Source organism: Cygnus atratus, chromosome 6 (assembly GCF_013377495.2).
Source record: "Cygnus atratus isolate AKBS03 ecotype Queensland, Australia chromosome 6, CAtr_DNAZoo_HiC_assembly, whole genome shotgun sequence".
Taxonomy (NCBI): domain Eukaryota; kingdom Metazoa; phylum Chordata; class Aves; order Anseriformes; family Anatidae; genus Cygnus; species Cygnus atratus.
In genome coordinates this window covers 30,309,334-30,367,163 of record NC_066367.1, presented here as the reverse complement: position 1 = coordinate 30,367,163, position 57,830 = coordinate 30,309,334, and the positions used below count along the sequence as shown (strand labels likewise).

The following is a 57,830-nucleotide window of genomic DNA, read 5'->3' as shown; positions in this document are numbered from 1 at the left end:
CAGGGCAGAGAAGCAAGGATGGGGCACGGCCTGCAGCTGGGGGTGGCTTTCTCCCCTGTGCCCCGCACTTCCCCAGATGCTTTTGCTTAAAGGTTTGCACGGGGCTGCCTGTTAGGGCTGCCTGTGTGCCTGCATGGCACAGCACCAGTGCCCTACAGAGCCTACGGCACCATATCCAGCATCCCACGTGCTCCATAGCACAGCCTGCATCCCATATATCCCACAAAACCCATTGCAGGGGCAGGGACTCCATCACATACCTCACAGTGCCCCCCCCCCCATCCCGTAACCTCAGGCTATCCCCACACCCCATAACACCCCGCACTGCCCCACACCTCTGCTCTGCATCCCGACCCATCTTCCCCCAGGCGATGGGGCTGCCCAAATCCATCCCGCAAGAGGAGCCGCTGCACACACCTCTTAGTGATGGGGACAAATGGGGACACGCAGGGGGGCAGAGGGGGGACAGGGTGGAGGGGAGGTGGACTGGGGCGGCGTGGGGGAGCCAGGTGGATCCGTGCCCTTCCCAGACCCCTCAGGATGGGGTTGGGGTTTGGGATGGCGTTTGGGACGGGGAATTGCTGCACCCCAGGGTCTGCTACCCCCGGGCACCCCCTGCCCTCCCCGGGGAGCATCCCCACCCTTCCCCCACCCTCTGCTCCCCCAGCGGCTCCCACCCAGGGTGCTGCAAGCGGAGGGGGTGTCGTGTCCCCCCCCGCCCCCCCCCGCCATCTCCTGTCCCTCTGCTGGAGCCAGCTCCAACCGCTGCCAGGCTGCACCCTCTGCTGGGACCTGGAGGCATCGGCACAGGCGACACGGCTGGGGACAGGAGGCAGCCGCAGGGGACAGCCGGGCTCACCTGGGGGGGACACGGGGGGCTCGCTGCGGGGAAAGAGGTGCTGCCGGTGCCTGGGGGGACGGGGACATGACGGTGACCAGGACCCCTGGTCCCTGCCGTCACCCCTCGGTCCCCAGTCCTCGCTGAGAAGGGGACCGAGCCGCCAGGCGCAGCTGTGCGGGGACACCGCGAGAAGCGCCGCCACCGGGACCCCTGTTTTGTCCTCACCCAGCCCTGGTGGGGCTGGGGATGTCCCCGTGGCACCTCTGTCCCGGCTCTGGTCCCCTCCCGCTGTGTGCCATCCCCTGCCTGGGTGGGAGGCATGGGGACACGGGCATGGGGACGTGGGCAGGCAGCGGGGTGCACCAGCACCCGCACGGGGCGGGGGGGGGGGGGGGGCCGCACGTCTCCCCGAGCCCACGCCGGCCAAGCCCTGGCAGTGCCACGTCCTCGTCCCGCTGGCACCGGCGCCCTGGGAAAGGCAGCAGCCCCTAATCCCCGTGCCGAGCAGGGACATTGTCCGGGGGCAGAAAGGAAAGCGGTGCGTCAGGCCCTCGGCCCATTGTGCCCTGAGCCCCTGCGCAAAACACAGCCCGGCACTTGCACTGTCAGCGCCGGGGGGGCCGGGGGGGGCACCGCGGGGTGGGGGGGGGCCGCTCTCGCCACGCTGCCTGAGTGGAATGGACAGCGGCAGCCCGGCCGGGTGGGCGCCCCGGTCCCCCCCCGTCCCCCCGCTGACACAGCGCCTGCCCCCCCCACCGCCACCCCCATTTCGCCTATATAGGGCCCGGGGAAAAGCCGGCCCCGGCACCGCCACCTTCGCCTCTGTGCCCTGCGACCAAGTGAGTACCAGGCTGTGACCCCCCCCCCCCCCAGCCCCCCAAAGGCACAGCCGCTGCCACGCTGCGCTTGTGCCACCCCCCCCCCCCAAAGCCCCCCGCCCTGTGTGCACCCCGGGGAACGGGCAGGGTGTGGGGTGCTGTGCTCCGTGCACGGGTAGCGGGGGGGTCGGCCTTGTGAGAGGTGCTCTGCTTTGGGGTGGGCTGTGTCTTGGGGGGGGGGGGGGGTCACGGCCACCGCCCGCTGGGTTCGGTGAGCAGGGTGACGGCACCCAGGTAACTCGTTGCAGGGGGCTCGGGAGGAGAGAAATGATGGCAGCCCCGGGCACCGGGCGTATCGCACGGAGAGACGGGGTGCTGCGAGGGCAGCTGGAGGGAAGGGGGCTGGGGGGTGTCCCCCCAACCAGCCTGGGGGGGCGAGGGGACAGCGGCGCGGGATGGGGACACCCTGCCTGGGTGACGCCTGGGCTCTGCCCTCAGCCGAGCTCCCCGCATGACCAGCGAAGCCATGGACACCCTGGGGCAGTACAAGATCACGGTGTGGGAGGAGGAGAGCTTCCAGGGCAAGCGCTGCGAGTTCCTCATGGAGTGCCCCAGCATCATGGAGCGCGGCTTCCGCAAGATCCGCTCCATCAAGGTGGAGTCGGGCCCGTAAGTGCCCCCCGGCACCCTCCCCGCCACCCCTCGGTGCGCCACGCTCCCTGGGGGGGGGGGGGGGGGGGCGGGCTGCTCGTGGAGCTGGGACGTCCAGCTCCTTCCTGGGCCTCACCGCGCAGCCTCCCTCCCTTGCGCCGTGCCTCGGTTTCCCCATCTGCCAAGCAGGGCTGCGTCCCTGAGCGCCGCCCTCCTCTCCCCTCCAGCTGGGTGGGCTTCGAGTACCCCGAGTACCAGGGCCAGCAGTTCATCCTGGAGAAGGGCGACTACCCCCGGTGGGAGGCCTGGAGCGGGAACAGCGGCTACCGCACCGAGCACCTCCTCTCCTTCCGGCCCGTCAAGTGCGCCGTGAGTGACGGGGGTCCCGGCGGGGCTGGGACCGGGGGGCAGCGGGCACAGAAAGTGGACGTGGGACAGACGGGTGGACGTGGGGACATGGGATGGAGGGGCGGCTGCGCCCACTGGCTCCCTGCAAGCATCCTGAGATGCGCTTTAGGTCCAAAAGGCAGCCCCAAACACCGTCCCAACTCCTGCTCTGCGCATCGGGGAGCCACCTCCCAGGATGGGGTCCCCATCTCTCACGTCCCCCCCCCCCCCCAGACCTGGCTTCCCCGGGGCTGGGGGGAGCAGAGAGGTGCTGAGGAGATGTTTGGGGTGCATCCTCCTCCCTGCTGGGGTACCCGAGCTGCGCCGTGCAGACTCAGCCTCTATCGCTCCATCTGCAGCGATGCGGGTGCCTGCGATGCCGGCATGTCTGCTCCTCGGCGCGGGGCGTCCCCCCCCCCCCAACTTTTAATAATCACCAGGCAGATATGCTCGGGCTTTAATAAAGGGGCCGCGATAAGATCGCTCCTTGCTGGCAGGACTGCTCCCTGGTGCAGATGGATGCGCATGGGGGCTGGGCACATGGCGGGGGGGGGGGGAACAGGAGGGGGGGGACAGTGCGGCATCGCTCAGTGTCCCAGCTGTTAACTCCTGGGTGCCCAGCGCCCAACCAAACCCTACAGAGCTGGGGGGGGGGGGGGGGGCTCTTTCAGCAGCCTGCCTTGCCCTGCAGCCCTCCTGCAGCCTCAAAGAGTGGGAGGATGCTGGGGGCAGGAGCCGGTGTGGGTGCAGAGGATGCGGCTGCTGTCGCCAAAGCTTGGTCCCCCCCTAGAGCTGTGCATGGGGGCCACAGGGACACAAGGGCAGCATCCTCCTGGCAGCCCTGGGGTGTCCTGGCGAGGCCGAAGCCGCCCCGCCTGTGGGCTCACAGCCTTGCACCAAAGCCGGGCACGGTCCCAGGGTGTGCCCTGGCACAAAACCCCCACGCCACGTGCCCCAGCTGCCCCGCTGACCCCAGCCCCGCTCGCCCCGCAGAACCACAACGACAGCAAAGCCACCCTGTACGAGGCGGAGAACTTCCAGGGGCACAAGTTCGAGCTGAGCGACGACTACCCCTCGCTGCAGGCCATGGGCTGGGGCAACAAGGAGGTGGCATCCATCAAAGTGAACGCTGGAGCGTGAGTCCTGCTGGCGGGGAGGGGGGTGGGGGGCGGGGGGGCAGAGAGAAGGGCGTCGGAGAGCACAGCCCCACGGATGGGGGACCCCAAAATGAGGGGGACTCTGCCTGCTCCCCTTCCCTTGGAAATCCATGCCTTGCGGGTGTTTCTGTGCTCCCCGTCCCCACCATGGGGCCGAGAGGATGGGAAGGGGGAACGTGGCGTGGGGGCTCTGAGCCGGGGGTGTGCCCGCAGGTGGGTGGCATACCAGTACCCAGGCTACCGGGGCTACCAGTACGTGCTGGAGCGGGACAGGCAGAACGGCGAGTACAAGAAGTACAGCGAATACAGCAGCCAGGCCCACACCAACCAGATCCAGTCCATCCGCCGCATCCAGCACTGAGCAGGGGCAGGGCGCGCGCCCCCGCAGCCCCCGGGCTGCCGTGCCATAGACCTGTACCTGGTAGCGAATAAAGGCATTTGTCAAAAAAAAAAAACAACAAACACAACTTTCCTGCCTCTGCTCTGCTCCTCGGGGGCTGTGGGACCCCCCCCGTGGGGCAGGAGGCAGGGTGCCTGCCCCAACCCTGCTGCCCCCCAGCACCATCCCGGCCTGGATGCAGTTTCCCGTTCCCCTGCCAGGATCGGGCCCGCGGCCACCTCCGCCCTGAGCTCTCCGCACCCCAGCCGGGTCCCCTGGTCCCCATGCACGGGGGGCAGAGGGGATACAGAATGGCTCCTAGCCCTCTGATGCTCTGGCTGGGGAGATGGGGGCATATTGGCCTTACTGGAACTGGGGAGGGGGGGACCTGGGGGGGGGGGGGGGGGGGTCATGCTGCTCCCAGGCTCTGTGCTGGGGAAGGTGATCGCCACAAAGCCTTTGAGCACAAGGTCCCCAGTGTGGGAGAGGGGTCCCTGCCCCTTGGGCACGGGGAAGAAGGGGAGCACGGGGCTGGTCTGGGTGAGGGGGGGCTAGGACAGATGGGGTGCCCCAGTCGGGGCAGTGCTGGGGGTGCTGGCTTACGGAGGGGGTGTACTGGGGGGTGCTGGGGGCACTGGTCAGCAGGAGGGGGAATAGGAGGGGGTGCAGGGCAATGTCCTGTTCAAGGTGGCAAAACCCAGGGCTAAGGTTTTGATTCCAGGGCAGGAGGACCTGGGGGCAGGCGAGGGGGCTCAGCTCGCTGCTGCTAGCACCCCAGGGGCCGGTTCCCCCTTGCCCCCCCCCCCCCCCCCCCCCAAGCCCGGCCACGCCAGCACATCCGTGCCAGCATCCGGCTCCGGCTCCGCCTGGGCACACCGGGAGCCCCACCCAGCCTCCTCCTCCTGCACCCTTTCCCAGCCTCCCCATCCTCTTCCAACTCGCTGCAGCACCCCCAGCTCTCCCGGGGCGCGCACCTCCCCTCGGCACCCCGAGGTGCTCCCCGCACCCGGGGCGTCGCCTGTGAAGCCACAGGAAAGCAGAACCACTGGGTGCTTGGGTGCCTGGCTGCCTGCACGGGTGGCCTTGGGGCTGCACCCAGCAGGACGCGGGGCTGGGGAGGGTCTGGGACAGGCTGGGGGGGGGGGGTCTCGGTCACCCCGATATCAGTGTGTGCACCCCCTGCACCCCCAGCCCTGGGCTGCGCGCGTGCACGTGCACAAGCATGCGCATTGCACGCACGAGCTTGCACACCGCTGTGTGCGTGCACGCCCCCCGCGCTTCCACGCTCCCCTTGCACCCCCGCGTGACCCGTGCAAACGTCCCAGCACCCCACGCGTCCTCCCAGGGCCGTGCTGTGGGGCTGTGTGGCCGCCACCAGGCCTTTCCCAGCCCTCCCCTGTCCCCACCCCGCCACGGCCCCACGCAGCCCGGCCTCTCCCCCTGCACAAACACATTCCTGCACACCGGCCGGGCTGCGGCCAGCCCAAGGCCACGTCAGCTCGGCGCTCTGCTCCACGCTGCCGGCACGCAGGTGAAGTTGCCCTGGGCTCTGATCCACAGGGCTGCAACGGGGGAAGTTCTGGGAGGGTCACAGGGAAATGTGGGGGCTGCGCTGCCCTGTCCTGAGGGGGCGAGAGAGTTGGGTGGGGGATCGGGGGGCAAACCGCCCGGTTGCAGCTGTGGGTACGTGCTGCTTTCTGCCGGCCTGGTGCTCCAGGGGTCGGGGCCCCATCCCCAGGAACCCCACTGACCTGAGCCCTCATCTCCCCCAGTACCTGAGCCCGCATCCCCTCCCTGCCCCATGGACCTGGGCCCCTTCCCTGGGTTTTCTCATGCGCCCTGCCCTCCCCATCCCACGGGTCTGCCCCAGCTTCCCCACGAAGCTGGGACAATGCCTCTTGGGTCCCCGGATTCCCCCCTCCCTGCTTTTCCTATCCTTCCCCATCCCCTGGGTCCCCATCCTCCTTGCCCCTCAGCCCCCAGGTCACCCCCAGCCCCCGCTCCCATCACACCCCAGGTCTCCTGCAGCCCCCACTCTCAGGGCTCCCCATCTCCCGTGCCCCCAGCCCCCCCCCATTATCCAGCTCCCACAGCCCTCACACTGCCCAGCGGTCCCCAGCACGTTCCCTCTGCCATGCGGGTTCCCTGGAGCAGGATCCCCCCCACCGGGGCCGGCTCCCGAGGCTGCTAGAGGAGAGGGGTGGTGGCTGTGCCCCCCCGTCCCCACCCCACCCCGCTGTGTCCGGGGCTTGTTTTCCGTTGCCTGCGGTTTGTTGCAGTGACTCAGGCAGCGAAAGCAAGTCTGGGAGGCTGCGGAGAGGCTGCACGGTGGGTGGGGGGGCTTGGGGGGGGGCCGGAGACAATCCTTAAGGGCTGGGGGAAATGTGGTGGGGGCGTACAGCGGGCTGCGCTCCTCTCTCCCCACCAGCACCTGCTCTCTGTCCCTGATGGAGATGGGCGGGGAGGGTGGAGGGAGGGGGGCCTGGCTGAGCACCCATGGGAACCCCGGTTTCAGCCCATTTCCCAAGGGGACAGGAGGAGCCCCCCAGCCCCCAGCCCTGGGACTTCCCAGCCTGGCGCCCACCCGCGCCGCCTCCCGTGGGCTGGTGATGCAGGGCACGTGTGGGCTGCAGGATAAATAACGACCGTGGGTCCGGCACGAGCGCATCCCGGTTCCCATTGGATTCACGCCTCACGGGGAACATTTTGAAGAAATTCTGCTGAGCCTGGAGCGAGAGCTTTAATAGACATCAGTGAAACACCGCAGGAGGCTTCGTGGGCTGACGAGTGGCTTGCTTGGTACGGCGTTGGGCTCGCGCTGTGCTCGGGGCAGGACGGCCGCCGGCACCCTCAGGGTCAGGCTGGCGGGGAAGCTGCAGCACCCAGCTCCTCCCTGGGTGCCCCTGGGGGCTGCCCACCCCCTGGGCAGAGCAGGTTCTGGCTGGGAATGCTGCCCATTGCTGTCACACGTCCTGGCTGCCCGGGGCTGCGCGGTGACGGAGCAGGGTGCAGTCCTGGCCGTGGGGATGGAGATGGCGCTCGGGGGTGGCACCTGTGGCCAGGGGTGTCTTCTGGGAGCCGAGACTGCCCCAGCCCCTTTTTCCCTGTTGCGAGTTTCTCCCCGAGTCACCCTCCTGTCTTCACACCGCTTGCAGAGGCTGAAGGCACCCGACACACCTCTGTCCCAGCGCCAGACTGGGCAGCGCATGGCCAGCGAGTGCTGGCATCTTCCGGAGCCGGCAGAGCCGCCCACAAAGCCCGATGCAGACGAGGCCGTGCGGGTTTGGGACGGTGTGTGGGGCCACCCAGCTTGCACAGACCCTAACAGAGAGGGGCCAGAGGTCGGGACAGGGCTGAGGACCCCAGGACGCACCAAGAAGCCAGGGAGGGGACAGAGCTGAGCTACGCCCCGGTGCCGTGAGCGGCTGGCGCTGCACCTTACCCTCCCCAGGGCTCTGGGAGCTGCAAGGGGACCCAGCACGGGGACGTGATGGGTGCCCGACTTCACCCCTCCACGGCTGCAAGGGGACCCCAGCGCTGGGAAGCAGCAGCACGGGGGGCACGGGGACGATGCGGGTCAGGGAGCGGGGACAGGGAGGCCGGGGGGAGGCCGGGGGGAGGCCGGGCCACGGCGGTCTCCAGGCAGTGTCCGAGCCCCGCTCGCAGCTGGGATGGCAGCGCCGTGTTTGCGAAGAGTTAAGGAGGCGGAAGAGGCAGGAAGCGGCCCGAGCCGCTCTCCATAGAAACCCGCGGCCGTGATTAAAGTCTGATGCGGGCCCGATAGCGGGCTGGGGGGGGGGGGGCAGCGCCCGCTTTAATTACAGCGGAGGAAATTGCTGGAGCCGGGGCCCCGAGCCCCTGCGAGTTGCCTGGAAACTCCCCCCCCCCCCTCCCGCCTCCCCCGGCCCCTGCCCGTCCCCTGCCCGTCCCGCTGCCATTTATTCGCCATCAGCTGCTCCCTGATAAAGTGGAATAATAATAATAATAATAGGGGCAGGAATATTAAAACATGCAGCCCGCGGGCCGCCCCCACAGCTGCCATGAGACACGGCGCCGGAGCGGTGCCACTGCTGCTCAACATGTACCTGCCAGGTACGGGTGGACCCCCCCCCCCGCACCGCAGCGCACCCCGGCCCTCGCCTGCCCTGCCCCGCCGCGGCCCCGCGGCCCTTCCCCTGCCCTGGCCCCCTCCAGCGCCCACCCTGCCTTCCCCGCTCCCTCCCTTCCAGCCCCACACACGCCGTCCCTTCCTCCGTCCCCACAGCTGCTCTCGCAGCCCGTCCTCCTTTCCGTCCTTCATCCACCTGCCGTGTCCCCGTCCCTCCGTCCGTCCGTCCGTCCTTGTGTCCTTCCAAGCCATCCTGCCACCCACCTTTCATCCAGCCGCCCTTCTTCCTCCGTCCTTCCAGCCACCCCTCCACCCCACCCACCCATCCCTCCGTCCTTCTTTCTGTCCCCACCACTGGCCGTCCCCTCCACCTACCCACCGTCCCTTCCATCACTCCCTCCCTTCCATCACTCCATCCTTTCCATCACTCCATTCTCCCACCGCCGTACCCATTGCCTGCTCATCCTTCCACCCTTCCACCTCCTTCTACCCTTCCCTCCATCCCTCCATCCACACGTCCTCCTTTCTAGCCCCCCACCACCCACCTCTCCTTCCTTCCACCCGCCTCTCCATCTACTTTTCTTTCCCTTTCCCCACCCGTCCGCTCCCCAACGCCCTTCCCTCGACATGCGTCCTTCCGTCTCCCCGTCCACCTCTTCCCCCTGCCCCGCAGCTCTCTCCCTCTCTCCCTCCCGCCGCCCTACCCCAGCCCGCGGGATTTTCTATTCCTATTTAAAAGCTTCCCCGGCTCTGTCGGAAATCGGATTTCCTTTTTCCTGGACGCGTTTCCTGGCTTCGCCGCGGCGGCGGGGCAGGCGAGGGGGAGCGGCCGCCCGGGGGTGGGCGCCGGGGGGTCTCGGTCCCGCCTGGTCCCGGCCCCCCCCTCCCCACACCCGCTCCCCTTTTGTCCCGCAGATCCAGTCGGAGAAACTTTGTTCAAAGACGGCAAGAGCCAGGCGTGGGGGTCCCTCAACCCAGGCGTGCAGAAAGGTAAGAGCCCGCCCGCCCCTTCCCCGCCCCGCGCCCCCTGGCTCCCCGGCAGCAGGGACCCCCGGGGCACACGGACCCACCCGGACCCCGTAGCCAGGCCACCTTCCTCTCCGTGTGCCCCTTCCAGCGGGGCTTCCAAAGCTCAGGCCAGGATGATTGCAATCCAAAACCAGACGGGGAAGGAGCTGAGCCCCCTGACAGCCGTCCTGGTGCACCAGAGAGGAGCGCCGTGCCCGGTGCTGCTGCAGCCCGCAGCCCGTGGAGCAGGGCACGGTTACCCCGGGTCCCCCCGGTGCTCCGGGAATATCTGATGGAGAGGCAGCTGCCGGCCAGCCCTGGAGCTGAGAGGGCTCATCTGGCCTTGGGAGAGCCGGTCCCGGGGTCAGGAGAAAGGGGTTACCACCGGGGAGAGGGCTGCTGGGGCATGGGGTGGCCGGGAAGTGATGGATCCCCCGGGAGCTGGAGCCTTCCCCTGGGAAAAGCCATCCAGGGACACGAGGGAGCAGCCTGGGGAGCGCTGGGCATGGGGTTACATGGGGCCAGCACCAGTTCAGCTGCCTGGCGAGGGGATAGGGGTCAGGGCTTGCTCTGAGCAGGAAAAGGGGAGCCCTGGTTTAGGGGTGGGAGCAGGGCGAGGCCGGGGCTGGGGCTGGCCCTTTTGCCTCCGCATTGCGGACTCTGCCCAGCCATGCCGCGTGAGCAGGGCCTTTTAGGATCACTGCAGGTTTCCCCGGGGAGCCGCAGAGGCAGGACTGAACCTCGCCACCCCACCCAGCCGCACCCCCAGCACGGGGTGGGCACACCACCGGGGCGGGGGGGAGAAACACCAAGAGGTGCAGGGATCGAAGGTGTGGGATGGCTCAGGGTGAAGGCACAGCCTTGGAAGATCCTGCATCGGGATGTCTGAGCGGGGTCTGGTGGCGTGAGGGTGGGCGGGGAGCGGCTGCTCCCTGCTTCCTACAGAGGGAGGACGGGGGGCATCGGGTGCCCGAGGTGGGTGCAAGCAAGTGGGAGAGGTGGCTCCGGGCAAAACCCAGGTGAGCCGCGGGACTGCCTGCTGCACGGACCACAAGCATTAGGTAAAATAGTGGCAGAAAGGCATAGGGGGGAGGATGAAATGCAAAGGCACCTCCTGTGTCACAGGACGACCTTGTGCTGCAGCGGCTGGGGATGGGCACTGGGATGTGCAGGGGTGCTGTGAGGGGAACGAGGTCTGGGCTGCAGGGTAGGCGCAGGGCTGCCCTGCAGGGTGGCTGTCCCAGGCATGGGGCTGCTCGTTCCCCTAAGGCCCAGGGACCCTTTTCTCCCCTGGGCAGACCCAGTGCAGCCTGCCTGTGGGCATATCCAGGTGTGCCAATGTCCCGTGCACACCCGCATCCCGCCTGGCGCAGGGGCACCTTGGGCATCGAGGGTACTCGGTGCAGCCTGGAGGTGCGGCGTCCCCAGAGAGGACAGTTCCCCTCTGGAAACACGGGACATTGGTGCCTGATTCAACCCCACAGAGGGTCCTGTCTCACCTGGTCTCACCTTTCCCTGCACCTGCTGGGCAGCCAGGGCTTGGCTCGGAGCAGCATTGCTCCCTGGTATCAGCTCCCCCGGAGGGATCCGTGCCCCTGGAGATGTGCTGTGGCACCGGCCCCTTTGCAGGCAGAGGTGGAGATGGGGGATGTGGGTGCTGTTGGGGTCTGGCTGCCACTGAGATACCTCCTTCTGGGGCCGCGGACCAAAGACCCAGCCCAGAGCTGGATGGCAAAGCAAGCGAGCAGCTACTCGTCCTCGGTGGGGTGGGAATGAGGGCGGGGGGATGTGGGGGGACAGGATCAGGCCCCGCTGCAGCTTCTTTTGCCCTCCGAGCCTCCAGAGCCCCAGGGGGGTCCTCTCCTCCTGCCTGGGGCGCAGGATGCCGCAGGGATGCTGCGAAGGAGACACGATGATGCTAACACCCACGTCCTGAGCGCAGGGAAAATGCACCCGGGGGCGGGAGGGGGCAACGTGGCAGGGGGCGAAGGGGCACCCATCCTGCTTCCGTGCCCTGACGGGGAGCTTTGACCTCTCCGGGGCAGGCAGCGGGCAGATCCAGCTGTGGCAGTTCCTGCTGGAGCTGCTCTCGGACCGGGCCAACCTCAACTGCATCGCCTGGGAAGGCACCAACGGGGAGTTCAAGCTGATCGACCCCGACGAGGTGGCGCGGCGCTGGGGCGAGCGGAAGAGCAAGCCCAACATGAATTACGACAAGCTGAGCCGGGCGCTGCGCTACTACTACGACAAGAACATCATGACCAAGGTGCACGGCAAGCGCTACGCCTACAAGTTCGACTTCCACGGGCTGGCGCAGGTCTGCCAGCCGGCCGCCCCCGATCACGCCCTCTACAAATTCCAGGGCAACCTGGCCCCGCTGCCCTTCTCGGGCATCTCCAAACTCAACCTCATGACCTCCGGGGTGACGCCGGCCGGTTTCTCCTACTGGCCCGGCTCCAGCCCGTCCCTCTACCCCGGGCACGGCCTGCAGCCCTCCGCCCCGTTCAGCGCCATGGCAGCCTCCCACCTCAACAACATGAACAACCACTACCATTAGGGGCTCGGCCGCGCCAGGCGGTCCCCGTCCCGATCCCGGTCCCGTCCCGGGCGGTGTGGGGCTGGGGAGCTCGGCGGGGAGGGGTGCGGGGGGGTGGGATGCTGCTGCCCTGCTGGCGGCTGCCGCCGTTGAGGTTTGGAGAGAGGCGCGGGGTGGCCGCGGGGCAGTAGGGTTTCTTCTCCCTGGTGTGGGTGGTTGGAGGGCAGAAGGTGTCTGCGCTTAGGGTGAGGGGGGAGCCACGGTCGTGGGAATGCACAGGGATGGCTAAAGAGGGGTGTGAACGGGAGGGAAAAGCGTGGGTCCTTCCCTGACCCCCCCCAACCCATGGCCCCCACTGGTGCTTAGCTCTGCCCCCAGCCTGTGCCCACCCTCCTCCCTCCCCACAGAGCCGCCTTGCCCGGGGGTGAGGGGCCCTCCCTGCAGCTCCTTGGCCCCCCACCCATCTCCAAGGAGCGAGGCTGGGTGGAGGTGGAGCAGGAGAAGGGACGCGAGCAGGGCTGGGAGCCCAGGGCACTGAGGGGTGGGCTTGGAGCTCTCCCCCCCGGGTCCCAGGAGGTGCCCCCCCTCCAGAGCAGGACTTTGACCCAGTGGCTGGAGAAGAGCCGGGCGTGCCGGGCTCTGCCAGGCAGGGGAGGGATTTGGCTTCAATAAAACGGAGAGGTGCTGTGACTGTGTCTGCTCGTGTGCGCAGGGGGCTGGAGAGGGGGACGCAGCCCGGCACACCCCTCCTGTCCCCAGCCCCACTGCAGGGCGGGGATGGGGAGGATGCGGCCACCCTGCCTCGTTCTGCGCCTCGTCTCTTTCCCCAGCATCACCTCTGGCTCTTACAGCCCCCTGAAGTTAGGGGGAACGTCTGGGCTCCCGGGACACCCCTCTGGGGCAGCTGCCTGCCCTGTTCCCAGGCTGGCGAGCTGGAGACAAAGAGGAGAGGCAGCCTGCCTGCTGGGACATCTGCCACCTCGCTGCCGTCCGGGGATCGGCCCTACAGGCAGGAGCCAGACCTCTCGTGATCCGCAGAGCCCTGTGCAACCAGCTCGAGCAGTGCACCGTGCCCAGCATGGCCCGATCCTGCTGCGCGCGCCCCAGAGCTGTGCCAGGAGCACCCCGGGGTGCAGCGGGATGACCCTGCTGCGGTGGCCTCGGGGCAGCCACAAGGTGTCCCCCGGCCCCAGGCAGGGCCACCAAGCCCCAGGGTGCTCAGGGGGACAGCCCAGCCCGCAGCTGGGTCCTGGGGGAAGTACCCAGCCCATGGGGGAGGTGGCCAGCCCCCAGCCCTTCTCCCTGCCCCTCCCCAGATCAGGGCAGCCCCGGGGGTGGTGGCTCCGTGCTGACCCCTCTGCATCCCTCCGGTGTCCGGTCACACTCATAGCCCCGGTGGCATCTGCTCAGCTACATCCTCGCTGTCCTAATCAGCTTAAGGGAGGGGGATCTGATGGCGGTGCCTCCTCCAGGGAGGGCACAGGGGACTGATGCCGCCGGCACGGAGCCCACGCGTGGGACAGGAGGGAAGGGAGGTGCAGGGGGTGCGGGGGTCCCTTCCTCTGGTGTCCCTGAGCCCCGCACAGGCTGGTCCCAAGGGCTGCGGGATGTGAAGAGGGGGAAAAGGAACAGCTACCCCCACGCAAGATGCAAACAGCCCCCCCCCCCCCCCCCCATTATTTTGGGCTTGCAAAGGCAAAATGGGAAGGGGGCGGGGGGGAGCTGGCCAGAGCTGGGCACCTCAGACCAGTGCAGGGGGCTGTGCCCCCAGCAGGGAGCCTGCTTCAGGGCTTAGGTAACAGCGTGACGCAGGGCAGGACGGGGATTAAGGGATGTGGGTCACTAGGAGCTCCCCCCCCCCCGCCACCATCCCGCTCCTGTCCCTCTGCCGGTGCCCGCGCCATGGAAGCCCAGGTGAGCCCAGCTCCCTGCTCGCTCCCGGCCCCAAAAGCTCCCTGCTGGGTCGGAGCTGGGGGCACCACGGCGCACCCCGACACAACAGGCTGATGCTGAGGGCTTGTTCAGCTCTGCTCTGTCCCCAGAAGCAGGGAGGTCCCCCGGCTCTGTCCCCAAACGCACCCGCCGGTGACGGCAGCCGGCAGGAAGGTGGGGGCACCCACGCAGGACCCGGCGATGCTCTGCCCGAGGATGCAGCCAGCATCACCATGGCAACTCGGGATGCTCCCACCGCACGCAGCCCCCTCCACATCACACTTATTGGGGGGGGGGAGTGGGGGTGCAGAGCATCGCCCCCACCCCAGCGCCCCGGGCTGACCCTGCCCAGCGGCAGCGCTGCTCTCATCACTCACCCAAACCGCCGGCTCGGAGCAGACTGCAGCAAAATCCTGCCAATGGATGAGCGGGGCCGAGCCCGGTGCGGCTCCGGTGGGCGGCAGGGACCGGCCCGGGGGTGCTTGGCTCGGGGGGGTGATGTGGGAGCATCGCCCTTGGCAGTGGGGGGTATGTGGGGAGCACAGCCCAGGTGGCTCGGTGCGCCCACCAGACCCTACCTGCTCCCTCGGCTGCCCCGCTCCTCCCTGTGCCCAAATACACAGCTCAGGGAGGGATTGGTGCCTCCTGGAACCGGCTGTGAGGACGGGGATGAGCTGGAGGGGGGGGGACAGGGTTGCCCCCCAGGTCTGCTGCTCACCAAAATGTGCCCCCAGCCTGCCGGGGGGTGGTGCTGGGTGCCCTGGGTGGGGGAATGGGTGCCAAGAGGGCCTCATCCCGTGCTAAGCTGGGAGCAGAGCACATGGCCTGGGAGCTTTGTGTGCTGCTTTGTGATTAAAGGCAGGAGGAGGTTTTCTCCTGCTTTAAACATATATATATATATATATATCTTTTTGTCTGGCTTTTCTTAGCCAGCAGGAGGGGAGGGCTGAGCCCTGCCTTGGTCTCAACACCTTGACCAGAAGGCACGGGGACCCCTCCAGTCCCCCCACATCCTCCCAGCCCCAGAGAAAGGGATCGGAGCGGGGGGGTGGAGGAGCCCCTCTCCTATTTTAGCAGACCCCCCATCGCGCGTATCCTTCCCCATGCTGGCCAGAGCCTTCGCAGCACGGCCAGGTCACATCTGCGTTAGGGAACCGTGGGCTGGCTGCGTCCCCACCCTCCTCCCCACCCCCCCCCCCCCCAAAGCTTTCCCAATTCCCACTTCTATATCCTCCTCCCTGCCTCCTGCCCGCCCCGCACAGCACCCCCCAGCAGGCTGCTGACTCACATCCTCTCTCCAGACGCCACCTCCCCTCCGCCTGGCTCCCTGCGCACGCTTCGTGACTTAGCGGGGCTCGGCGGGAGCAGGCGCTCGGGCTCTGGAGCCCCCGTAAAGCTCCTCCGGGGAAGCAACCGTGGGGTTTCCCAAAGGGTGCTGCTCTCCCCTTTGGCAAACATGCGTGGGGTTGGGGTGCCGGGGTCTCCCTGGGGCAGCCCCCCCCCCCCCCACTCGGTGCTGCCAGGGCTGAGGGGAGCTCGTGGGCATGGCCCCGTCGCCTCCTGTGCCGGGGCTGGGACCCTATGGTCCTCCCCAAAGCACCACCTTGCTGCGGGTGCTCTCCCACTCACCCCATTGCTCCCATCCAGTGGGCTCAACCCCAGCAGCCTGCCAGGGACGTGCCCTGGGCTCTCCTTGTCTACAGCCTCCCCCTGCTCCCAAAGCCTCCCCGTGTGCCCGGGGACACCATTTGCAGAGCCTGGCTGGGCCGGGCCTCCCTGCAGAGGCCCAGAAGGCAGGGAAGGAGGCCAGCCAGCACCCAGGTGTCCAGGCAGGGGCCGCTGGGGAGCACCTCGGTGCTGCTCCTGCCCCGCTGCAGCGCTGAGACCTTGGGCCGGACTCCGCCGAGGGCACGGGCTGGGCCGCGGGGAGGACTGGATTAAGGCGCTAATGCCAGATTAAGCTGTAACGCAGGACTTCTGACGAGGGAGAGGCACCCGGTCCAGCCCTGTGCCCCTCCAGGGCCCCAGCTGAGCGCTGCTCGCTGCCCCGCCAGGAGCTGGCTCCTCGGGGTGACACGGGGCAGGGAGAGGGGCAGCGCACGGCCACCGCTCTGCTCTGCTGCACAGCACAGCGGGGCTCCCAGGCTCTCCCCACCTTCCCTGGCTTCTCTGGGGCCAAGCAGACATCCGTGGCTGAAGCTCACCTGCACCCACAAACCCTCCCCAGTGCAGCAGAGCAGCAGCTTGAAGCTGTGATGCCCAGGCTGCTCCCCCAGAGGCAGGAGACCTCCCCCTCCAGCTGCCCTCAGGAGCACGGTATCCATCATCCTTGCAGCCCACCTGGGCACGGGTTCAGCTCTGGGCAGAAACACCCCTTTCTTGGGGGGCTACAAGCCGCTGGGCTTGTCCCCCGTTGGCCTTGGTGGCAGCAGGAGCTCCCCGCTCCCCCCGGCAGCCGCACGAGGTCCCCTGGGGGAAGGGAAAGGCAGACGTCTCTCCCCCCAGCAAGGCTCCGGCTGAGCTGGCGATGCGTATTTAAATGCACGGGAGCATCCAAGCTCGTCTCTCATTCCTTGACATTTCCAGAGACTCCAAGCTGTCTTCAATTACCAGCCTGCAATTAGCCCTTCCCAAATCCCCCGATGAGGCCTAGCACTCTTAATCAATGAAACACAAGGGAGGAGGGGAAGGATGCGGCCTCTCTGCAGCTGGAAGCCTTTTAAAAGGCCAGGACTTGGGGCTGGAAGGACCCCGAGAGTGTCTCTTAGGGGATTTGTAGGGTGGGAAACCTCCGTGCGTGTTAGCACTTGGTTCAGCTCCGGAGCAGAGGGGCTGAAGCCCCACTGCTAGGGTCGAGGAAGGAAGGGATATAGCCAAATGTGGGGTGGGGAGGGGTTATGGGTATATTTTGGCCCAGACGGCTCACATAAATGTCGATATAAAGGAAGGAAAAGAGCACACGGTAGGGACGGGGAGGGTGGGAGCAGCGCAGGTCCCTCCGGGGGCGCGCAGCCACAGAGAAGCCTCGCACAGCACCCTGCCAGGTCAGGCCCCGTCACAGGGACATCTGTGCCGTCTTCCTGCCCGCGCAGCTTTGCCTGAATGAGCCAGATTGGGCCTAATTAGCAGCTCTGCTGATGCACACAGAGGTAGGGAATCCAGCTTACCCTCCGTGACCTGCAGAGCCAGCACAGCCCTTCCTGGCTTGGGGGGGAACGCGAGCGCCTGGCTCGGAGGGGCTGGGGAGCGCTGGGTGCAGACCCCGCCAGGGGAGCGCGTGCTGGGGAGCCTGCTAAAGGAACCCCAGAAAAATTGCTACCTGGAACGGCAGCAAGCAGCTGGGAGGAGGAAAAAGCCTTCCCCTTCTCCACCCCTCTCCCCTGGGGCGTGCAGAAGCGCAGGGCTGGTAACTGGGCTAGCAACAGAGCTCCCCCAGCCCTGCAGAGCAGAGGCAGGACGGCGAGGGTGGGGTTGCTCGAGGCGAAGGAAGGGAGGGGCCGTGGGATCCTGGTTAAATTCGTCGCAGCAGGCAGCCGGCAGGCGTTTCCACCTGCGACGCAGGAGGCCCGGAGAGCGCCCAGGGAGCCGGGGGGCACCCGGGAGGAGCAGGGCTGGCCTTGGGCACAGCAAACAGCGGGGACGTTGGGGTGTGCCCCCCCCCCCCCAGCTCACACTGGGGAAAAAAAATTCCCTCCGAGAATGGGCTCCCCACGTCCCCCTCAGGCAGGGGCCACCCCCCAGTACCCCCCCCCTTGCACCCCAGCAAGTCCAGGGAGCCACCACCAGGCCCATCCAGGCCGCCTCTTTATTCTCCAGTGAAGCAAAGCAAGAGGAGAGGACCCCCCCTCCCCAACCCCAGCAGCACCCCCCCTCCCCCCCCCCAAGCCCTCCTCTGGCACATACACCTTTCCCCATAGCAAGCCGAGGTTGGGGGGGGGGGGGAAGAGGGAACAAGGGAACACCGCTCACCCCACAGGTGCCCTGGCTTTGGGGAGGGGGGGGGGGCTGCACCTGGGGGGGGGCTCAGCAGCAGGGGGGAGAGGGGAAGGAACGCTGCAGCCCCCCCTCAGCATCTCAAACAAAGGGGCGAGCGGGCTGCTCCCCCAGGCTGAAGGACCCACCGCACCGGGGGGACCCCCCCACATCCCACTGCCTTCCCCCCGGGGGGGAGAAGGAGGCAGCGGCGGGGACACAAAGCCCCGCGCCCCCCCCCCCCCCCCCGCACCTCCCGGCCCCCCCCTTTCCCCGCCGCCCTTTGTCTGCCCGGCTCCGCCGCGGCGGCTCCAGCACCGCGGACAGCTCCGGCGGGGGGGGGGGCCCGGCGCTGCCGTGGGGGGGGCCCTTGGTGTGCACGGGCTGCCGGGAGCACCCCCCCAGCCCCCCCTGCAGCTGCATCCCTCCTTCCCCTTCCCCCCCATTTTTTTTTTTCCCCCCAAAGAAAACATGTTCAGGAGCCTCCGCTCCTCGGCAGCCTGCCCCCCCCCCCCCCCCCCCCCCATCGCCCCCCGGGTTCCCCCCCCCCCCCCACCAGGCCCGGTCTTCTCCGCCGTGTCGGTGTCCCGGAGAGCTGGGGGTCGGCAGGGGATGGCGGGGGGGGGCGGGAGGAAAGCGGCCGGATCCGGAGCAGGGAGGGTCCAGGCAGCATCTCCACGGGGAGGAGGGGAGGATTTTTTTGGGGGGGACGGGGGGATCCGGCAGTCCTTGGCCTCCCCCGCCGGGGGCCCGGTACCTCCCTAGCGGTCCAGGCTGATCGTCCAGTGCTTGGCCCCGTCTCCGGCCTCGCCCTCGCTCTTGAGGTCCTGGAAGAGCTGCGTGAAGTAGTGCGGGTCCGCGTTGATGCGCAGCATCTTGGCGCTCAGGCGCTGGATGATGCCCAGGCAGCGCTCCCAGAAGCGGCCCTTGTCGCCCTCCACCAGGAAGGGCTTGAGCGGGTAGGAGATCTCGTTGCCCATGTAGGAGTAGGCGAGATAGAGGCAGGTGAGGAAGGCCGCCTGCAGCTCGGCCTGGCTGCCGATCTCCTCCCCGCGCAGCGCCTCCCGGCACAGCAGGTAGACGAACACCAGGTTGGCCGGGGTGATGAAGCCCTGGTCCTGCCAGCCCTGCAGCAGCAGCGAGCGGTCCACGCTGCGGAACCAGGCGATGAGCTCGCCGGGGCTCAGCTCCTTCAGCCGGTAGCAGCGGCGGCACACGAAGTCCCCCAAGCAGCGCAGCAGCTCCCCGGTGGACGCCTGCACCACCACGCGGCGCGGCGAGCCCGGAGCCCGGCTACCGGGCGGCGGCAGAGGAGGCGGCGGCGGCGGGGGGGGCGGCGGCGGCTTGCCCCCCCCGGAGCCCGGGTGCGGCTCCTGCGGCGCCGCCGAGGGCACGGTGGGCACGGGCACGGCCAGGGGGCCCTGCTTGGCTCCGTCCCCCAGCGACTTGCGCAAGTTCTCGCGGTTGCGCTGAGCCACCAGCGGGTCGGGCTGGCCCCCCGGGACCCCCCCCGGGGCCCCGCCGCCGGGCTTGGGCGTCACCTTCTTGGTGCTCTTCTTCTTCTTGGCCGAGGCGGCCACCAGCCGCTTCCAGGTGAGCGCCGAGATGAGCACCCCGGGCCGCTTCAGCCGGCTCTCGCCCTTGCCCGGCGCCCTTCCCGGCGGCGCCTTGTCGGCCAGCAGCCCCCCGCCGCCGCCGCCCCCCTTGCCCGAGGAGGCGGCGGGGGACAGGGAGAGCACCGTGCCCATGCTAACGCCGAGCGGGGCCCATAGGAGGCCGGCGGCTGCGGGGGAGGGAGGGGGGGGGGAGCGGAAAGCGGCCGGCACCGGGGCCGCGGTACCCGAGGATGCTCCGCCGCCGCGCCCGCTTCTGGGCTCCGTGCCCGCCGCTGCAGCCAGCCGCGGCCCCCCCCCCGCTCCTCCGCCTCCCCGCCGCCAGCCAATCCGTGCCGCACCGGGCCCCGGTGAGTCCCGCCCCCCCCCCCCCACCGGTAGGCGGTGGAATGGGGGGGGGGGGACGGGGGGACCCGGCCCCGAGCGGCTGCCGCCCCGCCGTGACCTTCACGGGGCGCTCCCGGCCCCTGCGCTAGGGGGGACCCCGAGGGTGGAGGGGGCACCGGGGGGGGCAGGGGGCACGGCTGAACCCTGCCGGGTCCCGTTCCGGTGGTGCTGGGGGGGGGGCACGGCTGGCTGCGGGGGTGGGGGAGAGCCCTGGGCAACGCCACACTTGGGAAGTGGGTGGGCAGGCACTGAGGGGGGCAGCTGAGGTAGCCCCCACGGAGGGGCTGGCCCTGGTGGGAGAGCCCCCGCGCTGGTGGGAACCAGCCCGATCCCAGCACGGCTCTGCAGGGAGCCCCACAGCACCCAGCCCGTGCTCGCACCCTGCCTGGCTCCCCACGGCCTGCTCCTGCAAAAGCAGCCCAGCACCTGCTGCACGAGCAGCTCGGTGCTTCCCCCACCCCGCCCTGCCTCTTCAGCCCTTCAGGGGAGATTTCCCACCACCAGCATCCGGCAAAAGTCGGGGATTTTGGAGACAGGGGTAGGAGGGAGGGGATGCTGCGCTCCTGCATCACTGCAGAATGGTGCGTGATAAACCAGCCGCGTGCACGGTCTGCTTCTCCCCCTCCCGATCTGAGCACGGCGCTGATGAATCCAGCCCCCCTCTGCCTCCGTGCCCCTCGCAGGAAGGTCCTGCTGTATTTCGCATGAGCTGGAGGATGGATCCTGCAGCTCTCGTCGCCAGGCATCCATTAGGAACAAAGCGCCCCAACTGCCTGCGCTGCTCCCGCATGCAAAGTGCCCGAGAGCAGCTGGGAAGGGTTTCAGGGAGAATGTATCGATGACGCGTTTTGATACAGCATTTTATCTGTGAAATTAACACGTGTCGGTGCCAGGATGTGGCTGCTGCTGGGTGGATCCAGGCTAACAGGCGGTAATGAATTATCAGCCAGGAGGAGCTAAACGAGCCCCCCCCCCCGCCTTCCTCCTGCACTGCTGATGCTGGAGGTGTTTGAAATGGAAGCGCAGGCTCAGAGCTGGGTTTCATCCTTCCAGGCGGGCCTCCTCGTGCCTGGGGCTGATGTGCCACGTCTGGGGCAGGGCAGAGGCTGTGCCCTTTGTGCCATGGCAGGGAAAAGGGCAAAGCCCCGTTCCCACATTTCACCCACTGCGGCCAGCCTCATGCTGCTGTTCCCTTGCAGGAGGCCTCTGCAAAATCATGCACGTATGCACAGAGGCACAGACACGCAGATTTGCTTTGGGAGAGGCCAGAATCAAAGAGGATCTGGGCCAGCATCACCTACCCCAGGCCTGCTCAGGCTGGGCTGAAGAAAAAAAATCCAAATCAAAAAAAAAAAAAAAACAAACACACAAAAAACCAAGAGGATTTGGTGTCAAAACAAGGATACAAGGTACAAATGAAAAGGAACAAAGTCAGGACAAGCTTCTTGATGAAGACTAAGTCAGCTTTTCCGGATGTACAAGGCCTAGCAAAGAAGATGGAGGAGCCCTAGTCCGAGGGAAGGGATCAGGAGCCTGTGGTCCTTGCCCTCTTTGCACGCGTGAGGATGGACTGATTTGCCATGCACAAACACGGTCTCCCGAGAAACCCGCAGCTGAATTTTGCAGGTGAGGAAGCAGAGCCCTCCCTGCCTGTTCCTGCTGGAGCAAAATTGCTCTCAGATCGTTTATCTGAAACGCATGAAACCGCCCCCGCCTTCCGCGAGCGCTCCCAAATTGGCTTCCCCGAACTCATTAAGAAGGGCTATTTGTATTTGGCTCTGATGAGCCGGGCTCTGCAGCCTTTTCCGTGGAGGAGCATGCAGAGAGCTCCCCTGCCTCCCCCAGCAGGGCTCGTGGTCGCCAGCCCCGAGCAGTTCCCTGCGTGTGAGCCTCCCGCTGCTCCCAGAAGGGGAGGTTTGGCTGAAGCCTGTATAAAAAATCCAGCCTGGGGCCGTTCGGTGATGCAGCTCGAGGCTTCAGCTGGGAGCAGCAGACGAGCTCCAGGACCTGCCCGTGTCCTGCCACGGGGTCTGGTCCTGGAGGATCAGCTCCGGGTGGGGGCGGTCAGTAAGCACGTTGTCCTTCCCCAGGCCAGCGCTGGTGGCCCCAAGGTGGTTGGCAGTGGCAAGGGCTTCCTGTAAGCGCCGGGGAATTACCCAGGCCCTGCAAGAGCAGAGGGACGTTTCTTATGCAGGTAAAGAAGCAGCTTTGGAGCTTACTTGGGAGGCAGCTGCTGCTCTTCCACGTGAAGGAGGAGGATCTTTTCTCCCTCCCCCCCCCTTCAGTTTTACTCTTCAGGCTCCAGCCCTGAGGCTGACAGGCAATGATACAGCACAAGCTACGTCCTCGGGCCCATCTCTGCTTGGCTCTTCCCTTTGGCCATGGCTGGTCACTTCCCAGCAGCTTTGGGCAGCTGTGGAAGGCACAGCACAGGAGCAGAGGGCAGCACACAGCCGGTCGCAAAGCTGCTCTCAGCATCCTTCACTTGGTGGTGGTTTGACCTTGCTGGGACACCGCGGGCACACAGAGATCCCCTGCTCCTAGGGGTCACCCTAATTGGGGCAGCTTATACATCAGCTATGGGCTAGTGCCAACAAAGGGATGGCTGCTTGTCCAGGCCCTCGATTTTGAGGGCATAAATGGGTATCCCATGCTGAATCTGGGGTGTTCTGGATGGGGAGTGGGGTACTCTGGTAGCCAGCACAGCTGGCGGGGCTCCTGCAGCTGAGTCAGGGACACAGCAGCGCCAGGGGGGTGAAGCAAGGGTAAAACCAGGCAATATTGAGCAAAGATCCCAAGAAGCCAGTGCTGAGCGGCAGGAGCCATGCAGCTCTCTGCAGGTGCGTGCTGTCCCAGCTCCCCCAGGATAGGAAAATGCCCTTTGGAGGGTCCTGGGGCCCTTACCCTGATGCCAGCCCCCCTCCAGGCTGCGGAGCTGTCGGCCACGGGCCTTGCGACGGGTGCTGGCTGAAGGCAGCTGGCACGTCCCCCTGCCTGCTCCAGGATGATGAACGAGCGCCTGCCTGCAGGCTGGCTGGGGCTGGTTTTTAATGGCTCACTTGCTGTGCCGAGGTCTGTCTGCACTGGCAAAGCCAGCCGGGGAGAAGGGCTGCGTCTCCCTGGCAGCGGCTGGGCTGCTGTACCCGTGGAGACAGAGCTCGCAGCCTCAGCCCGTCTCTGGCAGGCGGCTCTGATGGCCCCGCCGCTCCCCCCGAGCCCACGCAGCACGCAGACAACCTCTGGCAGAGCTCCTGGCTGAGCTGGCTGCCCTGGGGCTGCGGAGCCCCAGAGAGCCTGGCTGGCAGCTTGTCTGCAGCCCCCAGGGAGGAGAAACGCGCTTGTGCGGCCAGGTACCCCAGCACCTCTCCCGGCTCCATCCCGCTCCCCCTCCATCCCTCACCCCTTGGCTGGCCCCCACGGGAGAAGGGCTGCAGCCGGGGCTCCCCAGACACTTCGGCTGCTCGGGGTTCACCCCGTGGTGCCCCCTTAGCGTGTCTCGGGGCAGCACGGACCTGCAGGAGCTCGTGCAGCCCCTGCCCCGAGGTCAGCCCCGGGTTCAGGCAGCGGCGGGGAGCGGAGCGCAGCGGCCCCAGGAGAGCAGCTATTTCTGGCCTGCCATTTGCCCAACGGCAGCGCCGGAAACAGCTCCGAGGCAGCGAAACACAGCTCCTCTGGGTGGAAACTGTGAGACGGAGCCAGGCCTTGAATCGACCAGGAAACACTTACCGATTCCTGGGCAGAGAGAGGGGCACAGGACAGCACCGGGCAGCCCCCAGGTTGCCCCTCGCTGCCATGGGGTGAGGATGGGGATTGCTGCTGGGGCCACGCTTGCAAACCATCGCCCCCTCAGGGCAGCTGCTGTCAAAGCCATCGAGAGAAGACGGATCCAGGTGTGCACAGGACAGGACGATACACCCCAAAAAGCCCAAGCGTAGCTGCAGGTGCTCAAACACCCATTAGAGCATCCCTACAGCCTTGCAGCCGGAGGAAGCCCAACCAGCTGCAGCTTGGCAGTGATTAACGGATGGGCTAATTACCCCCACACCCTGCAGACAACCAGGAGGGGCCAGGCCCCCCCCCCAGGCCCCCCCAGCAGCCGCTGTGCCCCCCGCCGCAGCCATGCCGGGTGTCGCAGCCCCGGGCCGGTGCTGCCCTCTGGTGGCACCCGGCCCCCTTCCGAGGGTCCCGGGGGGGCCTCGTACCGGGCGGGAGGAAGGGGGGGGTCCCCGTGGGAGGGGTGCTGCCGGGTGCTGATTTCGAGGAGCATCCCGGGGCTAAAGGGGCTTTGGGGTGCGCACCCGCAGGCAGGCGCTGCCCCGGCACCCCCAGGTGCAGTGCAAGCCCCGGGTGAGGCTGCTGTCCCCCCCCCCCCCCCCCCACGCTTGCCAGCAGTGACAGGGAAGGCAGAGCCACAGGCTCCAGCTCTCGGGGTCTCCCCCCGTCCCCTGGGGTGGCGGCCAGAGGGACCCGGAGGCGCTGGGGGGCCGGGGGGGGGGGGGTCTCGCTGCCCACCAGGTGGAGCTGCGCCCCGCGCTTCGCTGCTGCCGGGTGGCTCTGGGCCAGCTGTGGGCTCCTGCTGCTCGGCCCTGAGCTGCGAAGGAGGGATCCTGGCCTCCCCATGGGTAGTGCATGGACAAAGGACTCACAGCCTGGACTCACGTGCTGGTGCCAGGCCCCCAGTGCTGACCCCAGCGTCTCCACCAGCTCAGCAGCACAGCCAAAGTGCCTGTGGTGGGTAATGGCCTGCTACTTTGGGAGCTTCCTCCCCAGCAGCCTGGACAAGGGGAGGCTCAGGACCTTGTCCTCAGTGGACTTCTGGCCTCGCGTCTTCCCAGTGCTCGGAGCTCCCTGCGTTAGCAGCAGGGATCAGGACGGGGTCAGTCCCAGCCCCTCCGAGCTCCCCGTGTAAAGCACGCCCTGGCTGTTCCAGCCGGGGGGGTCCCCAAGGAGCTGTGACCCCCCGAGGCTGCTGCTGGCCATGCCACCAGCTCTTGTGCAGCCACCTGGGGGGGTCCCGGGCTGCCAATGTAACCCCCAGGGTTTGTCAGAGCCCCGTGAAGCTGGGGTCAGGAAGACCCCCCTGGCCAAATACCCAGCGCCTTCCCCAGCCCCGGTCACAGCCGGGGACGTGCTCCCTGCCCGGTGGGATGCCGTCAGGCCTGGCCGGTGGTGCGAGGGAGGCAGCTGTACAGGAAATAATCACAGCTTGTTGGAGATTAAATCACTGGCGGGAGCGCGCGAGGGGATAAAAGGAGCCGTCTGTCGTTAGAGGGAATATTAACCCGGCAGCAGGCCGGGAGGGGGGAGAGAGTTTTGTCCCCCGTGCTTGCTGCCTGCGGTGTGCGCAGGGCTGGGCGCTGACAGCAGCTCTCAGCGGGACACGCGGCTCGGCCCGGCACGGGGGCGAGGGAGGGATGGGGACGCTGCAGCGAGCACGGAGGGCTTGTCGGGGAGGTGGGGAAACTGAGGCAGCACCCGGCGTGGTCGTGCTGCGTGCCTGGCGCTGCCTGGAGGTGCCGAGCCGTCCGAACCCTCCTGCATCAATCCTGCTCTGCCCCGGCCAGGGTTTCAGCCGGCTCCTGCGGATGAGCTCAGCGTGGCACAAAAGGTTCTTGTTTGGTCTGGCCCTTATCAGGGACCTGCCTCGGGGTCCTTCGGCGGGGAGCTGCAGCAGGTGGGGCCGGGCAGCGAGGGAGAGGGCAGGGAGAAAACAAGAGACCAGCTGCACAGGGGTGAGCCGGCGGGGAGATAAGATAGGGGGAGAAATGCAAAATATGACGGGTGGCGGGAGGGAGGGAACGTGGGAAACTGCGGGGCACCTTGGGTCAGAGACATTTCGGGGGTGCCAGCCGGCCAGCCGTGGTGACAGCTCCCAGCCCCGCTCCCAGCCCCTTGTCCTTGGGCTGGGACCTGCTTTCGGGTCCGAGACTGAGCCCCTGAGACCCCAGTGGTCCTCATCTGCTGCGGGGATGTAGGTGTGGGGACAGGGACACCTGCCCCTGCAAAACTGCTGGCTGTGGCCATGCCCTGGCCAGGCCTGCAGCCCCATTGCCCTCCCTGCAGCCCCGTTCCCCTCCCTGCAGCCCCATTGCCTTCCCTGCAGCCCCGTTCCCCTCCCTGCAGCCCGTCCCAGCCCCGCTGCTGCAGCTGCAGTGGAGAAGAGCATCGCTCCACAGGCCAGCTGGGGGCTGTGCTTTATGGGCTCTCCCGTGCCAGGATAAACAGACCCGTGGGGTTTGCAGCGAGCGGTTCATGAAAGCCTGCGGCGTTTTGCTTAGGGTTTCCTTCCCTTTGATGGAAGAGTCCCGGTGGTTTCCCAAGCAAGATCCCCCCTCCTTTCCCCTTGCCCCCTTTCTCTCTCCCCCCAGCCCATTTCCCCTCCAGCTGAGGCTGGAATAGGATGATCAGCCGTCCTTGGCTGCCTCCCCGTTCCCAGCCTCGCGGTACCCCGCAGAGCCAAGCCCTCCCCTCTGCGCAGGACGGGGCCCCCAGCGCTCAGCCTTCGCGCGTGGGGATGCCTGGCCGCACAGGGCTTGATTTTGCCACGTTATCAGCCTGCTGCTGCTCTGGGGAAGCCGTCTGAGAACGGGCAGCGTTGGGAATAGCCCCACACTGGGGCTGGATGAGGCTGGACATGCAGAGAGTGGACAGAAACACTTGCTGCATCCTCGGTGTGTGCACCACGGCCCAGTGGCACCGGTGGTTGCTTCTGGCGGCTGTCCTGGGCAGGCTGGTCCCAGCACTGGTCCCAGCACTTCTGCCCCTCTGCTCGGGGGTGGATGGAAATCCTCCAAGCTCCAGCGGGGACTCGTGCAGGCACCTGGAGAAGGGCTGGCCCCGCTGCACGCAAGCCCCAGAAGGCAGCCGTTGCCAGGACGCTGCGATTTCCAGGCTGACATCAAAAAGCAGCTGGGGATTGGCTCGGGAACGCTCCCACGCGGCACATCCTGCGTGTTTTACGGGCGATGTTTTACAACAGGAGTGCTGCTATATTAAGCCACGCATCGAACTGGAAAAACAGGAGGCGGCGAGGCGAGCACGGCTACCCCTGCGCAGGCTGCTGCAGCGCTGCGTGAGCACCTCCTGCCCCTGCTCCCTGCCTCTCGCGGAGAACGGGGCCGATTCCCGTCCTTTTGGGCAATATCCTGGTCGGCAGCGGGGTGTCACGGGCTTTGGGCAGGCGCTCGGCTTCCGCTGGGCTCTGAGCAAGGGCTGGGTGTCTGGGGAAGGGCAGGCCTGCTGGGGTCGGGCAGGAGGGGTGAGAAGGGGCTCCCTTCCCCAGGAGAGGGTGCTCGCCGCCCGCAGCTGCGCCGCCGCCCCGCCCCGGGCTGGCAGGAGGGATGCTTTGGGCGAAACCAGCCTCTCTTTGCTTTTCCTCCAGTCTTTTGCAGGGTTTGCACAGGGGGGGTCTGGTTGTCGGGACCCTGGCCCCCCAGCCCTTGTCTGTGGGGACGGATGCAGAGCGTGGCAGTGCCGTGCCCTCCCCGGGGACGGTGGGGGGCTCGCTCCCTGCCTCGCACCCCTTGGCAAGCCAGGACCCCTTGCAAGCGAGCGGCGGGGGTGATTTATGCTCCTGACATTTCTCTCCCGGTCGGGCAGGGCTTTTAATAAAGAGTGAGTGATTTATGGCTCCTTTTAAGTGGGAAGGAATGTTACCTAAGGCAGTCCGCCCCCTGACACCCCCGCCTCGCTGTCTCGGTGAACCCCCAGCATCTGGGCTAGCGGGAGATGAGCAGAGAGGGTCTTGCTTGATGGGTTTTGCTCCCATCTCTGCCCTCCCCACAGCCCCAGCATCCTGCCCAATTCCGGCAGCAGCCTTGCCCCTGCCCCGGGACGCCCCAATACCCTTTTGGGGGCAGCGCTGTGTCCCCCCCGAGACTGCCCCAGCAGCAGCAGTCTGGGGCATGCAGCAGCGACCCAAGGAAAGCTGCTGCCCCGAAACCCCTCCGTGAGGACCCCTGTGGTGGCTGGCCTGGGGACAGGATGACAGCTCCGTGCCAGTTGTCATGGTTACTGGGTATTAACGGATGCGGGCATGAGCGCTCCTCCGTGATGAGCAGCCCAGGAGGGACGGGCTGCCCCCTCCCAGGGGGGCTTGGCCATGCAGCCCCCTGCAGGACCCTCCCCAGCCCCTCCAGACCCTGAGCCGGCACCGGCCAAAGCCAGCTCCGAAGCCAGGCGTGCCACCAGCTTGCTGCTAAAGGGGTTTCTTGGGGGCCTCACACGACTCCGGGGTCTCCCAGAGTGGATAAGGGAAGGGAGCTGTCCCCTCTCCTCCCAGTCCCGCTGCCTGGAGAGGGCTGCAGAAGGCCACAGGGCTGAGGGATGTGGTGGCCAGCGGGAGCAGGGTTGGAGCAGAGGCAGAGGATCCTGCCAGGCAGCCCCTTTCCCCTCTCGAAAGGGCTAATGAGTGAGGACAGGGGATAAGAGCAGGGGCGGAGGAAGCATCGCCCAGACAAAAGCCGCCCCAAGAGGCTCCCAGCTGCTAATGAAGATAAAGTGCCCAGTTCCTTTTCTCCTCCGAGTGAAATCTGGTGGCTAAGGGGGAAAAAATGCTTTCAAGTGTATTCATCTATAACACGGCCTGGGAGGCAGGGATTCCAGCAGCCAGAGCGACGGCCAGCTGGGACGCTGATCTCACACTTCACACACGTGCGCACACGCATGTGCGTGCACTCACACTCACACACACACACACACACAGAGGCGCAGCGTGCGTGAAATACCTGCAGAGCCCAGCACGCGCAGACATCAAACGCACGGGCTTTCTCTGAACCAAAAACCGCCGCTGCAGATGAAGGCATGTGTTGAGCAAAAACACACCCAGCCCACGCAGAGCACACGCACCCGCGCCGGGCTGCCGGCTGGCACACGTGCCCTGCCGTGCACATGGCAAGCGCGGCGCAAACACAGGCGTGCGGCACGCCAAGGACCTGGCACGGGCACGTGCGTGCATGCACACACACGGATTTTTTTTTCCCCATCCTCTGCCTGGTGGTTGTGCAAATGCAGCTGGTGTCGTGCCACCCTGGTGGGAGCTCCTCTGCCCGGGAGCAGCAGAGCTGTGTTGCCAGAGTGCCCATCGCCAGGTGCTCCGGGAAGGAAGGATGCTCTAGGCACAAAAGCTGTTGCTATGCAATAAATTTAATAAGCCCAGGGCTGTTCTCTGGCCCTGAGGACTTCTGCCATGGAGCAGCCCACCTGCAGGGTGTTAAACACATCCTGCAAATGGGCAGCCTGTGTGCCAAGCCCTGCCGGGACTGTCCCTAACCCGGGCTAGTGCCCAAACCACGAGCAAAAAATTGCCTGGATCAGCGCGAGCTGCCCCAGGCCAAAATCACACCAGGGCAGTGCTACAAATTCCCATGTGGACAGTCACGCTGCCGTGCCTGGGAATGCCCTGGGACCGTTTGCTTTGCAAGTGCAGACGTAACCAGAGATTCCCCCTCTCCTTTCCTCCAGAGGCTTTGAATTAAGTGGCCCATTTTCAGAGCGGCCCCAAGGGACCAGAAGGCAAGGCGGGGAGGGGGAGCAGCTCCTCCCCAGCACATTTGGCAGCTCGATGCACCCTGAGACCCTCCCGAGACCCTGCAGGGAGCCAAGCACTTGCTTGCAGCCCCCAGGTGAGCAGGGGTGCTGCAGGGAGAGGCTGATCCGGCCTCATGGACACACTACTGCCCTGTGCCAGCATCACTGAGGTTTCCAGCACATGGGGCAGTGCCTGGGCAGACCCCATCACAATCAGATGCTAAATCAGTCGGGCACCGGGGCTGAGATCACCCCACAGCCCTGGGGCAGGGCAGAGGGGAGCGCGGCTGCCAGGGGCTGTGGCTTAATGTCCCCTGTCCCCATTTGGTGTGGCTGGCTTGGGCAGGAGTGCTGCTGTCCCACTGCACCTGGCTGCTGACAGCCGGCTCCTTGTTATTAATTAAGGCCCAGCTCCTGGTTATTAATTCATATGGAAGTGTTTGGCTGGGGCTAGGAGAAATCAGAACTAGCTGGATAATTACACAGCTCCCCCTCCCCAAAGCAGATAATGGGGAGGGGGAAGAGGGGCTTGTGAGAAACTGAAAGGCCACGAGGTCTGGGAGCATCTGGGAAGCTCTTGGCATGGAAAAAAGAGCTCAGAGCCAGGGGCCAAGGGACGGGGGGCAGAAAATAGCCCCCCAGTCAGGGTGTAGCAATACCCCTGTAGGAGAGTGGGTGGCACAGAGGAAGGAGGCAGCGGTGGGGTGTGTGGGGTGGAGGGAGGCAGAACCAGAGCTTCCCGGAGCTCCGATGGGGGCTGAGCTGCCCGGGCTCCCTCAGCAGAGGGCAGTGGATGCACACACACACGTGCACACCTGTGCTGCACACCCCTGCGCACCCGTGTCTGCGTGCGTGCAGGCGCACGGGGCCCTGGCACGACCTGGCACATGGGCCAGCAGCCGGACACCCTGCTCTGCCCTGCAGCCACGGGGTGGGAAGGGGCTGCTCAGGTGGGACCCCAGTGCCCCCCAGGGGGCAGCAAGGAAAGGGGAGGGCAGGAGCAGGGAGTGCCCTCGCTGTCACCTGCACCTGCAGCGTGTGCCATCGCTGCGCTGGCCTCGCTGGGCCAGGTCAGCCAGGGACGCTGTGCTCTTGCTGGAGGCGATGCGTGCTCGTGGGCAGGAGGAGGCTGGCACACTTTAGGCACCTCTCCCCGTTGGGGACCGTGCTGCAGGCACGCGGCCGCCCTGTGTGCCCTGCCGTGCCTACGGGCACCTGCACCAGGGCTCCAGGAGAGGGGCTCTGCCCCTCGCTCTCCCTTCCCCGTGCATCCCAGCCTCTCCCTGGCAGCCCCAGTATCTCCGGCCTCGCCGCTGCCTGGCCCAGATGTGCTGGGGAGAGGGAGGGGGCAGCCCCGGCAGCTGTGGAGCACCCGGGCCAGATGCGCCGGGCACACTGTGCGGCGGCAAGCCCTGCGGAGGCTGCCGAGCCCCAGGCCTGTACTTATCCAGCCGCGACGTGGCACGGGAAGAAAGGACATTCCTCCCTTAGGAACAGCCTGCGCGCATGGCGTCATCCCCTCCTCACTGCGAGGGAAGCCACAGGGAGGGTGTTCCCGGCCCCCAGCCCCACCGCCCCCCCTCCGCAGGCCGGGCTGGCCCCAAGCAGGGTGGTGGGAGCCGTGCTGGGAGCGGGGGGCGGCGGGATGCTGCCTGTGCCACCCCATCCCCAGCGGTCGCTCCCAGCCCCTGCTGGCTGCCAGGGCAGGAGCTGTCCTGGCCCAGATTCAGCCGACTCAGCGTTTTTGGGCTGAGCCCGGCTGTCACCAAGCCCAACTACGGCAGGCGGAGCGCGTCGGAGCCTCGCTGGATGCCGGGGTGCGGGTGCCTTCGTTAGCTGCCCCACTGCAGCCTGCCCGCAACGGGCACGGGCAACACCGAGACTCCCAAGAATGATTTTCCCACCTAAACGACGTGGGGGAACCAAGCTGCCCCACCAGCCGTGCTTGGGGGACCGCTCAGGGCTGTGCTGAGATGGGACATGTGCCCTGCATGGGCTGTGAAGTGGGACGGAGCGGTTTGGCTTTGGAGCCAGGAATTAAAGGCTCAGAGAGGTTTGCAGAGATCGGGAAAACCAGGGAAACCTGGAAAGCAGAACGTGAGGGTTTGTTCCTGGCTCTGCTGGGGAAGGGTATCAGCTCCCAGGAGGCAGACTCGGTGATTCAGAGCAACAACAGGGAAGGGAAGCTCGGATATGTGATAGGACTTGCCTGAAGCCAAAGGATGCTCAGGAGCCGTGAGACAGAAGGGAAGGGCAGAGCATCGCCGCTCTCTTTGGAGCCGGTTTCGTCCTGTCTGAAGCAACGCTGCCTGGGTTCCCTGTGCGAAACACCCCACGTGCTCGCTGTCTCACGGCCCCGCGCCCTGCGAAGGGCAAACCCCGAGCCGATACCCGCAGGTGGACGCCGAGGCCTCGGCTGACAGCTGCCGTGCGGGGAGGAACAAAGCCAAGCCCTGCACGAGCGCTTCCAGAGACCACAAGCCGGCAGCAGCGCCGGGTGTCGGGCAACATCAGAGCACGTGTCTCCTGTCCGCACAGGCGAGAGCGGCGTGTGGGCGTCGGGACACGCCTGGCCAAAAGAATCCCGGCAAATTGCTTCTCCTTGAAGTCTGGCGGCTCGTCACGGCACAAACACGGCGTGCAGGAGGCTGGGTTTTGAAGGAGCGCCGAGGGAAGCCGGGGCCGGGCTGCTGCCAACTCACCTGTCACCCCTCGCGTGCGCCACGGGGCCGGCGGGCTGGGGGAGGCAGGTGCTGGGAGCCGTGATGCCTCGGACCAGGGGGGCTCGGAGCCAAGCGAGCTGGCCCGCTCCTGGCCTTTTTTTGTAGGGTTTTAGCTCAGAGACACGCGTTGTGCCTGGGTCGCGGCAGGGGGTGTGCTGGGGATGTCCCTGCAGCTCGGGGAGGGGGCTCTGAAGGCAGGGCGGTGCACGCAGGGCTGTTGGCCCCTTGCTGGAGGGTCCCAAGGACACTTGTTGGTTTGCGTGGGGCAGAGCAGGGAGGTGACACCTCTGCCAGCCAGGTGACGTGCGGGCTGGCAGTGAGCAACACAGAGCCACCGCGGGTGAGCGCGGCGTGCGTGAGGCAGCGCCGGGGGCGAGGACGAGGGCAGGTTCTACCTGTGGGACAGGAGGCTCCGCTTTGGTGACGTGTGACACTGCAGAGGGCTGCCCGGGAGCCAGCACAGCGCTGTGGGCACCCCCTGCACCAGGCTGGGGCACACTGGGGCTGTCGGAAAGATGGGGTGGCCGAGGATGCCCCATGGCCAGCTGTGTCTTGGTGCATAACCCAGGTGTCCGCTGACCCCAGTGCTGAGATTTGGCATGAGAAACCTGCCCAAGGGATTTTGTCCAAGGGATGTGCCAGCGATGGGTCTTCCCTTCCTGCCTGGTAGCATGGCATGCAGCAAAGTCCTCCCCTCGCAGGGAGAGGCCATGTGCCAGCCCCATTAGCCATCAGGACATCACCTCCAGTGGGCACAGGGACTTACTGGGAGGCCTGAAGGCTGAAGGACCTTGCCCCAGCTGCCAGCACCTGCCTCCTGCCTCCCGGGCACCCCTCACCTGCCCACGTCCTTCCAGGGGACCCTGGGGACTGGGGATGCTGTGAGCTCCTAGAAGCCCTGTGCCCTGGGTGGGAAGCCAGAGGGGACCTTGTCTGGCCCCTCCGAGAGGCCCGAGGCTGCTGTTTCACCACGGGTTTTGGGGCCGGCGTTAGGGATGCACCTGCCACGGCCCTGCTGTGCCCCTTCCCCTGCCCGCCGCGTCCTGCTGAGGCAAGGGCGCTGGGGAAGGTTTTGCAAGGCTCTGCAAAGCAGCCGCCCGGCTCCCTGTAATCAGAGCAGCACGGGGTGTTAACTCACAGCCACGAAAGCCCGAGGAGATAATGAACAAAGCCCAGCTTGTGTAAACCAAGCCAGCCCTGGTGAGGTGTCTGCCACCTCCCTGGCCTCCTGCCCTCCCCGCTCAGCCTATCTCAGCCCACATTTAACAATTACCTCCTCTCTGCACGGCTCCCCAAGTGCTCCCAGTGCTGCGGGCCAATTCCCCGCTGGCAGCTCCCGGCTGACTCCCAGCACTTACGTCAGCGGGGAGCCGGGCGCGCATCCTCCCCGCAGCACCCAGCGGCACCCTCCTGGCAGGCTGGGGATGGATTGCGCCTTCCCAGGGTGCTGAGGTGGGCATGGGTGCTGGGAGAGCATCCCCGGGAGGCAATGGCTTCCAGTCTCCCCCCAGCCAAGGGAAAGAGGGTGTCCTGCTCTGGGATTGCAAGGAAGGGGGCTCTGACAGGTGCAGCTGCCCGAGCTGGATGTGGTCTGGGTCAGTAGATTGAACACCCATGGGTGCATGAGAGCATGGGGCCAGCAGGGCATACAGCAGCATTTTCCCTCTCGCCACTCTTCAGGGTGGTGCAGGCCACCACCCTCGTGCCCAGCGCTGTCCCCTTGCACACACGCTGGGCACGTGGTGGCTGACAAGCAGGAATCGCTCCCACAAAAACAAAAAGCGAGTGTCCTGGGAACGCAGTGCCCGGAGCTGTGCCTGTCTGGGTCACGAGTGCTCAGCCTGGCAGTGCCACGGGTGGCTGTGGCAGCACGGGCTGTCCCCTCCCTCCCTCTCCCGGCGCGGGCGCTCCGCTGGCACCGCGGGACAGAGCAGCGCTCCTCCCGACCTGGCAGGACACGCGCCACCTCCTTCCCCAGAGGGACCCGGCTGCACGGGGCTCGGCGCAGGAGGCTTCCCGTGGCAGCGAGCTGGGCAAGTGGCAGCAGCAGGGCACGGAGGAGAGACAAGGAGGTGCGCGGTGATGGTGAGCCGGCGCTTGGGCTGAGGGTCCCAAAGCTCGGGAGCAGCCGCGCGCAGGGCTGGTGTATCAGGGAGAGCTGGAGGGGCTGGGAGGTGAGGGGCTCCTGTACCCACCTCTCGCATCGCCTCTCCCAACCCTGCACCCACCCAGCCACTGCCCTCTGCTCCCCACACGTCTCCTCACCCCTCCAGTGGTGCCCAAGGGACCTCTAGGTAGGGCTGAGATGGGAGCAGGGGACAGGACAGGGGGACGTGGCAGGGATGTGGCACCTTCGTGCAAAGAGTGGGACATCCTGCATGGGATGGTCAGGGCTTGCTCTGCAAGAGGTGGCACCAGTGGGGATCTCCGGGTCACCCTTGGTCTCAAAGGGTGCCCATCACCGAGGTATCTAAGCCCTTGCTCTTGGTCCATCGGCTCTGGAGCAGCCGCAGCCCTGGAAGAGGTGGTTTGAGGGAGCTCCTGGGTGTCTGGGGCAGCCCTGGCCTGGCTGCTGCCCTGCACCTTCACCCATCCTGGCGAGGGAGAGGGAGCCGGCGGCTGGCCCAGGGGCTGGGAAGGGCGAGGAGGCTTCAGCGTCCCACTGGGAGGTGGAGAACGGCCCCGAGCAGGCAGTGCAGCAAGGTGTGTTGTTGCCAGCTGCCATCTTCTACTCCTGCCCTGCATCAAAAGGCCGAGATGAAAGTCTCCGGCCGCAGCCCTTGCCGCAACGATGCGGACCCCTCTCCCAAAATTGCTGCTCCCCTGAAGGAGGCTGCTTTTGCCTGAGCGGTGGAGGAGAAAGCCGTGTTTACACACCAGGTTTCAAGCACGGCTCGCCAGCTGCCTGGCTGTAATTACAGTTGTTAGGAGAAGATGAGTTGCTGGAGCTCGGTGCCGGGGTGTTTGTTTGTTTGTGTGCGGCCCCGTGCGCAGGCAGCTGGCGAGGGAGCCCGCTCTGCCAGCAGCTGGGAACCAAGCTCGCTCCCGCGGCACGCCAGAAGGACAGGGATGGAGCTGAGTCCCCAAATCCTAAAGGGTTCCACCCACAGCAGCAGGAAACCCACCCACGGCAGTGATGGGGGGGGGGTCACAAACTGCAGCCGTTCCATGTGCATGGTGTGGATGGGCTGGTGGCATCCCACCGTGGGCAGGGGCGTGATCGGAGGGCATGGCTGGGGACAGCTGGGGTCAGGGGGAGGATGAGCAGGGTTTGGGCAGAGCAGTCGCTGCTGTGGGGGACTCCTACCCCTGGTACTCACTCCCTGCCCGCCCCTCAGAGGTGTAGCCATCCATCCTCATGCACCATGGACATGCCTGGTCCAGAGATCTTGGTCCTGCAGCGATGGGCTGCGTCAGGCATGGACAACCCTCCTCACGTGTCCCCCTGCCTGCTTCTGGTCCTCAGGTGAAGTGACAGAAGTGCAAACTCCCCAGTTCCTGGCTGAAAGCCCCCCGTCGTTCTCATTGCTGGGAACATGCCTCCTTGCCAGCCCCTATGAGTCCGGCTTGAATCCTGGCTTCCAGGAGAGACAGGGAGGTCTGGAGCACACCTTTAGCCAGCACAGGGCTTCCAGCACCAGTCCAGCCTCAGCTGTCCCCCAGCAAAAGCCCCTTCCTCCAGCAGGAGCACACAGCCACGGAGCACATGGCTCAGAGATGGAAGTCCTGGGGAGCTTCCTCCGGAGATGCTGTGCCCGGGGCTGTGACTGTGGGCTCTGTGCTGCCCGGCTCGCAGGATGCTGCTGGCAGGCCCATGGCACCACCTCGCTGCACGCAGGTTTGATGACCCGACACTACCCAGGAGCTGGATGTTTTGGGGTGAGGATGGAGCCCAGCAACCCGCACTGCGTGCAGCCCAGACCGGCGCTGCTCACGGCAGAGGCTTTGCACTGGCAGTGCGGTGGTCCAGTATGCACTCATGGACAAGCAGCTGGAGACTTTGGCTCATTTCCTTGTTCTCTACTTTGGGTCCGCCCTTCAGGGTGCCCCAGGGATATGTGCATCGGTGCCTGGACCAAAACCACAAGTGAGCAGGGGCTGGGGGCTTCTTGGGATGATGTGTGCCTGGCTTGGTGCAGACGGCGTGAATCACCAGCGGCAGCAGGCTGCAGCCTGGCACGCACCTTGGTGTCCTGCGGGGGCACCGGGAGCTGCAGGTGAGCAGCAGGGATGAGGCTCACATGGATGCGTCCCCCTGCCTGTGACAAGCATGCTGTCCATGGTGGCCAGGTGCACTGCAAGCAGCAAACAGAGGCAAGTTACCAAGAACTGCTACTTCCACTTCTCCATTCTTGTGCTGCCTTGCACGGCTCCTGCTTGCTGCTCCTAGCGCAGCGGCTCCCTTGGCAGTTCATTCAAGAAGAGATGCGAAGGCTGGAGGGACCCGGTGAGGCCACCCAGCCCAGCCCAGCCCCCCAGCCTCGGGCCAGGCCCTGTTGCGCCCCATTTTCCGGGGAGAAAAGGGGCATTTCCCCCCGCGAGGCCCGTGCATTACGTGCAGAGTGTGATGGAGAAGCGGGTCGCGGGCGGGGGGAGCTCGCCATCCACCCGGAGTGGGAGGGCGCACTGGGAAGAGCCTCCTCTCCGCCGGAGCACCGCCGCCCAGGCTTGACGAGGCGTGTGCTCCCGCGCCACCCGTACACGCCTTGGGTGCCTCCAACTGCCTGGGACAGGTATTCATGGTCCGGCGGAGCATGCCCTATCATGCCTTCATGCCACGGCACTCTGCAAGCGCCTCCCCTCCCTGCAGCTGCAGCCGTGCCGGAGCATTCCTCTGGGGAGGGCTGGCTCCTGCCGGCCACCCCCTGCACCCCGGGCGCTGCGCTCTTCCCTGCCATGGCACCCCTCAATGTGCTCCCTGCAAACCAAGGTGGCCGGTGTCTCCTCTGAGCTGCTAGCTGGCACGGGGAGCAGCTCCTGGCAGTGATGTCAGGGCTCCCGTGCAGGCGTGCGGAGCACCCCGGGACGGCTGCGCCCCTGCTTTCATGTGCGTGTGGCTGAGGGTGGTGTGAGCCTCTGCAGAGGGCGTGGAGCCCAGCTGGGCACGCGGAGCGGGAGCAAGGATAGCAAGGATGGTGCATTAGGGCTGGGCAGGACCTTGGTCCCCCACAGAGAATCCTTTTCCTTGCTGAGGGAAGGATTTTAGAGGAAGCCGGAGTACTTCCCGAGGTACCCAAATAGATGGGGGTTGTGGGGATCTCCGTGGAGGGACAATACGCACGGGGATGAAATGACTGAGCTCCATGAGACCCTTTGGAAGGGGAAGGTCCTACAGGGAGTGAAATTCTCCCCGGGGCTCAGGTGGGCTCCCTGGCTGTGCTGCCAAGCACCCATCTTTTGTTTTGAAGGAAGGGAAGAGCGCAGAGGTGGGAGGGCCAAAGCAGCTTCTGGTGCTGCTCAAGCTCAGCCAGGGCCACTTCCATCTGAGCCCACCATGCTCACACAAGTGCACAAGAGAGTGTTGGCACAGGTAAACCTGGGAATAGGGGAAGGGAGAGGTGTGGGGGACCCCCATGGGAACCAGCTCTGCTGCCCCCGATGCCCCAGACTGAAGAAGAGAGCTCAGCATCTCCACGGAGACATCCCTGCAGTGCTGAACAAGAGGCTGCCCAACAGCAACATCCCTTTGTACGGGCTCCCGTGGCCTGAGTTGGGCACAGAGAACAGAGGTGTCCCAAGTCACAAGTCTCTTGGAAGGGCTGCTTCAACACCTCTTGTGGCATGGGCTCCTGGTTTGATTTTGAGCAGTAAAACAAGTGACCCGGTGACCCAGCAGGATGGGTGCCAACTCCGTCTGCCAAGTCCTGCTTCTTCCCTGGTGCCCAGCGCCAAGCCTGGGGAGCAGGGGGTGCGATTCAGCACCCGAAGCGGGGAGCAGGGAGAGGCACAGAGCACACGGGGCCCCCACACGCTCCGTATCTGTACCCTGAGGGGGTGCCCTATGGGACCAGCACGACATTGCCGTGAGCAATGTCTGATCTGGGCTCATCCCGACTCCTGCGCACGTGCGTAACCACCTTGGAGCAATGCCCATCAGGGTCATACCCCTTCCCCTTCCCCGCTGCTCCCTGGGGCAGGAGGCAGCGTGCCTGCGGCTGGCCCTGGCCCTGGCGGGGTGTGCGCCGGGGTGCCCTCGGACCCCGCATGCGCCGGGCTTCGCAGGCGATGGTTAAGTCATGTGTTTTGTGTTGGGCTTCTCCCCCTCCTGGAAAGTCCCTGTGCGGAGCGGTGGGGCTGAGCCGACCGCACACAGCTGCGGGCCACCACATGAGAGGAGCCAGCTCCCCGGGGATTACAGAGCCCCGGGAGCCTTGGGGAGGAGGCAGGAGCACCCGCGCCGTCGCCCTTTCATCTCTCCCCTGCCTCGCTCCCCCTTTCATGTCTGCCTCTCTGGCCACGCTCTCTTTTCCTCCGCCGCCTTTGCTCTCTTTGCACTTGGCCTCTTTTCCCTGCCTTCCCCCCACCCCTTCCCCGCTGCACCTGGCTGTGCTGGCTGCCTCTGCGCCTCTCCTGTGTCCCCCCCCCCAGGACCCTGCGCTTTCATCCCCCAGCCGCAGCCGCCTGCTCCCACCTCCCCTGCTCTGGCTGCCTGCCCCTTGCCGGCTGTGCCCCTCTGTGATCTCCCTCCACATCCCCAAACCTCACGTTGCTTTGGTGAGAAGGAGGGGGTGGCACAGGCAAAGTCCCCTCTGGTGTTCTCCCTCTCCATCCAAAGAGCTTTTCTCCCTTTCACCCATCCGCCCCGTTGTCCCCACCACACTGCCTCTTGGGCCAGCCCCGCCGTGTGTGTCCCATGCAGTCACAGCCAGGCATCCCCTTGCCCCATCTGCCTCATGGAAGGAGTACACTGGGGATGCTGGGGGACCCCGATGTCCCTCCCTGTCCCTGGCACCCACCTTCCCCTTCTTCAGCCCCAGCTGGGGACCAAGCAAGGGCACCCTTCCTGCAGCAGCCGGTGTCGGGCACTCCCTGCCCAGCCAAGGAAAGTCTTTAGTCGAGCGATAAGGGAAAGAAGTGGGTGTCCAATTCTTTTGGGTCACAGACCTGTGCCCGGGACTGCTGTGTGCTCCCCAAGAGGCTTGGGGAGCTTCTGGTGTCAGCCAGGGGCAGGGGGCCATGTGTGGGACCGAGCGCATTTGGGTCCAAACCTACCCAAAACCATCGCAGCCGGCTCACACCACAAACAGGTGGTGTGATGCTGAGAGCCTTGCCTTTGAGACCACGGGCACCCCGAGGAGCCCTGGTGCCCCCCGCCTGCCCGGCTGGGACCTCAGCCACCCAGGTTGGGGCTGTGAAGGTGCGTGGCAGCGCCGTGCCCCAGGACACCCAGCTGAGCCGCGGTGCCTTCGAGGCTGAAGTCCTCCCAGGCAGCAGGGGCAGCACGGTCGGACAGCAGCCTGCATGTCTTGTCACTCAACGAGCCCAACACGGCGGTGGCTGCAGAGCAAGGCCAATTTTTGTAGGGCAATGCCACCGGGATGCTGTGCCAGGGGCCGGCAGGCAGGACCCTGGAGGGGTGAGCACAGGGCTCCTGGGCTCCGCTCCCGAGCCAGCTGCTGCCTCGCTGTAGGTACTCTGCCTTGCCAAGCAGGTCAGTTAGGGCCAAACTTTTTTTTTTTCTTTTTTTTTTTCTTTTTTTTTTTTTTTTCAGGGGGTTGCACGGGTGCCAGTGCCAAGCACGACATGTTGGGGCTGAACTCCAGGAAAGCCTCGGAGCACCGCTGTGCCGCTCAGGTTGCAGCATGGTGCTGGGCAGGCTCTGGGATAGGGGCTCAGGGCACGGCCACCTGCCTCCCAGCCCAAGCAGGGGCAGCGTGGGGGCATGCTGCCCACCCCAAGGCCAGGAAGGGTCTGCCCAGTAGCCCAGCAGCTAGACATTGCTCTCTGGTGACTTCCCGGAGAGCAATGTCAAGAGCTCAGCACGCTCCAGGTGCCACCAGTGGCAGCCCTGCCGGTGGGTGCTGGTGGCCGTGCCCGTGTCAGCCCAGCGTGGGGACAGGACGGGACGGGCGGGACAGGGAGCCTTTCCCTCGTGGCTTTGCTTCACGGCTCTGCTGGGAGCAGGAATGGAATTTGGATGGGGCTGGGCGTTCCCGGGTAGCGATTCCCCCGGGCAGGATCTGGCTCCGATGACTGTTCTGCGCGGGGAATAAATACCAGAGGAGTTACTCACGGCTCACTGGGGCATGATGTAGCAACTCCTCGCTGGTTCCCCCCACCCTCCAGCCAAAGTTCCTCCTGTGATCTCCTGGGGAAAGTCCCAGCCCCCCCGTTCCCCCCTGCCACCCCCAGAGACCTTCCCCACCCTTGCTGGAGCTTTCCAGAAGCAGGAGACGAGCTGGGGCTTTGGGGAGCGAGGAGAAAGGCCTGGAGCGACCTGCCACGCCGGAGGGCATCCACTGCCCCCCGGCTTTTCCATGCTGTGCCTGCCGATGGGCACAGGGCCAGGGCTGAGATAGCATCGGCTATCCCGGGGTATCCGCACCTGGGCAGCCACGCAGCCGGCTTCAGCCCTGGCAGAGGCACGGGGTGAGCGGACCGGCTCAGGTCTCTCTCCTGCCCTTTCGGCGGTCACACTAAGGTCAGGTTTCCCCATCGCTCTCCCCAGCCACACGGGCGAGGAGTTGCATCTGCTTTCGGTTTGTTTGAAGGAGCTGGGGAGCTCTCCTGCTGCTGGGGCTTCAGACTTCGGGAATACCACCAGATTTTTGCACAGCTCTGGCAGAGCCACGCAGCTGATGGTGTCTCTGCAGGGACCCCCGGGGTGGAGGGACCTCCCAAATGCTTCATGGCACTGGGGTAAACTCCATCTGTTCTTGCCAGCATGGACCCGCTGCCATCTTTGGAAGCCTTCACTGCCCTTTTTGTGCACATAATAGAAATGTCCATTTATTTTTTTTTTAGCTTGGGAACTTCCTTATTAATTTGCATCTGAGGACAAATGGGAGAGTGTTGGAAAAATTTGGTCTCCTCTGGAGGAGACCACCTCAGTCATCTACCTAGGCTCATCTACTCTGGTGCTCATCCCTCTCTCTTGGGCAAAGTGCCCCAGATTTTCCCATTTCAGCAGTATCAGTGCAGTGCAGTGCAGTGCCCTGCGGGGCAGGGGGACCGTGTACCAGGAGGTGCAAGGCTGGAGCAGCCCAGTCCCTCCACGCAAATGTGAGAAAATGGGACGTTTTGGTGGGACTGGGACCAATGCCACCAGTGGACCAGGAGTGAAGTATCAGACATCACCCCTTTCCCCCAGGCTTCGCCATGACACACAGTGCATTTCTTTACCAGGGAAGGAGGAGAGGTTTGGGGATGCACGGACGCCAGGGAGCCCAGTCCTGCCTTGCAAATTGCTCTGGAGGCTCAACTGTGGTCATGGGGAGAGGAGGTGTCCTGCAGGCTCCTCGTGTGGTTGATAGGACGGGTGCTCGGAGGCTGGTTACCAGTTAGCAAAGCACAGGGACACTGTCTCTGCAACCACAGGCTCTCTGGTGCCTTGCCTGCGGCTCCCAGACACTCAGCAAGGGAAGCCGCAGAGCAGATCCCGAATATTGGTTTGTGCTGGGAGCCAGCTGGCCCCACTAGCAGAGGAGCTGCTGCGAGCAGGCAGCCCGTGCCTGGGAGCCGCCTGCACCCCTAGCACGCTGCCTGCAGACCCCTGGAAAGGAGCTGGGTTCTCCCCTTATCAAGGGACCTTTGTGTTTTTTTTCCGCTGGCTGTCCCAGGGCCCCAACCCCAGACAGAACCCCACTGCACCGTGCTTTGTCAGCTCGGTGGCTGGCTTTACCTGTGGGTAGCTTCACAACCCCCCCGTTCCCAAAATGAGGGGTTTGGGGAGGGCAGCTGGGCACCCGGAGAGCACACTGCCCCTCAGCAGCCTCTGCAGGATGCTCAAAGCAGCCCCGTTGGGGTGGGAGCCAGCTGCCAGGGACAAAACGCCGCAGCACGAGGGATATGCAGAGTCCCACTGCCCTGCCCTGGGGAGCACGGCTTGGGGACACGGGGACTGGGACAGCCTGGGAAGGAGCGGGGAAGTGGGGTGGCCAGAACACCACATATGAGTGGGTCTCCAGGAGCTCCCACTTACCTCCATCACCTCCACCACCCTCCTCTGCTCCCGAGCCCCCAAAACGCAGCCAGCTCCGGGGCAAGGACCAGGTCCAGCCAGTTCTTCCTCGAGGGGCAAAGCCAGCCTGGCCACCGCCATGCTTGGGATGGCAAGGGCAGGCACTGTCCCACCCAAGGACACGGAGCTGGGCCTATCCTGCCGTGCTGTGGCAGTGCCAGCACTGCTGTCCCACAGCCCAGGGACAGCGGCTGCACGGGTGCCAACAGGAGCGTTACAAAATGAGGACGCAGGGCTCCTCCCCGCTGCACCTGGGGCACTTGCTTCCTCCCAGCCTGCTATTTTTCCTCCTCGATTTGTGTTTTTTGTTTTTGTTTGTTTTCTTTTTTTCTTCTTCACTTATTCTGTTATATTTTTGCATAGCCCCGAGGGGCACGAAGCCGTGGGAGGAGCAGGGAGGTTATCAGCCGGCAGATACCAGCGGCGTGATTCACCACTGGTCCCCGCGGGCTGCCACGGCTGGGTGGGTGCCCCCCTGCCACCAGCACGGGGCCCGAGTGCCAGCTGGGAGGGACACATGCAGGTCCCCAGCGCCTGGCCCAGCCTGGCTGCCTGCCCCACTCCCTGCTCCCTGCCCCGAGCATCTCTCCAGCAGCGCAGGGGGCAGCGGCAGAGCCACAGGCATGGGGCTGAACGCAGGGATCCCCGCGGGCTGGATCGGGTGCAGGGTGTGCTCGGCCTCCTGCCAGTCCCCAGACAGCTCCTAGGGCGGTCACTATGGGATGAAGGTCACTATAGGGTGAAGGTTTTGCACACCGGGGTGGGCAGTCCAGAGGGTCCCCAAGAACAGGGTGCTGCGCCCCTGAACACCCAGCGCTGTCTCCAATCCACTTTTATTCACAATTAGGAAATAACTTACCATACAATAACACAGGCACGCACAGCACAGCCCGGGCACCCTCCCCTCCGGCCACGACGGCAGCCCCCTGCACTACAGCTCTGTCCTGGCAGAGGTGAGCTCCAGCCGGGTGGGGCTGAGCCCCCGATGGATGCCCGGCCTCCATCCCCTTCCCACTGGGAGTGCAACGTGGCCAGAGGAACCTGCGCACGGTGCCAGTGCGTCCCCCCCAACCCTCCCACCCCGTGCCCCGCTGTCCCCACCCCACCCCACCCCGTCCCACCGGGTGCCCCCCCAGTGCCCACCCTGCGCCCCCCGCGCGGTGCTGGTGTCGGCGGTCTGTACAGCGTGGCCGTGCGCTCCCGGGGCCGCCAGCCCCGGTGCCTCAGTGCGGGGTCGGGCGGGCACCCTCCCCGGGTGACAAGAAGCCCCCACCCACCCTGGGTGACGACAAAGTGCTGGTTTCGGAGGGCCGGGCCGCCCTCGTGCTGAGCGTCTCCTCTCCGGCTCTGGAGCGGAGGGAAGCGGCCGCCGCGGCTCCGTCACCCCCCAGCGCCGGTCCCCGTCTGCCTCCCCCCGGGGCGGGCGCGCTTTGTCCCTGGCACCCCGGGGCGGGCGGCCGGCTACTTGCAGACGCTGACCCACTCGGTGATGCGGCACTCCTCGCACGCCACGAAGCAGCACCAGTGGAACTTGCAGTTGCAGCGCTCGCTGCGGGTCTGCCGCAGGATGTTGTGCCCGCGGCCGCAGCACAGGCTCTCGCAGTTGTCCATGCCCGGGCTGGTCTTGTTGCACAGGCGCCCTTGGGTGCCCAACGAGTCCAGGGCCGGCTCCCGCTCGCAGAAGTCGGGCGACTTCTCGAAGTAGACCAGCTCGCTGATGCCGGCGCGGCGGCGGTGCCGAGCGTGGCCCGGCTCCAGCTGCCCCGCGTTGCGGTTGTGGGGCCGGATGAGGGTGGCCCCGTAGAAGCGGTCCTTGAGCAGGGACCCCACGAGGCGGAACTCGGGGGTCACCTGCCAGCAGGTCTTCAGCTGGCAGCTCCCCGAGGTGCCGTGGCACTTGCATTTCCTCCTCATGTTGTCCATCACCACCTGGGTGGGGAGGGGAAGGCAAAGGGGTTAGCGCGGAGGATGCGGTGTTTGGGTGATGAGGAAGGCGACGTGGAGCTCCCTGCGGGTGGGCGATGTGGGATCACCACGTCACACCAGGAGGCGAATTTCAAGCAGGAACCGGAGATGCTTGCGGTCCCAGCTTGTGGTTTTGGGAGGCTGCAGCAAGGCCATTGCCACACGTCCGCCCCCACGAGGGACAGCGCTGTGGTTGGGTTGGCCGGGGAGTGTGGCCAACAACGGGACAAGAAGGACCATGGTGGCTATGCCAGGAGGGGACAGTGCTGGCATCCAGTGCAGGTGCTGAAGGGTCACCCAAAACTGCAAGGGATGCTGCTTTGGCTGTGCCAAGGCAAACGGCTCAAGCCCAGCGACCTCCAGGAGCACAGAGCAGCTGCACACCTCAGACAGCCGCACTCGGTGCCACCCTCTGCTCCGTCCCCACGTGGGGCCTGGCTTGGGGACAGAGCATCTCCTCTGAGCCGTGCCTGAGAGAAGCAAGGGAGGCAGCAGGCCTGTCCCCCATCCTCCCCCTCCGCACCCCTTGGCCCAAGAGTAACGACGTAATAAGGGAAATTAGCCCCAAATTACAGAGCGCGGAGAGATTGAAGGCAGCAGGCGCTTTGAAGCGCTTTGCCACCAGCTTTGTGGTGGTTGGGAGACAATTTCCTGCCCGGCCCCAGCCCCAGTGAGCAGGGACAGGGATTCCCCGTGGGACTGCCTGCCCCCAGTCCCACGCACTCGCGTGGGCTCCAGCAGACCCCCTCCCATGGAGACCCCCGGACCCCTCGGGGTGCCTCAGCCAGGCTGGGGCTGGCGCAGAGCAGCCCATGCATGCTAATTCAATCCCAGGCTGGTGCCCCCCGGGGGCTCAGGGCGAGCCCGGGGGACACGCAGCCCCACACGAGGTCTCGTCCCATGATGTCCCAGCCGGCCACCTGGCGTCGTGCCTGTCACAGGTTCCCTGTTCTCAACTCCTCCCTGGTTGGAGGGAATGCGTGTGCAAGAAGTGCCTTGTTTTGGTAGGGGTGGGTATTTTTTGCTGCTTGTTTTCTTGTTTTTGAGTAAATCTCCCCGTTGCTAAGCACTTATGTTAATGAAGGCAGGTCAGGGAAACACGCCTGGAGCTTGGGGCACACGGCAGAGAGGTCTGGGCTGGGCTGGAGTTTGGCTTTCATCCTGCTGAGAGCCCTGTCTCCTGCCGGGAACAGCCTCCACCTCGCAGGTAATGAGCCGCCCGTCCTCTCTGCCGTGCCCTGGGCGTGCCGGCGGGGAACACCAGCTGCCTGTCCGCGGTTCGGAACACGCTGGCATCAGGATCCCATCTTCTGCTGCCTCCCCTCCCAGGCCTGGACCAGGAAAATCCACATCTAGTGCCGCAGGTCTGACGGTCCCCACTGGGATGGAGGGGATGCGGGTGTCCCCATCACCCAGCGTGGAACATCCGAGCCGTCACCGCTGGGCATCCCAAGCCCCTGCACCGCAGCATCCCTGCCTGTGGACAGCTTCTTCTCCATCCTGCATGGGGAGCAAGACCCCACCAGAGCCAGGAGTGCCTTTGCCACCACCTCTCCTCGTGCGCCCGTGCCCAGCCAGGTCCTTCTCCCATCTCACAGACACCCGGGTTCGGCACATGCCTGGACTCGCTGGTGCTTTCTTTCACACATTCCCAGCTCCTCCCAGACACGCTCATAAGAGCTTTATCGTAGCCCTTTGTTGTGAGGGTAATGGGTAGTTCCAGGCTGCCTTTCATCCTCTTGCTCTCTGATCTGGCGGGCGAGGAGGGCTCGCAAAGCCTCCTGCGTGCTGGGGTCTTGAGTTTGCATGGGAAGCCTCCTGCAGGCTGGGGGCGTGAGCTTTTCCTTGCCCTGTGGCTTCCTGCGCAAAGGCAAGACACCGAGATGCCCGTGAGGATGCTATGCTGTGCATCCCCTCCCTGGCTTCGGAGCTGGATTTAAAAGGGCATGTTTCTGCCTGGTTTCGAACCAGGGACCTTTCGCGTGTCAGGCGAACGTGATAACCACTACACTACAGAAACCCACGTCCCTGGGCCACCAAGGATGGCTGTCGGTGGGTTTGTCACCTCCCCTGGCACTGCGGGGTCTGAGCTGGGATCCAGGCACATGTCGACCCTACCTACATGCAGGGTACCCTAGGGAGGCACATGGACCTCGGAGAGGATGCTCAGCATCATCTCACCGAGCGGCTAGGTGCCGCGGCATGGCGAGGGACAGCACGTGGTGGCCGAGCACTGCACAAGGGGACAAAAGCTCAGGGCTTGCCCCTGGTAGAGGAGAAGAGCACAGAGCTGCTGCACCCAGCACTGCCGCTCCTTTCCTGGGGGAGCAGACCCCAAAGGGCAGATCCTAAAGGCGCTGCGTGGTGACATCCCCCGTCTCTGGGCTTTTTCCCTTGGCATTGCACACCCCAAATCCCTGAGCACTGCTGCCAGCCCCTGTGGTTTTGGGCACACAGAGCCAGAGGGCAGGCAGGATGAGCCCTGCAGCTGGAGGTGGTCGGGGGACTTCTTGCCTGGCTGGAGGCAGAGCAGCCTGTACAGGATTTAGCTGTCAAAATCAGATTTCATCAAACTGGGGCAGATTTGGGGGATGGTGAAACCCAGCTCCAGCACCCGGGAACAGCAAACGTCAAGGCCCTGCTCTGCAGTGTCCCCATCTTGCAGCTGGCTTTAAACATGCTCCAAGCGAGAGGCACATCCAAACATCTGTGCCGTCCTGGGGAAATGCTCCCTGTGTAATTCTGGTCTTTAATTACTTATCCCCACGTTATACTACATGCCCACCCCGAACGTCCAAATCTGGCTGTGCTGGCGGAGATGCTCTGAGCGCCGGGGGCTGCAGCAGGAAGAACGGCAGCTCTGTGGCATCAGCGTTGGTCCCCATGGAGAAATAGGGACACGCGTGTGGCAGGGGGCTTGGGGACAGATGTCAGGCTGGGTCTGTGTGATGGGGTCCCCCCAGCACCTGCTGGCAGCGCGACCGGGCAGGGGAGCACAGCCAGCTTCTGGTCCCCTCCTGCCTCCAATGGCAGGCTGCTCTTAAACACCACTCTCCAGACAGAGAGCTACTAATTAGCACCTTTAACGAGACCTGACATCATGAGAACGGAGGGGAGGCAGCTCTGCTCGCCTGGGCAGGCTCCAGCGTCCCCACGGAGCTGGGGGACAAGGCTGCCAGCCGTCACCTCGGCTCCCCAGGGGATGCCACCCTTCTCGGGTGCCTGCTGCCTGGCTCAGCCCAGCCTCGCCGTGCCCCATCCATCCTGCTGCACTGCCTGGGACAAACTGGGGGTGCCTTGGGGACAAACAGCCTCAGACACTTGTGCCACCCCAGCCAGCACGGGCTGCATCTCAGCACCAGCCCCCTGCAGCCTCCCGTGTGTGTCCCAGGGATGCCGTCCCCACCGGTGTCCCCACGTCCCCCCCGTGGTGCCGCTCACCTGCCGCCCCACGCGGTTGTTGTGCAGCCTCATGCGCGAGTGGATGTCCCGGTAGGTTTCCCGGGAGTCGAGGAAATCCTTGGAAAACTTCTCCCCATAGTCCACGTCGGGGCTGCACCCCCCCCACTCCCAGGAGTCCTGGAGGCCGGGGGTCTCGGCCGGCATGTGCTCCATGTGCACGCCGTGCACCATGCCCTTGCCGCGGTTCATGGCCTCCAGCTGGAGCCGGTGCAGCTTGCGGCGAAAAGCCTCCTCGTCGCCCCGCCGCTTCTGGTCGCAGCCGCAAGCCTGCAGCTTGCCCAGGGCGCAGGCGTTGGAGACGGCGTGCACCACGCCGGCCGCTGCGATGGCGTAGGCGAAGGCGCTTTCCCGGAAACCTGCGGGGAAGGAGAAAGAGGGGGCTCAGGCTGGGCTCCTGCCTTGCGGATGCTCCATCTGGACCACAAGCGAAACCCCTCCGGGTGCCGTGAGCCCCATTTCCAAGCAGGGCACACCGCTGCAGAAGGTGCCAATCCTGCCCGGTGCTGGCTGCAGCAAACAGGACTGCCACCTGCACTTGCATCGCCCTGCGGAGATGCTACCATGGCATCTGGGGCAGGTGGGAAAGGCAGTTATCTCCTTCCCTCCCCTCCCCTCCGAGCTTCCCAGTGCATAAAAGAAAGAAAGAAAGAAAGAAAGAAAGAAGGAAAGAAGGAAAGAAGGAAAGAAAGAAAGAAAGAAAAGAAAAGCACATTGGCTGAGGAATATTTCTGCTAATAAATAGCCCATTCCTGATCCCACACCACTGGGAAGCAAAGAGTGGGTGCAGGCGTCCTCCCCAAAAGGGCGGCTGTGCTGACAGCACTGCCCAGACAGCAGCAGGCAGGATTTGGCCCTGGCTGAGGTGGGCACCAGCACTCCCCACCAGCCGCGGGTCCCCATGCAGCACGGCACAGCACCGGGGCCCCATCCTGGCACCAGGGCGTGCAGCACTGCCCGTCCGGCCCCATCCATCTGCGCCTGCCCGCTCCTTCCCCGAGCCCCGAGCCCCACCGCTTCCTGCCGAAACCTCCTGTAAATGTGATACGGCGCTGGAAAAATTGCACATCCCTGACCGCACCGTGCGCTGCCAGGGCCGGCAGCTGGTTGTCGTTAAAGGCTCAGGAGCGAGGACACCCACGAGTGCCGTTAGCTGCCGATGGGGCGGACGGGGACAGGGATGGATCCCGTGGGGCTGCGAGCAGGGGCTGCTTGAGGGCTGCTTGGCTTCGCTGCTGCGCAGGGACACGGCCTCCCCTACCTGGGAACTTCTCTTTTTTGTTGTTGTTTTTTTAATGCTAACTATTATTTTCCTTCCTGCTGGTGCCGGGCCAGGCGGGGAGCCCGCAGCACGCTTTGCTTCGCTGCGCAGTGACCGGCCCGAGCAGGAGCAAGGAAGGAGGGAGGGACAGACTTTCTGCGCTGCCTTCCCACGTGAATAAATAAACAGATTGGCTTTTGCAAGCCTCTCTCCCTCCTTGGGACAAAAACATCTTGAACGGCCCTGGGTTTGCTGAACAGACAGGAGGTTTGGGGCGCTTTTCCCAGCGAACGCTCCCCGGCGGACGCGCTTGGTGCGGGCGATGCTCGGCAGCACGCATGTCTCCTCCGTGGTTCCCTGCCGCCTGCTGAGCAAACGCTATGATCTTATTAAAGGGAAATGAAACGCATCTCGGAAACCTGCATTTAAAGCCGTGCTGCTCTTTTGTGTGCTAATTTGACACTGGTGCATTTAAAAAATTAACGAGGCGCTGCTTAAAAGCAACCGGGAGCCTCTCCCAGCTTCCCCTTGGTGTCGGACAAGCTTGCTCCGAGCCTGTCTCTTCCAATGCACAAGTTGAACAACATTTTTCATTGGGCAGGTAATGGGGCAGCTGGTGCGCACGCCGTGCAGCCTCCCCGAGGAGGCAACACACCCATGCCTCGATCAGCCCTGACGGCCCCAGGGCAGGGTCAGCCCCTCTCAGCCCTGCCTGCTCCCCATCCCTGGTCGGGGAGCATCTCCACGTTCTTCAGCCAGGGAAGCTCTCCATGCATGGAAGCAGTTTGTCTTTATTACGAGGACCGCGTCTTCCCCTCTCCACCAACCTGTGCCACCTCCCTGCAAGCTTCCCCGAGAAGCAGAGCCCAAACCTGGAGAACTTCATCCCTCGGGTGTGCAGTGTAGGACGGACAACGAGCCCCCAGCACCCCCAAGCTCCCTACATCACTCTATCAGCTCTCCATCCCCTGGACCAGCCTCCAGGCTGCCTCCTCCCTCCTCGCCTGGCACAGGCAGCTCTCAGCCCCGCTCGGTGTCCCCAGCTGCTCCCAGGCTGCTCTCCCAGCCCGTGCCCAGGGATGGCAGGAGCAAACCCTCCACCCGGCACCACGCTCTCCTCTCCAGCCCTGCCTTTCCGTTAGCCTCTTTCTCACACATTTCCCCAGCCTAATAATTTCCCATGCGGCATCTCCCTAAAATCCCTTCTGGAGCCCAGACAGAAGCTCTACCCCACCCACTTCGTCTAGCAAGCCCGTCTCCTTACTGGTGAGGAGGCCAAGTTGGTTTGGTGGCCTCCATGACTGGGAACCCCTTCTGGTCAAGTCCCAGCCCTTCTCCTTCCCCTGCTGCTCTCCAGCCACTCATTAGCTGATGGACAATGCATGGGTGCACGTCCCTGGAGCCTCCTTCCCTCAGCAGCAGTGGAGCCAACACATTTCTGAGCCCGGGATCAGCTCACATTCCTCGCCCTGCCCAGGCCATGCCAGAGCCCGGAGGATGCAGCAAAGCAGTGAGCAAGGTGGCTGCAGGTGACAACCGTGGGCATCGTGGTCTCGAAAAGGGTGGGATTTTCCAGGAACCTCGGCAAAGCACGGTGTGCATCGGCTGGTCCCCGAGGACCTCCCTTCAGAGGGAGGCTCTCCAGCTGCCCAAGACTCCTAAGACCGTGGTGGTGATGCCTGAGTCACCAGGTCCCTCCCGAGACTACATAAGAGGTCGTAGCTGCAGGAGGTGCGAGAAGGGCTGTGGGAAGTATTGCATCCTGCTGGGAAGAGTGAATGGAGGATGCCCCCCTGACACCACAGCTGGGATCCAGCCATGTGCTTAAAGGGCTGCGCTGGGCACCCACCGAAAGACCTTTCTGGTCCCTAGGCAAAGGACCCAGCTGGCTGGCTGTGGGCTCCGGGGTCTTCTGGGGCAGGGAGAGCTGGACAGCCAAATGCTTCCTGGGAGCAAATCAGCCCCTCTGCCCCTTGCCTGCGGGGAGCCGAGGAGATCTCTGCAGTGCTCTCCCATCCTTTTTCCTCCGGCTCAGCCCTGGCCTCCAGCTGGGAGGAAGCCATTGCATGGAGCCATCACCCCAGCATCCCTCATCCCACGGCTGCCGGAGCCTTCCTCCTGCAGCTCACCCTGGGTGGCATTGAGGGGGCATGTGGGACAGCCTGCTCTTGTTGCCTGGTCCTGGGGCACTGCGGGTACCCCAGGGATGCCCGGGGTGGCTGCCAGGACCCCGTCCCCGCTGGCGGGCGAGGTGGAGGAGCTCTTCTCCCGTGAGAGCCAGCCGGTCCCGACACGCCGCCTCTCCCCCAGCCCCTCTCCCTCCCCTCCCCTCGCCCTAATTAAACTGCAGGTGAACCTGCCAGGCTCTGGCCCCACGCCAGGCACTAAACGGCTCCCTGCAGATCGCGACTTGCCCTCCCTGCACCTCCCGAGCGTGCCGGGGACAGCCTGGAGCCCTCGCTGCGAGCACGCGGCTCCCCGTCCGCCCACGGCGCTGCGAGCCGGGAGCTGGAGCTGCTCCTCGGGCTGTGGGGAGCTGGGCTCAGCCCTACACCTCCGGGGATGCTGCCCGCTCCCCGAGGGCACCGCTTTGTGCCCGTGCGCCTGGAGGCACATCCAGGGGCTGCGGGCACCCACAGGGATGCAGCTGAGCACCCGAAGCACCTGCGTGCACGCGTGCGCGCGCTTCGGGGCCAGGTGGGCAAAGCCCGCAGCTTGCCTGGGGGCACTGAAAAACCCTGCCAGGATCCCAGCTGCAGCTGTGCTGGGCTGGGCGCTGCGGTCTGCGGGCGCCAGAGCTTGGCTGGGGCTCTGCGGAGCTGGGCACCGGGGTCCTGTGCTCGGCAGCATCCCTCGGGACAGCCCTAACAGCACCTGCCTCACTCGCTGCGCGGCGCAGCCTGCCCCAAGCTCCGGCTCACGGCTGGCTGAGCCCTCGCACCCGGCTCTGCCGGCCTCGCAGGGAGTTCCCCTCCTCCTCGCCAGGCTTTGGCCGGGCCCCCACAGTCCCACAGCACCCGGGAGACTTTCTTAGGAGGGCACAGGCTTGCAAACGTCACCCTGCCTCCGAATGCTGCAGAAGGAACCGGAGGGACGCTGCACTCCAGGACAGCCCAGCCCCGCTTCTTTCAGAGCCACAGATAGACGGGGCTGGGACGAGCCATGGGCACAGGGACCTTCTGCACCCCTCAGCACCCCTCAAACAGCCCCTGCAGCAGCGCACCCCACCACAGGTACACTTGCAAGTGCAGGGCCGGGATAAGGGCTCAGCACCCGTTTGCCACCCGCAGTGAGTTTTTGGCACGCACCCAGGCACAGTCCTGCCCAGCCAACTCGCACGGTGCCTGACAGCCCCTGGATACCAGGGGCAATCCCCAGCCCACAGCGCTGCCCCATCCCTTTACGTCTGCCCCTGGAGCCCATCAGCATCCCTCTCCCCAGCTCTTCTGCCCAGAAACCCCCTTTAGACTCCCACCAGGTCCCGTTTGAAGCCTCCCTGCTCCTCCCTGACACCCCAGGGCTTGCATCAAGCTTCTGGGATCTGCCTTGCAGGCTCTGCTGCGTGCCTGGATGCAGGGCAGAGCCCGAGACAGGAGCCCGGATGCTGCTGCCTCGCTGGGGGAGACGTGTGGGATGCAGGGGGACGGGGCAGAGGTGGGAGCCGAGCGGAGCAGGGAGAGAGGGAGGGAGGGAGGAAGAAAAGAGCTACAAATAATTTAAAGTGAGGTTCACGCACGGCTGAACTGATGGCAGAAGAAGTGGGAAAAGGAATGAAAGATTAACAGGGTCTGTCACTTCGGGTTACAAACCATGATCCTGCCAGCACGCTGCATTCCCAGGCACGCCAAGGATGGGGCAGGGCGTGGAGCAGGGACCCGGACCTCAGGGACCAGACACATCAGTGCGTGTGGCACGGAGCCTGCACCCCTCGCTTCGCCTCTCCTCCCAGCTCCGGGCTGCGGGGATGCACGCGGCATCCCTGCTCTAATGGCTCTCCTCTCCGTGTGGCCCTGAGAGCTGCGAGGCGGAGCTCAGAGCTCCAGCCCCGTCACTGAGGGACGCAGAGGCCTGGCAGCAGAGCAGGGCACCAGCCCCGAGGCTTGCTGCATGCCCAAATGGTTCCGAACAACCACAGAGGAGGTGTACAGAGAGGGAGACATCCCCACGGTGCCTGGCGCCCTGGGGCTGAGGACCTTGGGGCAGCTCCTTCCCCGCCGGGGTTTGCACCCCGCTGCTGCTGGAGCATCTCGCCCAGCCTGGCGGGACCCCCGAGCGGGGCACCTCACCCGGCTCTGGGGGCGGCTCGAGCCAGCGAGCCGGTGTCTCCCGCCGCCCGCGGAGACTCGAAGCGAAGCGTGCTCCTCAGAGACCTGGAAATACCGCGATGCTTATCAGGGCTGACAGTCCCCACCCTCCCTGCCAGGCCCTAACCTCGGCGCTGCTCACGGAGGCACCGGCGCTGCCCTCCTCCGGGCACCTGCATGCCGAGAGGGGCTGCAGCCCTGCCTCCAGGCAGCATCCCCTGCAGCCAGGCTTTGCCCTGGACATGAAGGGCTTCCCAGCACCCAAAGGCTGCTGTGCTCCCTCTCCAGCCATCTCCCTGCCCAGAGAGGTCCCTGCCCGTGCATCCCTTCAGAGGGTTGGTGTGTGCAGAGGACCAGGCTTCACGCAGGGTAAGAAGATAAATTCGAGTCCTGCTGAAAGCCCCATCGGGTCACCGCCCCAATGTGCACCATGCAGGGCAGACCCTCTGCACCCCCAGAGTGCAGCCCTGGAGGAACAAGCACCAACCGGGGGAGCTCTGACACTTGCAGGGCTGCCCGTGCCTGGGAGGGAGGTGAGGAGACCCTCGCAGCAGGACCTGGCAGACCCTGGAGCCAGGCAGGACGCAGGCTTTCTGCACTGGGGAGCCGAAAAAGGCAGGACACCAGGGTGATGTGCTCACAGACCTACGTCCCCTTATGCTTCTGCTCACCACGATGCGCTGAGACACCAGCCCCGTACACCAGCACCAGAGCAGGAATGAGCCAAGACGTGCAGCACATCCACCGAACCAAACCCCAGAGCACGGCACACACCTTCACACCCACTGTCAGTGCTGCACCCTGACCCCTAAGGCTCCCCATGGCACCATCAGCCTACGGCACACGGGGGGGAAGATTTTGGAAAGTGGCGGGACCTAGGAGGAGTCTCAGGAGAAGCTGGGCATGGGCGTGTAGCTCAGGACAAGGGCAAACAAGAAGGTGCACGGAGAAGAGCCCAAGTTTGCTGCTGCTCGGTCTGGCAGATCCTAAGGGTTCTCCATCTCTTTCTGCCTTCACCCATGGGGATGCTGAAGACCTGGCCTGGTCCCCTGCTCCAGGAAGGAGCTGTGCCCACCGGGAGCCGATGTAGCCCCTGAGAGCGGAGTATGGGCAGAGGAGGAGGAAGACGAGGGATGCCACCCGGCCCTTACCTCTGCTGAAGATGATGCTCTCGTAGGGGATCTTGTTCTTGGTCTCGAGGCTGGAGCAGTTCCAGCGCTGGTCCCGGAACTGGTGCTGGCACTCGTGGATGGCGATCTGGATGCCCTGGATGGCCGAGGCTGTCACGTCGGGGTGACGCACGCACACCTCCAGCTGCCGCCGCGTCAGCCCCGGCAGCGTCAGGCACACGGTGTTGGCGTTCAGCACCGGCTCCGACGGCAGCTTCAGGCCCAGGATCTCATTGGAGCAGGAGCTTTGGGGGAAAGGGAATCCCGTGAGCCGAGCAGATGCTACAGAGGCTGGGAAACCCTTGGGCACCACAGCAAGCGGAGCAAGCAGGGACTGTTCAGCAGCACCGGGGCTGCAATCCTCTGCAGGCATGCCAGCACAGCCCCGCCACCCCAGCAGCCAAATTTGGCCCCCCTGCCTCTGGAGGCCAGCATCCCCCAGGGCTGCACGCCCTCCGTGCGCTCCCCTGGGGCTCTCCCACCCCAGCTGCACGGTGCAGAGGCTCTCGGGCACAGACTGCCCTGCCTTCGCCAGGTAGTGGGGGGGTTCTCCCTGGGCTTCCCCTGTCACAGGGGGAAGCCCCTGCAGCAGGAGACCCATCCCAGGTCGGGCTCCATCCCTGCTGCTGGCCGATCCTCTCCCTGTGTCTCCTGGAGGAGAGGGAGGAACCAGAGGGACCATCCTTTTCCCAGCAGCTCAGCTGGGAATTTCGGAGCTGAGCACCCTGCTGAATGCTCCCAAGCTTCCAGCGATAACCCAGAACCATCCACAGGCACATCCCAGCCCCAGTGGCTGTGACGCTGTCACCGCCAGGAGCAGAAGCACAGAGGCTGGCAGGTGGATGGGGGCAAGAGGAGGCGCACGGTCCGTTTGGGGTACGGGTCCTTATACAAGCAGAGGTGCTGTCTGGGGAGAAGGGAGGTGGATGAAGCGTGGGGAGATGGATAAAGCGTGTCCAGAGACATGGCTGGAGATAAGAGAGGTGCAGGCAGGACAAGCAGATGTGAGGAGGGAGATGGATGAGGAAAAGGAGTTGCCCCGCTCCAGGGCAGAGCTCAGAGGCCCCTGGCACCCACAGAGCCCAGGCAGAGGACCTGCAGAGCAGGCAGCAGGCAGCGGGGTGCCAAGGAGCATCCTGCACCTTGCAGCAGGGTCCGCCAGGGGCTGAGCACTGCCCCGCTCCTCGCTCAGGACAGCTCCATCCCCGCGGACAGCTCTCTCTGGGCAGGGCTCCCTCTTCCCCAGGAGCTGGGTGCCTGGGAGGAGCAGGGCGCAGGAGCCCTTTGAGCCTCGGTCACCGAAGGGAGACGTGGAGGAGGATGCTGGAGGAGGGACTGCAGCTCCCTGGTGGAGCAGCCAGGCCCCGGGGAGGATTGCTCCCGCTCTGCTCCCCCAGCTCCTGCCAGCCTGGTGCAGGTACATGGAGAGAAGCATCTCAGGGGACAGGGGCTGACTCCCCCAGCCCTGGTAGAAGGGCTCAGCCCCAGCATCCCCGCTGAATTACAGCTTGCTCAGGGGGAAGGGAGCTGTCAGCGTCACGCTGCTGCCGTCTCCAGCTTCCCAAGTGTGTTTATACCCATCCCACCACTGCCATGGGGCGAGCTGTGTGGCTGCCACAGCGCAAATCCACAGTGACTCCAACAGGGAGAGACGGGGTGGGGGGAGAAGAAGAGCAGAGGGGAGCGCAGCCCTCCAAAGCCCCTGCACAGGAGGGGAATCCTCTGCCCGGCTCCCGCTCGCACTCCCTCTGTGGAAGCAAGCCCTGGCTGACAGCAGATGGGAAGCAGCTCTGCAGCCACCCCAAAGCCAGCAGCTCCCACCCCGAGCACTGCAGCGACCTCGTCCCCTGCCTGTCCTGAGCCAGCCCCAGCGCCTGCCACCTTCACCCACCAGCATCCCGGGGGAGGGGGGGGCGGATAATGGGGTCACTGTCCCTGTTGCACGGCAGGGAAACTGAGGCAGGAGCCCTTGTCCAGGGCCCGGGGAGCGGAGGGCAGGTCCTGCTGCCTCTCGCTCCTCCCAGGGCTCAGGGGGGCCAGGGACCCGCACGGGGCTGTCACTGTCACCGTCCCTAGGAGGACGCGGCGCTCCCCCCAGCTCTCTCCCCCCTTGAAATCTGGATTTAAACTTGATTTCACGGTGACAAGCCCCCAGGTCACAGGCTGCAGCGGCTGCCGCTTTAATTAATACAAGTCCCAACGTTAACAAATTATATTTAAAGGGGCTGGAGGGAGGGGGAAGGGCGGGGGACCCCCCCCCTCAGCGCCGCGGTTAACCCCTGGCTGCCTGCAGCGCACAAGTTTCGGAGCAGGCAGAGGGGAGCTCCCAGTCACCCGGGGGAGATGGAGACGGCCGGGGGTGGTGAGTGAAGGAGGGGGGGGGGGGGGGTCGATTTCTGGAAACCAGGCGGCCCCCACCTGCCCCCCTTTGCCTTCGGGCTCGGCAGAGCCGGGGATGGGGGGATACTGGCGGATCGGGGGGGGGGGCCCAACTGCGGAGTCCCGGGGCCGGGGGCTGCTCTCCCCCCGCCACCGGCAGCGGCACCGGGCTCTGCTCCCGCATCCCCAGGCCTCCTCCGGGCACAGCGGGGAAACTGAGGCAGGCCGGGCCGCGCCGGGGTGGCTCCGGCCGGGGAGGAAGGCGCAAAGCTCCCGCGGAGGGGGGAGCCGCGCATCCCGGCGGGGAAAAGAAGGGGGAGCAGCAAAAGGAGGGGGGGGGGGGGGACGGCGGCCCTGACAGCGCCCCGAGCGCGGGGAGCCGGCCGTGCGGGGCCACCGGGGCGGCGGGGGGGGGTCCGGGGGGAGCCGGGCCGGGGAGAGGGACCCCGCGGAGCCCCCTCGGCCGCCCGCCCCCGGTGCGGGGCTGCGCGCAGCGGCTCCCCGGGGGAACGGGGCGCTCGGCGGCGGCGGGGCCCAGGGTTTGGGGGGGGGGGGGTGCGGGGCTGCGGGGGGGGGGGGGGGGGGTGTTGCAGGTCCTACCTGGGTACCCAGAGGCTGAGCAGCAGCGAGCAGAGTCCGTGGGCCAGGGCCGGGCGCATCTTCGCTGGGGCAGCGGCTGTGCGGGCTGCGGGCGGGCGGGCGCCTTTGGGGCAGGGGCGGCGGGGCTCGGCGCTGCTCTCTGCCCGCTTTGTTTGTTGTGGGTTGTTTGCTTGTTTGTGTTTTCCCCTCTCCTCCCTCTCACTGGCTCCCTGCGCGCCGGGGCTCGGCTCGCCGGGGCGGCTCTGCCATCCTCCCGGGATGCCCCCCCCGCCGCCTCCCGCCGCCCCAGCGCCCGCCGAGGGCTGCGCGCCCCCCCCGGGCTCCCTGCCCTCCGCCGCCGCCGCCGAGCCGCGCTCAGCGCCCCCCCGGCTCAGCCCCCCATGGCCGGACGGGCCGGGGGGCCGGGGGGGCCCTCGGCCTTCGGGGCGCGCTCCCCCGCCGCTCCCCAGGGCGCCCCGGGGCTCCGGGGCCGC

The 57,830-nt window shown here is 65.7% G+C and overlaps 4 protein-coding genes and 1 non-coding gene across 5 annotated transcripts; 2 read left to right on the top strand and 3 right to left on the bottom strand.

Annotated features, from left to right (window-relative positions):
* Positions 1–2,170: 2,170 nt before the first annotated feature.
* CRYBA2 (crystallin beta A2) lies at positions 2,171–4,275 on the top strand. The gene is made up of 4 exons (XM_035556115.2): positions 2,171–2,328; positions 2,538–2,679; positions 3,691–3,833; positions 4,068–4,275. The coding sequence occupies exons 1-4, from the start codon at positions 2,171–2,173 to the stop codon at positions 4,213–4,215; spliced, it is 591 nt and encodes a 196-aa protein (XP_035412008.1). The 3' UTR covers positions 4,216–4,275.
* Positions 4,276–8,273: 3,998 nt separating this feature from the next.
* FEV (FEV transcription factor, ETS family member) lies at positions 8,274–11,906 on the top strand. Its single transcript, XM_035556121.1, has 3 exons — positions 8,274–8,325; positions 9,257–9,331; positions 11,395–11,906. The coding sequence occupies exons 1-3, from the start codon at positions 8,274–8,276 to the stop codon at positions 11,904–11,906; spliced, it is 639 nt and encodes a 212-aa protein (XP_035412014.1).
* Positions 11,907–18,550: 6,644 nt separating this feature from the next.
* On the bottom strand, positions 18,551–19,537 carry CDK5R2 (cyclin dependent kinase 5 regulatory subunit 2). Its single transcript, XM_035556083.1, has one exon. It carries the CDS (start codon positions 19,535–19,537, stop codon positions 18,551–18,553), a length of 987 nt encoding a protein of 328 aa, XP_035411976.1.
* Positions 19,538–43,681: 24,144 nt separating this feature from the next.
* Positions 43,682–57,416, bottom strand: WNT10A (Wnt family member 10A). The gene is made up of 4 exons (XM_035556111.1): positions 57,358–57,416; positions 54,361–54,623; positions 47,627–48,003; positions 43,682–44,149 (listed from the first exon to the last, which is right to left on the bottom strand). Exons 1-4 carry the CDS (start codon positions 57,414–57,416, stop codon positions 43,682–43,684), a joined length of 1,167 nt encoding a protein of 388 aa, XP_035412004.1.
* TRNAV-GAC (transfer RNA valine (anticodon GAC)) lies at positions 46,133–46,205 on the bottom strand. The gene has a single exon. It is a non-coding gene; the product is annotated as a tRNA-Val (tRNA).
* Positions 57,417–57,830: the final 414 nt, after the last annotated feature.

Excerpts from the sequence above, each read along its gene's own strand:
- CDK5R2 (XM_035556083.1), bottom strand. The coding sequence starts at position 19,537 with ATGGGCACGGTGCTCTCCCTGTCCCCCGCCGCCTCCTCGGGCAAGGGG.
- CRYBA2 (XM_035556115.2), top strand. The coding sequence starts at position 2,171 with ATGACCAGCGAAGCCATGGACACCCTGGGGCAGTACAAGATCACGGTG. Across the intron at positions 2,680-3,690 it reads TCCGGCCCGTCAAGTGCGCC|AACCACAACGACAGCAAAGC; the intron begins GTGAGTGACGGG and ends CTCGCCCCGCAG. Across the intron at positions 3,834-4,067 it reads ATCAAAGTGAACGCTGGAGC|GTGGGTGGCATACCAGTACC; the intron begins GTGAGTCCTGCT and ends GTGTGCCCGCAG.
- WNT10A (XM_035556111.1), bottom strand. The coding sequence starts at position 57,416 with ATGCGCCCGGCCCTGGCCCACGGACTCTGCTCGCTGCTGCTCAGCCTC. Across the intron at positions 54,624-57,357 it reads CTCAGCCTCTGGGTACCCAG|CTCCTGCTCCAATGAGATCC; the intron begins GTAGGACCTGCA and ends TTTCCCCCAAAG. Across the intron at positions 48,004-54,360 it reads GAGCATCATCTTCAGCAGAG|GTTTCCGGGAAAGCGCCTTC; the intron begins GTAAGGGCCGGG and ends CCTTCCCCGCAG.
- FEV (XM_035556121.1), top strand. The coding sequence starts at position 8,274 with ATGAGACACGGCGCCGGAGCGGTGCCACTGCTGCTCAACATGTACCTG. Across the intron at positions 8,326-9,256 it reads GCTCAACATGTACCTGCCAG|ATCCAGTCGGAGAAACTTTG; the intron begins GTACGGGTGGAC and ends TTTGTCCCGCAG. Across the intron at positions 9,332-11,394 it reads CAACCCAGGCGTGCAGAAAG|GCAGCGGGCAGATCCAGCTG; the intron begins GTAAGAGCCCGC and ends TCTCCGGGGCAG.